Source organism: Acomys russatus, chromosome 31, assembly GCF_903995435.1.
Source record: "Acomys russatus chromosome 31, mAcoRus1.1, whole genome shotgun sequence".
Classification (NCBI taxonomy): Eukaryota; Metazoa; Chordata; class Mammalia; order Rodentia; family Muridae; genus Acomys; species Acomys russatus.
In genome coordinates this window covers 20,226,400-20,298,488 of record NC_067167.1, presented here as the reverse complement: position 1 = coordinate 20,298,488, position 72,089 = coordinate 20,226,400, and the positions used below count along the sequence as shown (strand labels likewise).

At 38.9% G+C, this 72,089-nt stretch overlaps 1 protein-coding gene across 2 annotated transcripts; it reads right to left on the bottom strand.

Annotated features, from left to right (window-relative positions):
* Window positions 1-29,820: 29,820 nt before the first annotated feature.
* Dcn (decorin) lies at window positions 29,821-67,007 on the bottom strand. Of its 2 annotated transcripts, none has more exons than XM_051172632.1 (8): window positions 66,788-67,007; window positions 62,946-63,191; window positions 51,581-51,693; window positions 42,452-42,665; window positions 41,443-41,556; window positions 37,128-37,221; window positions 33,931-34,069; window positions 29,821-30,496 (listed from the first exon to the last, which is right to left on the bottom strand). In XM_051172632.1, the coding sequence occupies exons 2-8, from the start codon at window positions 63,157-63,159 to the stop codon at window positions 30,305-30,307; spliced, it is 1,080 nt and encodes a 359-aa protein (XP_051028589.1). In that variant the 5' UTR covers window positions 63,160-63,191; window positions 66,788-67,007; the 3' UTR covers window positions 29,821-30,304. The 2 variants fall into 2 exon arrangements, with proteins under 2 accessions (XP_051028589.1, XP_051028590.1); XM_051172633.1 differs by lacking the exon at window positions 66,788-67,007 and adding an exon at window positions 63,925-64,131.
* Between the last annotated feature and the right edge of the window lie 5,082 nt (window positions 67,008-72,089).

Here is a 72,089-nt window from a genome sequence, read left to right as displayed (position 1 = left end):
AAAATACATATGTTATTCAACCATGTGCTCAGGAGCCTGAGAGGTAATTAAGTTCCTGTAATGATGTGAATGAAAATGCCCCCCACAGGCACCTAGGAAATGGCATTATTCCAAAGGATTAGGACTTGTGGCCTTTTTAGAGTAGGTGTGGCCTTGTTGGAGAAAGCATGCCTCCATGCTTCCTGCCATAACTATAATAGATTAAACCTCTGAACTGTAAGCTAGCCCCAATGAAATGTTTCCTTCTTAAACCTGTGGTCATGGTGTCTCTTCACAGCACTAGAACCCCTAGCTAAGACAGTCCCAGAGTAGGTATCTTGCTTACGTTGTCTAAAAATGAATGCTTATGGGGAAGCTCTAAAAAAGCTTTTATTTTCATTTATTTAAATGTTCTTTCTTCCTTGACCTGTAGGTGGTAGGAGTTTTAAACCAATTGGTATAATTTTTCACTTGTATTTAAACTCGTTTTCAAAATGTAAAGTTACTTTAGATCTTCTGATTTCAATAATCTCACCATTGCCTTTTACAAAATGAAATTTGTAAACCAGTAAGGTAAGTTGATATTTCTGGTGGACAGAAACTGGATAAGGCTTAGCTGTGGGGGCCTGTATTGTGTTTCTGTTTATCCTCTGAGTTTCTTTATTGACTGGTTTTTGAAGCTGTCAGCAGTAGCCCATGAGTCTACAGCCCTGTGTCTTGTGTCAACCATGTGTCCATCACTGTATTTTGATTTACAATTATAATGATACCTCAGCAATGACTCTGCAGTAAAGAGCAAAGGATAGGATCCCTACAGTACAGTGAGGGAGGGAACAACATATCAGGAAAGCCCCTGTGCTTCCTGTCACTTCTGTAACAAACTGCCACAAATGTATTTGGGTGGACAACAAATGTTTACCATCTTTTAGTTCTTGAGCCCCTACAAAAAAATTCCGAAATGAGTTTTGATGGGTGGGCTCAGGTAAAGATGTCGGTCAAACTGCATGCTGTCAGGTTTGTGGTTCTAAGAAAGAACTCATTTCTTTCAACTTCCTGCTCCCAGCCTTATTCTTCATCTCTAACACCCACCAATTTCAAAGTCAACCATGGCTAGCGAGTTCTTCTTCCACCTCATCGCTTTGACAGTGAGTCTTCTACCGCTTTCTTCCCCGTTTAAAGATCCTTTGTTGCACTGGGTTTACCTAGATAACACAGGATTGACTCCAATTTTGGAGTCAACTGTGACACCCTTAATCCCACCAGCTATCTTCATTCCTGTTTGTTCAGTGTAGAATATAACATCCTCACATCGCCTGAGAGTTTAAATGTGGGCATCTTTAAAATGTGTGTGTGTGTGTGTGTGTGTGTGTGTGTGTGTGTGGTGTGTGTGTGTGTGTGTGATATGCTTTGGAGGAAAAACTGCTTTTCAAACGAATGACTTTGAATGTACTTATACTTTTTAAAAAAATACTAATTACAGAAACGCATGATGTAAAATTTCCATAACCATACTTTCTCTGAGGATTTGCTGGTTTCCTTTTATGTTTTAAGAGCCAGTAAGGAAGGTGAGTTGAGATGTGATGTTTAGTACACAGTCCTTCAAGTTGTTAAAGGCTTATCCCTTTGGAAGCCAAGGAAAGTAAAATTATGATGTATTTAATCTGGACCTGGTTAATGTCCTTTCTGGGAATAGACTTTGGAATAATTTTAAAAGTACCTTGGGAATGTGCTTGTGGGTACAAGGATTGCTTTTCCCAGAATAAGTGTTGCCGTGTAGATGGGCCAATAAGAGTGAGGGCATGAGGGCTCGCAAGCCTTCTTGTACTTATGACTGCCATGACCATGACTCAAGTGGAACTTTAAAATGAATCATGATTTCATTTTGCCCCTTTGGAAATTGCAATGAAGAAAAGAATCTAAAAAAGAAAAACACATGACACTTGTGCTGGGTCACCAATAACAGCCAACGGACACTCACCCCCATTGTCTCTAAGGTCATCTTGGCCCTGAACTTTTTCATGTTCACGGTTGATCTCACCACTCTCTGGCCACTCTCCCTGCATTTTTTCTCAGGAATATTCTTCCATTTCCACCCTCCCACTTTCTACCATCTTGTCAATGTGTACCGGCTGCACAAACATCATCTCTTCCCAAAATGCAACGGAACAGGACAAGAAAGCACAGAGGTGAGGGCATGCCTCATGACTTTTAGATACACTTGCTGCTTTGCTATTCAACACTAATATAGTACCGTTATTTATATCTGCTCTGACCAGAGAAATACCTCTGTTGTGCACATTTCTTAGAGAATTCCTAAAAGGATGTATGTCTCATGGAGACAATGTAAATACTCCTCAGTGTGATTAGTGTGTCATTTGAACTTTGTATGTCCCTTCCTCAGGCCCAACTACCATTTTCTTGCTGTGAATGAATACTACAGTGTGGAAAAATAAGAGTGGCACTAACCAGTGAACTCTAAAGTCCCACAAGTTCACCAATGCAGAGTCTTTGTCAAGCAGGTGGTTTGGGGTAGGGTATGTGTGTACTGTGGTGCCAATGCTCCAGATTCAATGTGGTCCTTCTAAACAGGCTTCTGTTTCTAAGCAGTGCTTCCCACAGCTCATATATTAATCTTCAATTCCTTAAAATGACTCTGGTGGCAGTGAGGAATTTACTTCTCTGCCACTCTTGGCAAGGAGGACAACAGTAATTTACATTTACTTGATAATTTTTAATACAGAGCATTCTTTTCTTGACTGGCCAAGTGGCTCATCCTGGAGACCTGAGTTCAGTGTTTGGAAGGTTGTTGGAAGGGTGGACGGAAAGAACCAACTCCACAAAGTTGTTCCTCTAACCGCCATACAATCACGCACACTAGCACCCATACCCACACATTCACATCATGTGCTTTTGCTTGCATTGCAAATTCACACATACGAATGCACCAATAACAATCTTTTAAAGGAAAAGCACTCCCTATGTATCATTTCACTTGATACTCGCTAAATTCCAGTAAAATGAAAACTAAACCGGCATGAGATAAAGCCTCAGAAGTTCAGCTTTGGCCTACAAATTCCACCACCCTGATTTTGTCTCCTGTAGCCTGCTTTTGTGTGTGTGTTTATTTAGCAGTCTGGTTCATCCCACCCACAACTCAAATCACATTCTTCTCCCATACAGAGGACAGCTGAGCTTCACTCTCAGCAAGCTAGCCACTCCGCGCAGCTCCTGCTTTGTTTTCAACAGACCATCTATTGCAGTTCATTGTTAACGTTTCTGTCTGCTTCTCCTAGATATATGCATGTGTGAATATATCTTGTTTGCTTTCTTTAGTTGGTTTTTAGGCGAGACCTGTGCCTTTTCCTCTGGTTATTGTTTGCCTAGTTGTTGATAGGAATTTTGTACATCTATACAATATATTGTGATTATAATTAAACTTCCATTACTCTTTTTTTACCCCCTCCCACTCCTCTCACCTCTTTTCTCCTCATCAAATCTTGTTCATGTGCAGGTTGCCACATCTGTTATGTTTCTGACTGCAGCATCCTGTCATATTCAAAATAAAATATCCAGAGAGCTCCTATCTGTACCCTGACTCTGACAGCCTTTCTGCCTCCTCTTCTGTGTTGTTTCCTGGCCCTTAGATGTCTGGTTTAGGGCTTAGCATTCAGCAGTCACTTAGTCTCAACACTTGGGCCAGTTATGAGTCTCCATAATTAACCTCTGTCTACTGCAAAAAGTAGCTTCTCAAGGTTCCACTCATGCTGTATGCAATTGTTTTCAGGGGTGGCCTTCAGCACTTAATCTTGTGCCCAGCCCAGGACAGAAATTCACATATATATGGATATATAATATTAAACTAATATAGTCCTAGATGAAAGCACTATATCAACAAATTATGGCAATTTTATTAGTTGTTTAAACATATATATATTATATACTAGTTCTTTTAACATATATGTTTAAAGAACTTATATATACATATATATATTTCTTTTCTTTTTTTTTTTTTAAGAGTTATACCATTGCTTACCACTGCAGTGGCGGTGGGACCTGGGAGAATGGAGCCTCTAAATGAGGTGGACTGAAGTTTCATACAAAAGCCAACTTTATTGATAGCATCAGTCAATTTATGCCAAGAGTTGTAATCACAAAGACAAACTACACTCAGGAAAAAAAAAAAAAAAAAAAAAAAGCTTTTTCCCATAGAGGCGCATAAACAAATTCTCCTAGCCAGTTGTAATAAGTAAGCTGAAGTAAACTAACTCCTATCTGCTTCACCTGGAAGGGCCAGGAAAGCACATTCTTAGAATAGTTCCATGATTTGGAAGAGGCTGAAGTCACAAGACTCTTGTCTAGGCTGGAAGGTCTGGCTGTTATGAGGCTGAAGGCCAGTGCTCAGGGGCCTGGTTGTTGCTGGTTTTCACTGACTTGTTTGGCTTTTCAGGGAGATCAGCCACTTGATGACTTTGATCATCTTTACCATCTTAGTGAAGTTAATAGGACGTGAGTAAGCAGCATGTCTGGGGTCTGACGTTGAGAATCAGGCATGCTGGCATGTGTCTGTAATCCAGCCTGCAGAAGCAGAGATTGCTGGCCAGGATCTATCAGTCCAACCTGTGAGGTCCAGTTTCAGTGAGTGCCTCTGTCTCAAAGATGAAGAATGAGGTGGCGAATAAATGAGACACACAGCAGAAGTCATTGTCACACACACACACACACACACACACACACACACACACACACACACACATGCACGCACACACGCACGCACGCACATCCTTATATGGGCTTCCGGCAGAAGGTGTGGCCCAGATTAAAGGTGTGTCTTCCTACATCAAAGGTCTGAACTAGAAGTGGATTTCCCCACTTCAAACCAAGTAACATCTCTTAGAGGTACCACCTTCTACTTCTGGATTGTAGTTCATTCCAGTTGTAGTCAAGGTGACAACCAAGAACAGCCATCACATACTCTATAATCAGAACACTGAATTTTATTGTAATAGAGGAATAAAAATGAAGACATGGAAAACTAACATTCTGAAACATGCTTATAATCATTCTGAACCATGATTATAATTGTGTCTTTATTATGCAATCAGTATAGATCAGCATATGTGTCATTCAAAAATAATAATTCGTAATGACTTAGCATAAGTACTTGGACAGTTCAACACATTAATGACATCCTGAGTTCTTCATTCCCGGCTTATTTCAGTTTGGGTTTTCGGCAGTGATTCTGTGTCTTTATTAAATTCTACTTTCATGCTTTCTGTTGTTTACATTGTTTGATTCAACTGTTTGTATTTTTACAGTCTTCATTAAGGCACTTAATCATATCTTCTTTAAGATCCTCGAACATATTCTTAGTTGCTATTTTGAAGTCCCTGTCCTGTGCCTCGGCTAAATTACTTTCCTTAGAGTCCATTGCAGTAGGGTTTGTAGATCCTGGAGGAGGCCTGTTGTCTTAGCATCTTCATGCTTGCATTTTTGCCTTGGGCTGTACATACCTGGAGTCTGGTATTTGAGGTCTTTCTTAGTGTAGATCCTAATCTTGTCCCAGTAGAGCTGTGTCCTGTCCTTTAGCTGCTGTTGCCCACTCTGTGTCCTAGCCTGGTGTAGTGGCCTTGGGGTTCCTGGAAGAGTGGTACTTCTAGTCAGTCTGAGTCACATAGGGATAGAGATGGGCTATAAGGAAAGGCTGTAGGGATGATGGGAAAGAAATGAGGAGAGCCTGGGTCCATACAAAGAGTCGGAGTCCCTGGAGAAATGGTTCTCAGCCTTGTGTTCTCACCAACCTTCATGTTCTGGGGACCCCCAACCACAAAAACTTTTTGTTGCTACTTCATAAGTGCAATTTTGCTTCTGTTGTAAATTGTAATGCAAATACCCGATATTTCGGATGGTCTTAGGTGATCCCTGTGAAAGAGGCATTCAACCCTCAAAGGGGTTGTGACCCACAGGTTGAGAACCACTGCTCTAGTGGATGGGATTGAGTTGGGAGGAAGGGATCTTGGTGACAGAGTGCAATAGAACTAGAGTCCAGAGATACTGGAATGGAGGTCATGAGGAACAATAATGACTGCCTACCTGAATCCCAGCCTAGTGTGCTTCTGTGGGTCTCTGGGTGAGAGTGGGTCTGCAAATCAGCCAGAGACTAAGAGAATGGGGATGGGCTGAAAAGAAAGGTTAGAAGTCATGTCAAGAAAGAACTGGGGAGCCATAGGTCAGCACCAAGAGGTTGAGTCCCTGGGGCATACACACCTAACAGTGAAACAAAATAAAATAAAACCAGAAACATATCATTGCCTCAAAATGAAGATTATTTCAGCATCATGATTTTACATAGCTCAAAATCAAATGAAGCATCTAAGGATGGTCCAAAATTTGTAGATCAAAAAATTTGTAAATGCAGGTTTACGATCCATCTTACAGGCTTTTTTTTTTTTTTTTTTTTTTTTTGTAATTGTGATTTTACTAATTCATTCTGTTCATATATTCCTAGTCAAACTAGAAATGGAGTGAAAGTTTCAGCTGTCCAATTTATGTGTGGATTTTGTCTAAATCTTTGAAAACTTCTTCTAAACATCTATGGTTACTATAGTAGTTTGGTGAGTGGCAATTATGCTTTCTCATTAAAAAGTAAAAACTGCTCAGTGGAAAGTCTTAAGCATGGGCTCTCAAGTTTCCATGCTGTTGTCATATAGTGAGTTAAGTACTGTGGTATTACCCTGGACAGCATCTCCCAAGAGTGAGTGCCTGTGTTTACTTTAAAGAATATATCTGGCTAGCTCATGATTCCTTATCTCACCTTCAGAATTTACTGTTTTAAGTAGATGTGCAGTCCTATGACCAAAGAAAAATTCCCAAATATTTCCCCCATGGAGAACATAAACAAGATCTGCAGAAAGAGATCTTTGCTGTAGCTTCTCTTCAATTTATGTACTCTCCACATCACCAGAAATTCCACTAAGCTTTGTTCCAAAGACCAAATAGCCTACCAGCACACACATTCCACTTACTGCTGACAGGATGGGCTTCTTATGTCTGCTGCTGCTGAGGAGAATGTGGTACCCCACCACAACTGGAAGGGCTGGGTCCAGAATCAAACCAGAGAATCACATTTGGCCTCTGACTTTCTAATTTAAATTTGGTTTAACCACCCTCCCTCCTTCCCTCTTTCCTTTCCTCCCTCCCTCCCTCCCTCCCACCCTTTCTCTTTTCGCCTCCTTCTTTGCCTCTCTCCATACTTCTCTTTTCTGTCATCGTTTAGACAAAATGGAGCGCGCTCAGCAAAAGGGAAGTCATGATGTCGGAAGCACAAGTTTCCATGAGGAGATGATGGGGAACCTGTTGCATTCACTGATGCTGTATCACTGGGAGCTCTCCCCATCCCATAGTATTCCAATACCTCCTCCAGCTTCCCCTGGCCGTGCTCGCAAAGCTACCATTACTAGTGGACCCACATGAAGTCTGAGCTGCCCACTGCCTACATCTATGTAGAGGACCTAGGCCCAGTCCATGCATGGTCTTTGGTTGGTGTTTCAGACTACACAGGCCCCTCTGGGCCTTGGTTAGTTGACTCTGTTGGTCTTCTTGTATAGCTAGAATTTCCTCTAGGTCCTTTTTCCTTCCCCTCACTTTTCCGTCAGACTCCCTGTGCTTTGCCCTATGTTTGGCCGTGAGTCTCAGAATCTGTTTCAAACAGCTGCTAGGTGGAGCCTCTCAAAGGACAACTCTGCTAGGCTCCTGTCTGCAAGCATATCAGAGGATCATTAGTAGTATCAGGTGTTGGCTCTGTCCCATGGAGTAGGGCCTGGCTTCAGCTAGGACTGAATTGATTACCTTTAAGCCAACTTTCATTATTCCAAAATGATGTGATGGAAGTAAAGATGAACAGTTCACACACCGTTATGTAATGATTCCAAACATGTAGTACATATATTGGCAAAAAAAAAAAAAAAAAGTCCTTTTATTGTTCAGCCATTCCTTTATTTAACATCCATTCATTCATTTATTCAGCAACATTGAATGTCCATCTAGGGTTATTCTACTTTGGCCAATGCAACTACCAAAACAAAAAAAAAAACAAAAAAAAAGATCTCTTCTCTCAAAAGACTATGTATTGTAACGAAGAAAGCTAATTAGCCATTAAACAATATATCTTTAGACAGTAATAAGTGATGCCATAAAAAGTGAAATATAACAGGATGGTAGAGTGATGCTATCCAATTTATCATTTGTAATGGAACTAAAATTACTTGGTAGAAAAGTGAAGTAGGGAAATTAAAAAACAGAATGAGGAAAATCATGCTGAATTTTTCATGTCCCAGTTGAGAGATCACAGTGTTAGACAAAATAGTGGCAGAAATGATAAAGAAAACACAAACCCAACTAAGGATAGGATTTTGAATGCTATATAAATACTACTTACTGATGGATTTTCCTAAATCATCTTTCAAGTTACAAATAAATAAATAAATGATGCTGTATTGCATAAATGGGCAAGAATTAATGTTTGTTTCTATAATTCTAAGACAACACAAAGTACTATTATGTATATTTTAGCAAGTGGTTAGCTTTGGAAACATAGATACTAGTAGCATTATACATACTGAACAGGTTATACGTAGGACACATGTATATATATACATATGCCAGTAACAACAATTTATGAAAAAAGAGGTCATGGATCTGAAAGAACTAAAAAAGGTATATGGAAGGACTTGGAAGGAAGAAAGCGAAAATGGAAAAACGGTGTAATTATATCATGATCTCAGAAATCAACTGGGATTTTATAAAATACTATTATGTTTCTTTGAAAATCAATAAAAAAATAAAATAAAAATACTGACTAGCTCCAGTAGAGTTAACTGTCAGGTACATTCCAGCATTTAAAGATCAATAAGAACAGAAGCACCCATTCTGTCTCAGGAAAGTTGTTATCAATCCAGAACTTCTCAAATGATTAAAAAAAGATGTCTCTCCTCACAATTTGACTTGTTCCTTCTTTCATCTTGGAGGCCTTGGAGGCCAGCTGTCCATACACAGGTGCTAGGAAATAACACACACACACACACACACACACACACACACACACACACACACACACACACACAAATAAAATAAGATAAAATAAAAAAGACAAAGAGATGTGGTGAGTTTTATTTTCTGCTAAAATTATTATAAATTTTTCCATTTTATTCCAAAATTTAGTTCTAGATACAAATCTTAAATAGGTACAATGACTTATACTTTACAGAAATTGTATTTCATTCATTGTGTGTCCTCTATGTCATAATGTAAATTTTTATATTGGTGTTAATTTTTTTTAATTCAAGGACATTTGCTACATTTTATTCAGTTTTTTATTTCTGTTCCTACACTTTCAGGTTTTGGTTGAAAATAAAAGAGTGTTTCACTTGGATTTTGTTCTTTATAAGGGATGCTTTTATTCTTTCTGGGGTATCTGGAATACTTGCTCTGTTTTACTAATTTATTTCATTTTTAAATTTTTAATTAATATATCATCACATCATTCCTACACTTCTCTTTCTTCTCCTCAGCCCTTTCCATTTCTCCCCTTATTCTCAATGGGTAGCCTCTCTTTCTTTGTTATGTGTGTGTTTGTATGTGCGTGTGCATGCATGTATGCATGTGTGTATGTGATGTGATGTGTGCCTGTGCATGTATACTTGTATGTACGCCTTACATGTGCATGTGTATAAGTGGTGTGTGTGTGTGTGTGTGTGTGTATACATGCACAAGCACATAAATGCAACCTGAAGATTGTGAGAGCTCAAATGCTTTGCTTCCTTTTTAAGAACAGCAATCGGCCATAAGCTCATATCCTAGTTTGCTTCTCCTTAGCTATGATAAAACACTGAACAAAAGCAACTTGGCAGAAAGGCATTGTCTGGCTTACACATTCCTATAACAGCTCATCAAGGAGGGACGTTAGGACAAAGACTCGAGCAGGAGCCTGGAGAAACTGGTGTAGACACCATAGTGGAACCATGCTTACTAGTTTGTTCTTCATCTCGGTCTTAGCTTTCTTACATACACAGCCCAGACCCACCTGCCCAGAGATGGCATGGTCCTTGGTGAGCTGTGCTCTCCCATATTAATGATTAATAGAGAAAATGCCTCGCAGATGTGTTCACCAGCAAGTCTGAGGGAGGTTACTTCTCCACTGAGATTCCTTTTCCCCCAAACACATCTATGTGTCAGGTTCACAAAAACTAGCCAGCATAGCTTGTTCCCATGCCTATATGTCATGGCAATCAATCATTCATCTCTGGTTTCTTTGCCTCTTATTGCACAAGCAACATTGGAAGTCATACTGATATGAGCTTTGTACTATTTAGTTACTTCTAGGGTGACTCAGAACGTACTGTTTTCACTAGTTAAACTCAGCCTGTTACCCAGTCCGCTGTGCTCCTACATGTTGCAGTTTCTACACTACTACACTACACCGTACTTAGTTAGATAGAGTTTAAGGTTGAGCTTTCAAAGTCTGCGTCTCATAGAATAATCGTCTTTGAAGCACCGCTTTCTTTTCACAGGCTTGGTGTTTATTCTGTGTGGCAAGATCTTTGTAGAGAATTTGTGGCTATTTTAAAAATGTTTCTTAGGCCTTGAGTGATTTCTATCCTGAGTGACACTTGACTCATAAGTAGAATATACAGTTTTTTTTTCTTTTAGCTTGTTGAACAATGACCTGTCCATAAAGAAAAACAAACAAACAAACAAACAAAAAAACAATGTGGGGCCTAACAGTTTGCAATTTTAGAATCTTTTCTGGAAGTTATATCTGATAAAATGAAATTTCTGATTCCATTACCTAGTTATTTTTCTTACCAACACACCCAAGTGAAATTTTAGTAACTTAAAGACTCAGAATGACTCAAAGTTGTGTGACTTCAGGCAACATAAAATTAAGCCCTATATAAATGTGCTATGATGACATGCATCTCTGTATCTAATTTGCATCGTTAGGCAAGAAATGTCATCCTTTCAATTGCCATGCAACCTGAAGAAGAGATAAACATGTTTTTTTGTTTAGATCACAAGTGGAGGATGAAAAAAAGACTTATAAGAGAGCAGGTGATGTTTATCCCCTGAGAAGTAGAACCACCATGTGGGAGAGATTGGTTGTTAACCAGCTGAAAAACATTCTTGAACAAATTCTAAAAAGAGGTATAAATGTGAACCAAAAACAGAAGGCGGGGACTTTGGAGACTTGGGGTAGTTTTGGCTTCATTGCCCCACTTCGAGATGCTCCTAGAGAGAACCACTGGAGGGAAGGCTTCGGGGCTCCAGGCTCCGGCTGAGGCTCCGGATTCCGGTTGCTTCAGGTTCCAGCAGAAGAAATCCTGCTGATTACACTAGGAGAATCGTTCCTTGGAACTGGTATCCTTACAGGCTTATTATTGTATTCTTTAATCTCCTTTTCCTATTGTTTAGGTTAGTTGGATTATAAGTAAGGTAATCTCGGTTAATAAGTTCGTAATAAAATATAATTGTTCAAAAAATTGAACGTACAGCAACCTTTAAATCTTTTTATTTTACGTTTTGAGTTTATAATGTAATTACATTACCCCTCCTTTGCCCCCAAACCCTCCCATATACCCTTTCTAGCTTTTTCAAATTTGAGGCTTCTTTTATCATAATCATTGTTGCATGCATATACATATGAGTTTATAAATGTATTTCTAAATGTGATCTGTTTATATAATGTCACTTGTATGTGTGTTCACAGGAATGAACGTATGGCGTTGCATATCGAACGGCTTTGTTCTTCTCTGTGGAAGGTTGTTTCTCCCACTCCCACGATTCCTTAGTGACCCTTAGTTATTTCAGTAGCATTTCAGCCTCCTTGGCACACTTCATTCACTTTGGCAGAACTATTGTTGTGATGCTTGTTCAGTTCATGTTTAGACAGTCATATTGGTGAGACTTTATGAGCTTATCTTCTGACATAACTATGAGACTCAACTCCACAACTGACTCCTGGATCTTACGATCTTAACGCCTCCTCCGATATCAAATTATCACTAAAGAAAATTTTTTTGTTTTTGTTTTTTTTAATTAGTGTAGATAAGCAGGACAGTAATGGTAGAAAACAACGCAGTTGCAGTTGTTGTTATGGATCCTTAAATTATGTTCTCTATCTCCCTTTGGTTCTACAAAATGCTGCTCAATAGCCTCTCTCTCAATCATCTTTAGAAGCAACAGACTGGTTTGGGGCAAACTTCCTGGCACCTGACAGGCAGTTCATCAACTGCATGCTTCTGGTAAAAGCCCACCAATGTTTACATTTCTTTCTGGAATTCACTTTCTATTTTTTTCCTTTAGCAAAGATGATGCTGCAACTGATAGGCACCCTGAAGACATGAATGCCAGGAATGGCTAGCAAGCTAAGGTTCGGCCATATAGGAACTAGCTGGGTGTATACCATGCAAGTCCTTGAGGGAAAGTGAAGGAACAGCTGGATAGAATCTGGAGATCTACTTTCCATAGGGAGAAAATGTGGTGTCTATTAACCTAGAATATTACTATGCCACTATTGCATTTATGTGAGAGAAACGTGCACTTATTGCATTAAATAAAGGGTTAGAAGATCTTTTTTTTTTTCTTTTCTTTTTCCTAAAGAAGCTGTTAATTTCTTTGGTATTGCACTGAGAAGCAGTAGTGACAGACCAAGTGTTATATACTCCACAGTGACTCTCAAAAATACCTCAGAATCCAGTACATCAAGCCCCCAAAGCCCCTTCCATTTGCTCAGTATTCTACATGTGGATTGAAATGTACAATCCTGGAGGATGCTTTAACTACAGGACATTTTTTCCATAAACATGTCTAGGAACCTGCAGTTTGTCTTACGCTCCTCTTTATAAATATACTCCCAAGTCCTCTCCCTTTTGAGTAAGTAATTAATACAGCTGAGGAATTCAATCTATGCCACACTTGACAGGGACATTTCTCTTAAGGCTGCAAAGCACACATTGTAGGAATAGTATTTGGATACTAAGGAAATTATGGCAAGAATAGTAAATGTTCATTTTGACCTGCACTTTTGGAAGTTTGGGCTCACGGGTATGGAGGCGCATTGTTTTAGACTTTCAGAAACATTTTCACTTGTCTGGAGCTTACGATGGTGGACAAAGATTGTTCACCTGCCCAGAGAGATAAGAGGAAGTAAAACCTCCCTCAGGGACATACCCCCAGTGACCTGAAGACCTCCACCATTCCCAATCTACTGAAGGCTCTACCACCTGCCAAAACAACCATGGGTGGAGGACAGGTACATCAACTTCTAATGGAAAGCACAGAACTAAGCTATTACAACATAGAAAAGACAAATCAAAAGAAGTGTCTCTTGTCACTGTTTGCACTGCACCTCCTACACTTGTGACATGGGTACACACAGTTCAGAAAACTTTCATATCCTTCATCACTATCTCCCATGTCTTATTTTCTTATCCAAAAAGCACAAGCACCTACAGAACACATTTAATGCACACTATTTTATTCTTCATGGTAGACGGGCCTACCTCTGAAACTCTTTCCTTAACCATCACGTGGAACAGAAATATTATCATCACCCAACAATTCCTCTTCCCCTTGGCAGTCTATCCTTTGTGTGGCCTCTTTATATGATTATTATTCCATTTCATTAATAAACTACTCCTTAGAGAAAAGAGTCTTGCATCTATCAATGGGTATTCCAATGGTTTCTACCTCTGGATTATCCCAGAACTGTTTTTAATACTCACATACAAGTATTCCTATGAACATGTTTTCTCTGGTAAATATTTTGACATGACATAGCTGGTGTATACAATAGAGTCACAAATAAACCTATATGATTTGTGCTGTTAGCTTTAACTATTTACTCAACCCAATCTAGAATCATCAATGAGGAGCCTTATTTGAGTGGTACCCTAGATCAAATCTGCCTGTGGACTTGCCTGTAGGAGATTGTCAGGAAGAATGTACACAACGTAGCTTTATGATCCAGGCTCTGAACTGTGTAAGGGTGAAGAAAGACAGCAAAGCAGGTAGCAGGCAGCCTGGGTCCATGAATTTTTCTCTGTACCTGACTGTTAGTACACTATGGCCACCTCTACAAGTTCCTCACATGGAGATTTTTCTGCAATGAGGGACCGTCACTGGGAATTATAAATCAAATAAACCGTCTCTTCCATAAGTTGTCTTTTTTTTTTTTCAGAGTGTTTGTCATAGTAACAGATGTGAGACAGACTAAAGGAGAAATAAGAGAAGTGAGGTGTTGCTCTGGCAGACCTAATCGTTTGCTTTTGTTCCGTGGACTGATATCTTTGAAGAAGACTGAATGGATTTGGAGATTTGGGCTAGGGAAGATTTTGAGTTCTAGGGGCACTTAACAGGACTATCGAGTGCAAGCTTAGAAGAATAGAGTAATCCTGAGAAACATGAGGACTGTGGATGCTTGGTTCATGAGGCTTTGACGGGGGATCAAAATCTTTATCAGGAATTGAGACAGCCTGGAGTCATTCACATGATTTGGGCTGAGAATATATGTGTGTGGATCATGTTGGAGCACCAGGTTGGGCTCCAGTCAGTTTTAATTGATTTAAGATTAGTGTCACCAAGGTGAGGCTTTCTGTGCTGCATTTCCATATTGTACCCAGATGCCTTAGAAACATATATGGAAACGTTGCTTTTGGATGAGTACACAGAAGTCAATGCAGCTGTGGTCCAGGGGGCACCAATCTACATCTCAGCAGAACTAAGCAATAGAAGAGTTGTCACCATGGCGTTGAAGGCAAAAACAGGTCACGCAGAGCATTCAAGGCTTGGCATCTTGTATCAGGATTATTGATATTTCTAAAAAGAGGCCTTGAGATGCCATTAGCAAGGATGAAATCTTGGTGGCAACAGGGACCTCAGGATATGTAAGATGCCAGGACTGTATTTCATGTGCACAGAAAGATTCAGGTATGGAATAGAGCTGACCATAAGCCCGAGAGAGAATCTGTGCATGCTGCAGGTGGCACAGCTGGAAGATGGAAGCTACACAAATCTGTGGAGCCCTGAAGGTAAGCCCCAGATGTTGAATACTGAACTACTGGATTTGGGTTTACACGGTTGGACTTCAGTTTTGTTTAAGAGTCATTGTTCCTTTTTGTGCCTCACCATAGATGTTTCCTTTCAGAATAATAATATTTGTGTAAATGACTTTTTAAAAAATTAGTGGTGTGTGTGTGTGTGTGTGTACATGTGTGCATGTGTGCATGCCGGGGTTTGTGTGGGGGTTTGTGCACATTAATCCAGGTACAAATAGAGGACTCCTGGACCCTGAGTTAGAAGAAATTGTAAACTTCCTGAGATGAGTACTAGAAAGTGAACTTGGGTCCTCTGAAAGAACAATATGTATTCTTTCTGTTGAATCATCTCCTTAGTCCTTATAATATTATTAAAGGCATGCCTTTAATGGATAAGATATTTTGGACTTCTGAGATATTTTGGCTTTTGACTTCTAAGAGGCCTCCGGTATTTTTTAAAGTGTTTGGATATGGAAAAACTATAGTTTTAAAAATTGTACTATAATTTACATTATGGGATTAACCAGAGATTTTGGGAATATGAGAGCAAAGATATGTCTTGAAGTAATGTGATTGTGTGCCCGGCCAACAATGGGTAGATTTTGCTGGTTATTTTTAGTGTCAACTTGATAACATTTGGAATAGCCTAAGAAGGGGGTGCTGATGGTCTAGATCAAATTGGCCTGTGGATATGACTGTGGGTGATATCTTGATTATTCATCAGAGCCACTCTGAATGCAGGCAGCACCACTGCATTGGCTGGGTTCCAAAATACCTAAGAGTGGAGAAAGCTAACTGAGTTAGCTGAGCACCAGCACCGGGCAAGCAAGCACATGGAACTATCCTTTGCCCTTGACCCTCCTTTCTTCCTGATTGTAATATGATGCTTTAAGTTCCCCAAATAATGGGCTCTAATTTGGAGCTATGAACCGAATAAAACCTTTCTTCCCTAACTTGCTTATTTTTTCAGCATTTTTGTCACAGCAACATAATAAAAGAAAGACACTTTCCTTGTTGTCAGCCGCTATATGTCCTATTTGTTTCATATGGTTTTCAAAACCTAAAAATAGAGATCTTTGAAATTTTAGCCAATCCTACGTGTACGTAATATCTGATGAGTGTGGGTGTTGATTTATTGCTTTTCTTTAGTATTTATGAACATGTAAAATACACACATATGACATGTGGTTATTTTACAATGTTCTCAATTTTAAAGGTTATTTGTTTGGTCTTATAGTATTTGTATGTCACATACAAAAGTTTTAATAACTTCTTTATACTCACACAGAGGTTCTATACCATTTTGTTAAATACATGATTTATTAGTATTTTGTTTAATCTGTCACTTTCTTTTTTTATATAACATACCTTTGAAATAGCAAAGGGTTTAATTTTCCAAAAATATAATTATCAACTTTTCCCTGTTATGGTTCATGCTATTTTCATTTTACCCAATAAAGTTCACGTACTTCAAGTTCACAAATATGTTTCCCATTTTTTTCTCCTAGAATCTTTATAGCTTTATCTTTTATTCATACTTGTGGAAGAAAATCATGTGAAAGTGGGACTACCATACTAATCCTGGGTAGACAGGCTCTCCTTGTTGAAGGCATTTTCTCTTCCATTTATATTTCCTCCTCATTTCTCCTGAAAATTATTTCACTATGTTTATTCTTTGTTCTCTTTTATGTTTTGAAGATTTAGTTTTACTTTGTGAGTATGAGTGTTTCCCCCACAGGCATGTATGTGTGCCGCTTACATGCATGGGCACCAATAGAAACCCAAAGAGGATGGCAAATCCTTTGGAAGTGAAATTATGCAAGGTTGTCATCTGCCATGCACGTGCTGTGACTCAAGGGTCCTCAGGTAGAACAATCAGTGCTCATAACAACCCAGACATCTCTCTGGCTGCCTACTGAATTTTAAATCCCTTCTTCTGTTGAATTGACTTTTACATCTGTCTTTGGCAATATCATAGCATTGGAGAAAATTTTAAGGTTAGGTATTCAATTTTTTGTCTCATAAAACATTTTCTCTTTATTAGGTCTCTTCCTTCTCCTTTATTTATTTACTTGTTTGTTTTTGTATTTCCATATAATTTTTAGGATTTGCTAATTTCTAAATAAAGATTTGTTGAAATTTTATTTTAAATTATTATGAGCTCACTACTCAATTATCTTAACACTGTTAAATCGTGAAATATTTAACATCATTTTTATACCTCTGTTATTCAATGTCCCTAATTTACATTATAAATAACCAACTATGGAAGGTCTCTGAAAATACCACAGCCAGCAGGGTTTTTACAAGTGTAAGTCAAGAAGGAAGTCTGGTGCAGTGGCCTGTCTTGGGTCAAACTCAAGAGTGTGACACTGGGAAGTTTATTTTATGAATATTTTAGTACAGTATGATTAGTAAAAATGTTTCCTGGCATAGCCCAATCTCTTGTTCAAAATAAGAGATAACTAAGTGGAAATTCTTTTCAAAGTACCCGTCCTCTTTTCCATAAAGATGGGTGCTATACGTAGACTACATCCTAGCGGAGGATCTGGTGTCGTCTCAGTCAGTGCAGAGGTCACCAGAGCCTATTACACTTCCAGTCCTGTTTGTAATAGTCTGGAGAAATCAGGTGTGGCCTGGCCCTTCAGACACCACAGAGGTCACCAGGCTATTATCCACATCCTTTCCCAGGTTTCTTGGTGGGGTGGTGGGTGCGGGGTGAGGGGTGGGGGGTGGGGTGTCAAATCACTTTGAAGAAACAATCCCGTGTGCTTAATATTTTTGTTTTTTACCAGTGCTTATCTATATTTCAAGGACTTGGTGCTCTCTACACCTAATAGTAAACACACACACACACACATACACACACACACACACACACAGTTTATATAATACATATTAGCAAAAGACAGATAAGTCGCATGTATATATCTTTTGCTAATTTTAATGTTTTAATGTAGTAGATGATTCTAAGGTAAATTTCCTTTAAAATTAATTTCTTCCTTCCCCCATCCTTCTTCTTTTGAAAATGGCGAGTGAAATAAAACTACTATATTTTCCGTGTACATTCATGAGTTTTGACAGTAGATTTTGCCAGTGTGTCTTCTGTGTCATCACCTAAGGAAGATAGATTTATATTTTTGCTAGATACATATACTTTTATATATTTTTCTTGATCCTGCACTATTGAGTATCTTTAGGTCAATGCTTAATAGAAATTGTAAAATTTTAACAACTTTGTAACCTTCTGATACTAAAAGACTTTCTGTCTTTCCTTAGTTATAAAGCATGTGTTAATTTGTCCCTAATTTTTCCATGATAGGCACTTTTATCGCAATTTTAGGTTGAAGACCCTGCAGTGGGTGGCACATAAATTACATATGCAGATGCAAAGGCTGTTCTGGGTCATTCTGACCACAGACGTTTTGTCTTAGTGACGCCTCTGCGTTGTTCTCGCAGAAGCTGACTCATACCTGGCAGCCACAGCTCAGGCTCTGCACGGGTTTCTTGATCATGTCCTGCCTGCCCGCCATTCCTGTACTCTGAGACCTGACCCGAGTCTACACTGGCCACACAGCCAGGCCCCATCCTCTTTCCCATCCCTGTAGCAAGAGTGTGCACATGTTATGAGTGTGGGATGGAATCCATAAATGGAAGGAGTGAAGGTAAAAGAAATAGAAAGATCAAGAGGACCCAGGAAAGATGGACCCTGGGTAGGATGTTTTCTCCGACAACATTTTTAGCTCCTCAGCTCCTTTTCCTCTTGCTAACAGAAACCGATATCTAGTCACGGAGCCACATTCACAAATATATCAATACCTCTGTGAATCTCTTAGTCTTTGTCTCCTTTTCTTACCACAGGATGACTGGATTACAATCTACAAAAAACAATAACTAAATATTCCATTGTATATATGTAAAAAAAAAAAAAGGTTGAAAGATTGTTGTTCTAAGCAAGGTAAGCCAGGAACAGGGAAACAAGAGGTTCAGGTTTCAATCAGAAGCTTCATCTAAAAAAGCTGATCCTGATCCTACAGAGGATGAGGGCAGAGAGAAGGCTGCCAGAGCAGGAGAAAGGATGAGGAGGATGAGGGGAGGTTGAGCGGTGTTCACTAGCAGATAAGAATCAAATTTTCAGGTGTATTATCACACAAGCAATGGCCACAAGCACTGATAATAAACCGTGTGTTAAAAAAATAAATAAAGGGAAGAATGTCGTGAATGTCTTTTCCCACAAAAGACTAATACTTGAGGAGTTAGCTGTGCTTAAACTGGTTTTGCTGTTGTTGGTGGTGTTGGTGGTGTTTTGTTTTGTTTTGTCTTGAGTCAGGGTCTGCCTATGTAATTAGATGGACCAGACCTCACCATGCAAACCAGGCTGGCTTCAAACTTACAGCTTTCCTCTACCACATTCCCCCAGCCCCCAATGGCTAGAGTAGTAACCCTGCATCATCGCATCCAGTGAAACTAATTTGCTAATTGCGCATGGTGCATGTGAAACAAAGTACCACATGGTGTCTCTTTGATACGTCCTTGCTGTGTTTGGGTACATCCATCAGAAATATAAGATGTACATGATGGGATGAAAGCTAAAGAGCACTAGCAGTCCACAGCACACTGCTATTTGCATTACTACTGCTTTGGTCCAGCTAGGGCCCGAAGCAGTTCCTGTGAAAGAAATTTACAAACAGACCCCGACATCTGGAAAAACGTCTTCCCTGTGAAAATGACAGCAGCTTGAAAGCTTGAGCTGAGTCAGTTACTCACGGAATGGAGAAAGCACCATTAATTTCCTTTTTAGGAAACCACTGCTTTGCATCCATCCGTCTTTGCAGAATAAAACCCTCACTAAGGAGAGATGCCGGATCCAGGAAGGAATAGCTTTCAAAGCCACCTATCAATCCAGATGTTGGGAGAAGTGTTTTAATTAAAAAAATAAAATAATCAAACAAAAACAGAAAGAAACTACATACACACACACACACACACACACACACACACACACACACACACACACACACACACACACACACACACCCCAAAGCAGAATCTGAAACAGCTGGAGCTGTGTCTTTGTTTGTCATTTCCTGAGTCCAGGTGAAAGCTCTCTCTCAACTTGCAGGTGGCCTGGCAGTTGTCACAGTGTTCCAGATGACTCTTCTGAAGTGGGCCCAGCCCAGGAAATTTGTATATCTTTGTGCTTTTTAGTCACCAATGACTTATGCAATATTTTTGACTTTCATTTCCTCTTAGGACAGTATTTGATATTGTCATTGAATTCATTTTTTTTTTTTTTTTTACAGCGTGTTGCAGCCAGATGTGGTGCTACGTGCCTGTCTGCCATTCAAGCCATAGGGAAGCTGCTGTGGGAGGGTCATAAGTTCAAGACCAGCCTTGGCTACATAGTAAAATCCCTGTCTGAAGAAAGAAAGGGAAAAAAAAAAAAAAAAAAAAAAAAGGAAGGAATAAATAAAATAAAAGAGGAAAAGGAAGGAAAGAAGGAAGGAAGGGAAAATGTTGAAGTAATATCTCATATTTCAAATTTACCAATTAAATCAAATAAAACAGACTTTTGTGCTGTTTTCTTCTAATCTCACATAGTTTCTGTAATATTCTAGCTTCTCAATAAACATGTGAATGAATTAACTAAATGACTAAGTTTTCATAGTGAGATATCATTCCATTTTCTGTCATAAAAACATGTTCAAGTTAGAAGAGCACACACCCTTATGTACACACTATGATAAGAGAAAGAAAAGCAAATTATTTCAAGACTTTTTTACTTTTTCTCGTTGCCAGATAAAGCAAAGATAAGTGTTCTTGATAAGCCAGTGATTAACGTAACTTATAAAGGAATTGTCTAAATGGGCCTGTTAGTTTTCCATGTGAAAAGGCATCAGCTATGAAACTCACACATGTTTAGAGTTTTAAAGTTACATGTGCTTGTGTAGTTAGGGCCTGAGCCCCACAGAGAACACCCACAGCCTCAGGAATGCGTGACTTCTATCTTTTCATCCTGTGCATTGGTGACTGTGAAACCATCAGCAAATTATCAAGAAACATGCAAGGCAGCTCCAGCAACGCTGTTGTTAACATGAACTCTTGAGGGACAGACGAGATACTAGAGTACTTTTACACAATTTTGAATTCGCAAGAGAAAACAACTGGATGTTATTACAAACAATAAAATCCTTAATCAGGAAGTTTTCTGTTCTTGGTGTGGTCCAGCAAGGCCAGATTGGGATATGGTGAGATGATGACAGCGGAGGCATCCAGAGGGACAAATGCACTGTTTATTTATCCTAGCAACCACAGGAACATTGCAGACAGCCAGAACTGGCCCTGTAAAATGTGTTTGCTAACGTGTATAGAACAATGGCTTAGTTTGGATGAAGTCAGGTTGTTTCTGTGCTGATAAAAAAGAACCACGCCTTCTATTTTGTCTTCTCCAGATTTATGTCCATGGCAAAAGACCAAGGTCTAATTTCTGCTGATAGATCCACATGTAATGAATCTGTCTCTCTAAAAGTATAGATTCCAAACCAAACATTCCATTTTCAGTCCTTCCAGCTCAACCTCCTCAATCTCTCCCATCTCTGCCCATGGTGACCCCATCCTTCGAGTAACTCAAGTCAAAACATAGACTCATCTCTTTTCTCATGCCCCTTTTCATGGGTCAGCCAACCCTTTGTCCGTCTTCCAAACAGATCTGTGTGCTGTGCTCCTTCAGCATCATTTCTGTGCCTACCCAGGCCAAAGCCCCGCTGTCATCTCTCGCTTGGCACCATTAACAGCCATTTGCATATTCTTCCCCTGCCCATCCCTGTGACCTGGAGTGTGCACAGCTAAAGTGCTCCAGCAGGCACAGTTTAATCAAGTCATCCCTCCTGAGACCACTTGAATGCCTTTTCGTCTTGTCCAAACTCAGTCTGAGTTAACATGAACCTTGGGGCTGGAGAGATGGCTCGGCTGTTAAAGAGGCTTGCTCTTCTTGTGGTAGGGCAAGAGTTTGGTTCCTGGTACCCTAGTTAGGTGTCTCACAACTGCCTGAATAGTCCATCTCCAGGATATCCTATGCGCATATACACACAGCAGCCTGCAACGTTTCTTTGGAGGCAAGGTCCTATGTAGCATGGCTTAGCCTCAAATTAGTTATCCAACAGAGGATGGTCTTGAACTCTTCACCCTCCAACCTCTGTGTAAGCCACTAACGCTTTAATGGCTTATGCAAAACTCAACAAACCAACCCATCTCATTAGTATGCAAATTTTCTTTAGTATTAATAAGTGGTAAAATTATGTATACATATATATATGTATATGCACCAAGGTATTGTTTTGTGTTTTGTCCTGCCTTCTTATTAGTGAATGTGAGCTCTAAATATCTGTGTTGTGTGCCTCTAAACCACGGGTTCCATCAAAATGTTTCCTGTGAAGAGTGCTCATGACTGGGAAGGCTGCCGAAGCCCTGCCCTGTAGATGTGACATTCATGATCTCTCTGACCTCTGACCTCTGACCGCTGGCCTCACGCCTTGTCTTCCTTGCTTACTTGGCTGGGCCTACAGTTTCCTTCCCTGCTACTCTTGGAACTGACATGCATCACCTTCCTCGCCTGAGTCTCCCTGTGTCCATTTGCCCCTTTCATCCTTCACATTCTTGCTTAAATGTTACTTAACAACCACAGCACTAATATGCAAATTGGCTAGCCCGTCTTCTCGCATTTCTCACTTCTCAGTCCTGCCTTGCTGCCCTCTGTTTCATACCAAGCCCTGAAATGTCTCTTCCTATTGCCGTGTTCCTTGCATGAGGACAAGGAATGTATCACCAAAGCACCCCAGCCAGGGGAGTGGTGTCAAGAACACAGCAGGTCTATAAGAGACATCAGTGAATTACTACCGTAACATTTTTATAGGTACTTAAATTTTTCCAGTAGATATGATGGTTTTAACATTCTGTACATGTTGTAAGTTGATTCGTTCCTCTGTGCTTGTTGGAGATGACCTGGGAACATTAACTAAACCCTTATTGTCATTATTGAGTAAGTGTCTGACATCATCTGATGGCATGGGGTGGGTCTCAGTAAAGGTCTTACTCAGTCCTATTCTGGTTATTTATTATCAAAGTCAGGGACATAATAAAGCATTTCCTTTTTCTTTCATTTCATTTTATGCCTGAAGGTTATTTCACTTTACCAAAAAAAAAAAAAAAAAAAAAAAAAAATGATTGGATGTGAATTTACTAACAAAAAGTATGTTTTCTCCACTTTGCTTACACTTTGTTTTCTATTGTTATGCATGGTAGCTTGAAACTAGCTCTCGTGAGCCTATGAAATATTTGTGGCAGATGGGGAGCTTGCATCCGTAAACAGTTCCATTAAAAATGTTTTTGCACATCAGTGTGGGAATCTCAAAATGATTAGAGCAGCTGGTCAGAAGCCCATAATCCCTGTGCTGTGGAGATTGACATCTAAAGGATATGGAGGTCTTACAAGGGTCCAGCGTGGCGGCTGAGGAACAGACATGCCTGGCGTTGGAGATGATGGGAAACATCTGGGTAGAATGCTTTTAGTTTACTTAAGGGATTAGGTGTTCCTCTGTTTACACAAAGATAAGATAGTTATGTCCTGCATCTGCAGCAGCTATAAAACTCTAGGGTGGGAAGAAGTTCCTTGGCACAGAGTTATGGAGAAAAGAAGAAGGAAAATGAAAGACGATAATGATGGCTCAGAGAGATGAACACTCCAGGTGGAATACAGAGACCCGGGTTATACGGGCTTACGTGATGAAAATAATACAGCAGCATCCATTGCCAGGCCAGGGTTATGGCTGAGAAATGCATTAAAAGGCTGTGTGAGCTGTGTTCTGGCAAGTGTGGGTCACTTGAAAAAGACAGGAGGTGGTGTATGATCACGCAGGGCCTGTGTGAGAACCGCAGGTCAGAGGCAAATTCATGGCTTTCAGCCTTTATACAAACCATGTGTTAGTCAAATTAAATTGTTAATAAAATTAAAAAAAAATTCTTACGAAATTAAGAATTTTTCTAGTAGTGGATTTGTGTGTCCTGCTAAAGATATTTAAGATTAAGCAGCAATGCCCATAAATATGACATCGTTAGGAATTAGTGTCTGTAGATATAATCAAGGAACAATGCAGTCACAATGAATCAGAGTGATCTGTGTGAGCGAGAGTCAAAGTCAACTAGTGAAAGCCATATAAAGACAGAGAGAGAGAGAAAGAGAGAGAGAGAGAGACAGACAGACAGACAGACAGGCAGGCAGACAGGCAAGCAGATAGACAGACATCAAATTGCCCCACAATCCCTGGAAATGGAAGAAACAAGGATGGGTTACCAAAAGGCTGTACAAGGAGAACAGCTATGTCATTCAGGGTTCCATTACTATAACTAAATGCTGGACATAATCAGTTTATAAAGAAATAAAAATCTATTCCTGTAGGCACAGTAGAGACCATCCAGAAAATCATGATGATGGCATGTTTTAACCAAACCAGTTATCTCCTCCTTGCAACATGGAATGTGACAAGAAGGTGGGTTTCTGCAGTCCCTTCCAGGGCCTATTGCTATGACTCTATCATTCCACTCGGCCCCACCTCTTACAAGTCCCAGTGCCTTGCAACAGTGCAAAGCTGAGTCTAGATCCCTCATTGGGAAGGGACATTGTAGAATGTCCAAATCATAGCAATGGCTGGACCAACACTTGTTCTTTGAAATCGTGTACTCTAAAGTCACAATAGAATATCTGTCTATTATTTACAGCTACCTAGCTTGTATAACTTTGTCACAAAAGGCTTAGAAACCCCATACAGTGGTGGTTGTACACAAGGGGCCATAGAAAGGAATGGTCCACCTGAACCACGGAAATTTCCCATTGCCTACTTCCTCAAGAGATAGGACCGTAGCTGGTTCTCACCCTTCCTAATACTGCAACCCCTTAACACACTTCCCCACGTGTGGAGGCCCCAACCATAACTTATTATTTTGTTGTTGTTACCTCATAACTAATTATGCTGCTTTATGGATCATAGTGTAAATCCTAATAATTCCGATGGTCTTAGGGCACCGCTGCGAAAGGGTTGTTTGACCCTCAAAGGGGTCACAAGCCACAGGTGAAGAACTGCTGGCCTAGGTATCAGCATTCCTGTTCTTATCTGGAATGCAGAATCTCAGATTCCAACTAAGGCCTGGACAAAGGAATTTCCCTGGAGACGACTGAAGCCCAACAGGGTCTGTCTGGAGGACCAGATAGTTGCAATCTCCACAAACTTATCTCAGTTTTCTTCACCTTTGGGGCTCCGATGCTTGTTTAAACTCTGCACTAACTCAGTTACACCACATACCACAGTATAAACAACTGGGAAATGAAAAAGAAGAAGAAAAAGAAAAACAAAAACAAAAAATCCATCTGCTTCCCTTAGCAGTGCAAACGGTGACTTTGGTGACCTTCATCTGAAAGATAAGAAAAGGGGGTTGTGCTGGCATGCACAGATGAGTTCTGAAGAGTTAGCACCCCACACACACACACACACACTTTAGAGTAATAAAATTATAAGTGACTATACTTATAGGCAAGGTATATTAGAAAATTTGACTGCCAGATGATCCAAAGGCCTCTTACCCCTCTGTCTCAACACATCTCTTACCCATCTGTCAGTCCAGAGAAAGGAAGAAATCGATGCCTGCTCCTACCACCACTAGAGAGAGCTACCGCAAATGCAAGTATGTACTGTTGTTTCTCCTTTACAGGAAAAGTTGTGTGTGGCCTCTGTGTTAGTTGACTGTTCTCGTTGCTGTGAGCCAACGCCTGACAGAGAAAAGGGTCGTCTAGCTCACAGACTGAAGGTTCCAGCCATCCTGTGGGGAGGGCGGGAAAGGTGGTGGGAAACAGCTGCTGGCTGTGGTGGCAGGGGCATGAGTCTACCTGCGTGTGTCAGGGAAGATTAGGAATCAAAGTGCAGAGGAACAGAGCTGGGTTATAAACTTCAAGATTTGTTCTCAAAACCTCCCCAAACAGCTACTAGCTGGCAAGGGTTTACTACATGAGCCAGTAGGGGACATTTTGCATGCAATCATAGCCTCTTCCTTTAGGCTCACCTATGGGTGCAGGGGTGGGTGGCAGGTGTAGTGGGGGGGGGGATTGCTCAGCTACAATGCTTCCCCTTTCTGCTTATTTTCAGTCTGAATAGCTGCTCCCCACTCAATCCCCTTGGTAAGTCATGTACCAATCCTTGTTGCTAACTGCCAGCTGCTCCAGGATGTTTCTCATGTTCCTGGGCACTTGTGTGGAAGGTAGGCAGCTCCTCTTAGCCACAGCTGTAAGTAGGGAGAGCTCCACGACCAAATGCTTTCCGGTCCATTTCAGTGACTTTCTGTCCGTCAGATAGTTCGTAAACTCCAAATATTCATCCTGTGGTATTTCAATCAATGTATCTTCTATTAAACTATTATTCAAGTGTCATATCTTGTTTGTTTCTTGTTTTGTGTGTCTGGATTTGGCCTAGTGAATATTTTTCTTCTAGCCCAAGAGCTACTCTGTGAAAATAATATTTACACTCACTAGGAATGACTTACTCTATTTATCCAAAGCAATATGATCTCAGTTAATTGTGGGTGCTCATTTAAGTTTAAATTTGTGGTTGGAGAGATGGCTCAGTGGTTAAAGTTCTTGCTGAGGAAGTATAAGGGCATGAGTTCAAATTCTCAGCACCAAATAAAAAGCCAGGAGTGGTGGCTTTTTACCTATCAGCTTAAGGCTAATAGGCTGGTACAGGAGCATCCTGGAGGCTCGCCGGTCAGCCTAAACTTCAAACTCCAAGTTAGCTGAGACATTCTATTTCATAAAGAAAGAAAGAAAATGGTAGCTAGTGATTAATAGAAAAATCCTCATTATCTCTTGGGCTCCATCTGTATACATAAGGGTAAGGACACATGGACACAAGAGTGAATACCAAACAAACTGCACACAAAATAAATAAAAGAGTGGATACAATTTAAAATTCTATCATTTAACTGTACTATTATCACATGCCTAATGTTCTATAGCTATATGTAGTTACAGGATGGCAGAGAGGGTAATGAAAATATAGGACACTTTAAAATTGAATAACGTCATTAAAAAAATTGTCAACAAACTCATCTTTTCTGACGTCAGGTAATGCTGCTTCAGGTTGTGGTCCTGTAGTCTACTGCACACTGCTGTAGGGAGATGCAGAAGCTATTGCTGTTTGGGTGGTCCTGAACACACTTTGTCTAAGTGTCAGAAAGAAGCAGGATGGGAAGTTTGCCTTCCGTGGTTACAGCTGTGTCTTATGCGCCCATTACTTGGTATCACTGGAACTTCAGTGTCTCTTAACCCAAGGAATGATACACACTGACACGTGGCTCACACCGCTACTGTAAGTATTGAAGATGACATTGCCAGTAAATATTTACAATGTGATATGCAGTGAATAATTATTATCACTACAGCGCTTGTGCTTTAAGACTCTGATTTAGGGGCTGGAGAGATGGCTCAGAGGTTAAGAGCACTGACTGCTCCTCCTGAGGTCCTGAGTTCAATTCCCAGCAACCATGTGGTGGCTCACAACCATCTGTAATGTGATCTGATGCCCTCTTCTGGCCTGCAAGGGTACACACAGGCAGAACACTGTATACATAATAAATAAATAAATAAATAAATAAATAAATAAATCTTTTTTTAAAAAGACTATCTAGTCATAGCTAGTAAAAAATAACAAAGCATCAGACGCTTGGGCTAGTAACATGGTTCAGCAGGAAAAGATACATGTCACCCATATCTGGTGACCTTTGTTCAATCCCTAGCACCCATGTAAATGTGAAAGGAGGGACAGCTAAACAAAGTCATCTTTTGACCTTTACATGTGCACCATAGCACCTCTGGTATTCCCACCTTCCCCCATACATATGAAACACACACATATGCATGTTACATACATAATACTTCTTTCTATAGAGATGAAATCTATGAGAATTTCCCTTTTTTGTGTCATGGCATTGGTGTTGTCATTGTTCAGGTCTTGTTTAGGTTGAAGCATCATGGGTAAACTTTCCCTTTTATTTCTAGTAGACAATCTCCCAGAAGATTTACTGGGCCTCTGGCCCTAACAATCCTTCTAAACCCTTCTTCTTCAATGTTCTCTGAGTATTAGGAGCAGGAATTGTATTGTAGTTGTATCCACTGGTACTGGGCTCTCCACAGTAAATTGGTCTCTGCAACTGTGACCAGTCCTGGTTTTCTGTATTGGTCTTTTCCTGTTGCAAAGAGAAGCTTTTCCAGTAAGGGTTAAGAACTACACTTGTCTGTGGGTAGAAGAATAAATGTTTGGAGTGAAGTTAGGAATTGTACTGGTTTGCCAAAATGGTGGCAATTGAGTCTCCTCTAAGATCCGTGACCTCACAAGTCCCATGTATTTGACTAGGTTTTCAGGATTTATCAAGATTTTCCTCCTATTGTGTGTTCCTTAACTCCACTCAGATGTTGGTTACCACTAAGTTAGGAATGCCAGCATTGCACTTTTACGGAGATCTTGGAATCCTGGTCATTGTGGTTAATAGATTTCACAGCTGCGTAGGACTTTTTACTGCTTCCTTCCCGCCGTAGCTTTCATGGCATCTTCCAGGACTAAGGCATTTGGTACTCAGGGAGCCTCCAAGTCCTGTGTCTAAATACATATAGTCTTTAACATTAGGGGTTTACTTTCAATGTCTGGATAGTAACTGACGGCAATGTCTTGTGTCTCTCTTTGTGTCTCTCTGTGTCTGTCTCTCTCTGTGTCTCTGTCTCTGTTTCTCTCCTCTCTCTCTCTCTCTCTCTCTCTCTCTCTCTCTCTCTCTCTCTCTCTCTCTCTTTTAATGATAAAGCTTTTAAGTTTCAACTTCTGTTTTCCTTTATGAAAATTGGCATTAATTACATTCACTCTATAGAGATTTGGAAATGACATGTAAGAATCAGAAAGAAATTCACAATGCCTTTTAAGCATTCTGAGATACTATCCCTGTCTGTTTGCAGAAGGTGAAATAACAGGTGGGATTCAAATTTACCGTCAGGAGGGAAGCCAGCCTGGCACTGAAGGGAGGGTGGCGGTGGATCTGAAAGAGCAGGCAGAGAAAGTTGGGAAGAGCTCTGACTATGAGCCTGAAGGCTCATCCCAAACACTGGATATGCTCCTTGTGGTTAAAGCCAGGTTTAATTTTCTGTCGTATGATTTCTGACCTTAATAGATCTTGCAGCAGAAGCAGACTGCTTTCCCATACTTTCACACTAGATATTGATGTCACCAACATTCCTAGTCATCAATTCTCCAAGGCCAGCAGCCCACTCTTGAGACTTGCTTAATTACCTGATTTGGTAGGTGTTGCAAAATCCAACTCAAAAAAAGTTTTGTTTAAAAGTCATTGTCTAACTATCGGAAACATCTATCTCTAATACATCCGTAAATGCAGAAATGTCTAGATAAGTGGCCTGATTGTGGCACATAGTACTTTTAAACCTGGCTTCATAGAGTAGGCCTGGAAATATGAATTCTCTATACTCTTACAGCAAAATGTGCTTTGTGCATTATAAGCCTAATAATGAATGTAGATAATACACAGTGTCATTTTTAAACATAAATAAGTAGAGTAGGAGAAACGACAAGAATTTGAACAATGATACTATGATTCTCAGCTGTCTGTAAGTTTCAGCAATATCCAGAATTAAACATTTATACCACAGTCATTTTGAATGCAGTTTTTAAATTTTATTTTTTTATTATAATAGTAGTGAAAATTTTACACAGCCCATATTGAATGTACGTATTCAAACGAGGCTTTACCAATAATAAAGGAGATTAATACATTGCTAGAGTTTGACATTTGACTTTCTGTCAAAAGAGTTAATTTAGCTCTATGAATTACAAAAGACTTTGTACTCGGTTCCTTTTAAGCTTTGCTAAATGGTTGACCTCCTACGGTTACATCAGACATTGACAGCTTCATTTATCGTCTACAGAAACCCTTTAAGATGATTCTGAATACTGCAGGCAAATTAATCTTATTGTAGGCAACTGTTCAATCCGCATAGTTGGCTTGATGCATGATAGGTCACATGGAAAAGGCATCCAAAATATGCTTGAATCTTAGAACCCAGCTTTTTTTTTTTTTTTAAGTAATGATATTGACAGATTGGGCTTTTTTTTTCCATATTATAAAAATGAGGCTGTTTAGAAGTTTCCAAGTTGAAGGGCACCGCTCACGTAGACACATCTGAAGGCAGTTGGCGGGAGCTCCCAGTACTGGACAGGGTTGCTAAAAAGACTCACACGAGAGTAAGAGGTCTTTTTAGTGTTGTATCCAGGTGGGCAGAAGTCATTCACCCCAACTTCGGAGATGTTGTTGTTGTGGAGGTACACAACCTGCAACAGGAAATCGTGCAGAATGGTTACTCCCCAGATGTGTGCTGAGGTTCTTGGCAAAAATAAATAAATAAATAAATAAAATAAATAAATAAAAAAAAAATAAAAAAAAAAATATATATATATATAAAATTTTGATCTGGGCATTTTGGTATGAATACATTACAGCTTCTCAAGCCAAATTCTGTTTTCTTCCTATTAGAAGTTGCCTTTCGTTCCTCAGTATGCTCTGTCTCTGTGAGACGTTCTAGATGCTCAGCCTGGGAAGATTACAACTCCCCTTGGCCTCAGCTTACTCACATACTCTCTCCTCTTTGCCTTATTATCGCATTCTGCCCTCTGCTCTGCAAAGTGCAGTTATGTCCTTTGTCCTGTCCAGGTCTACACCAACAGCCCAACCTAAGCACCCAGGCTCTCTCCTTCAGTTACTGAAATTGCTGGCTACTCTTCCTGGGTGGCTCAAGCTGCCCTGGAGCTTTCAGTTCTCCTGTCTCAGCATCTCCAATGCTGGCCCTACAAGCAACTACCAACCTGTTGCTCTGCTAATAGTTTACAACCTCTTCCCTAAGGCTATTGAGCTTTCATCCATCAGAATATTTCATAACATACATTTCTGTGGTCATGCTTAATACAATGGTAATCTGTCTATAAATTTTCTTACTGTTACTAGACATCAGATTTATTTAAAAACCAAAGAGACATTAAAAACCAGGCACGACGATGCATACCTCAAATCCTACCACTTAAGTGATAGGCTAAGAGGCTCAGGAGTTCGAGGGAAGCCTAAGCTATATAATGAGATAACAACAAAACAAAACAAAACAAAAAAAAAAAAAAATAGGACTTTAGAAATAAGATTTTCAAGTGTTGATTTGCAATCTGTTACCTATAGGGAAATCCATAACTGTGAAACGTTAAAGATTTCCTTGTTCATGTAATTGCTTAAGGGGACCATATATAGCTATACAGCATTAAAACAAGAACAAAATGTTTTTTTTAATACCAAGGCAATAGTTTTGATGATTCTTTTAGTATTCTTGAATTTTGAAGAATGTTGTATTGCTATTATTATCCTCTGTTCTAGCAGAACTTACAAGAAAAGCGAGTAATATTCAGTAAGATTTGATCAGTCATGTTGAAAGTAACAGAAGAATATATCAAGCAACAACACAAGAAGTGGACTGTAAACAAACAGAAGTGAGTTCTATATTCTACCAGGCTAGTGTTTTCTAATACCAAAGCTAGACTAAAACTATAAGAGAGTATTATAGTCAAATAAGCATAAATTTTAAAATATTGAATAAAATGTTAAGAAGCTGTATTTCACAGCATACAGAAGGACCACATACTATTTTAAAGCATGCTTTATTTCCAGGATTTAAAAATTTACAATGATGAGCCTAGAATGATACTTTTCAAATATGTGTCACTGTGGACATATTTTCTTAAATGTAACAGACTTCAGAACATCACGCTTAATCATCTTTGTCTACAACTCACAAGAGAAAGTGTACAAGATCATGACTCTTAGAGCAGAAATATATAAAGCAAAATTATATGAAGTGGCCTCAAGATGGACAGATGTTTTCCACTGTGTTTCCTTCTGTATTGTTCCTAACAAAGCAATCCCACCACTGCTATGCGTGCTGACTTGATGAAAAAACCAGGAATTAAAAAAAAAAAAAAAAAAGCCAACTAAGGGTAATGAAAACCTTACTAGTAAAAAGTATAGCTTGCCTTTTCAAGTCTTCTAAGTCTCTCGTTGAAAAAACAAACAAACCAACAAATAAAAACAACAAAAACTCTTATCGATCCAGTACCACTGCCAAGCACCCACTGAAAATAATCTACGATTAAAAAAATCCATATCAAGCTTTATGCTCACATTTATGTCAAGCACGTATTAAGCTCAGTTAACATCACATTTGCTGTCAGCTGAACTTGGAGTTTTCCCCACAACTAACAGGGAGATGAGACTTCTGCTTGTTCATGTCTCTGACAACAGAACGGAAGATCCATTTATCTTGAGTCACCAGCAACATGTAGATATTATGTTATTTTACATATAAAACATGGCAAAATATTGTCTCCAAGACACAATGATTGAACTTAACACCTACTTCAATGTGAAATGCTTTTTTAAAAAGTGCAGTGGCACATGCCTTTAATGCTAGCACCTGAGAGGCAAATGCCTGTAGATTTCTGTGAGTTTGAAGCCAGCCTGGTCTACACAGTGAGTTCCAAGGATACATAGTGAGACCCATCTCAAACAAAGAACCAAAAAAACTAACACACACACACACACACACACACACACACACACACACACACACACACATACACACAACTGAAAAGATAAAGATGTTCATATACCCATTAAAAAGAATTGGGGCTTTGTTTGTTTTTGAGACAGTTTTCTCTTGCAACCTTGGCTGTACTGGATTCACTTTATAGATCAAGCTGCCCTTGGATTCACTCAAAGATATCCACCTGCCTCTGCCTTCCCGAGTGCTGGGATTATAGGTTTGCACCATGGAACCTAGCTAAAGATCCTGTCTTTTTTTTTTTTTTTTTTTTTAAGCTAGTAACTTGAGTATGTATTTTTGTTTTTGTTTCTCAAAGTAGCAATGGAAGTCTTTTACTATATGTGATTGTTTTTCCCACTTCTTAGTAAGTGTGACTTTTATTTGTAGAATCATAGACAGAAAGACTATAGCAACCGACTACGGGACCCAGTGCTCCTATCTTTACCAAGCTCTGTAATTTAATAATTTGCATAAACTTATACATTGCCTTTTCTCAGCTGTGAATCTGCTTTAGATAACAGCTACTAGTTTATTCTGTCACTTATCAGGTTATCTTTGCCTTATACACCAGGTGTTTACTTGGTAGAGTGGTGTATGACCTCATACGAGCCTACCTCATAAGAAATATATGTTGTAGCACTGAGTTTTATAAATACATTCAAGGTGTAGTTAGTTTTAAAATTAATAAATTATACATGTTCTCTATATGGTAAGAGTGTAGTGTGATAATGTTTAGAGTTCCTTTCTATGCAATAGCTTGAAATTTGCATCCTCCCAAACTCATGTTTTAAAACTTTCATCCCAATTATGTGGGCTTGCGGTATGGGCCTTTGGGAAGTGCTGAGTCTCAAATGGGATGACTTCTTTACAAAAAGGGGCTTTCTTTCTGCCATGAGAGAATAAAGGGTGAGAGGACATCAGGAGCTGAATATCTGGGTGAAGCCCTCACCACATGCTAACCACGATGGCATTCCGATCTCAGGCCATGAGTGGGTTTCAAGCCCCCACATCATTGTAGAGAACTATGACACTTAAAACTATCACTAAGGAGAGCTCCCTTCCTCCCGGAATCATGCTAGGAGATTTCTTTCCAGATGGTTCTACCAAGGAGAAAGGGCTTTGCATTACCTGGATGTACTTGTGTTCCGCCAGCCCAACAGGCACTCTGGTGAGTTTGTTGTTGTCCAGGTGGATTTCCCTCACATGAGGAATGTTGGCTAGAGAGCCATTGTCCACTGCAGAGATGCTGTTGAAACTCAGCCCCAACCTACATAGGATAACAGAAATTGGTGTGCCCAACAGTCAAAAATCCATTTCTTATAAGGCAGTAAGTAATTGAGCAATTGAGAACACATTCCTTGGTTTTGAATCAACTGTTCCTGTCATGAGTATATTTTTTCTTTTAACCCTACTGAGCCTAGGCAAAGGCTCTCTCTCTCTCTCTCTCTCTCTCTCTCTCTCTCTCTCTCTCTCTCTCTCTCTCTCTCTCTCTCTCTCTGTCTCTCTGTCTCTGTCTCTCTGTCTGTCTGTCTGTCTGTCTCTCTCCCCCCCTCTCCCTTTCTGTGTGTGTGTGCATGTGCCTGTGTGTGTGCACATGCTTGTGCATACATGTTTGTGTGCAAGTCTTGTGTGAAGGTCCATAAACATATATATGTGTGTGCATAGGTTCAGAGGCCAGCTGTCTTAACACTGGACATCCTTCTTTGTAATTTTAGACCTTAGGTTTTGAGACAGCCTTTACTAAACCTGGAGCCCACCAATGTGTCAAAACTAGCCAGTCAGTGAGCTCCATGGGTCCTTCTGGCTCTTTCTGCCAGGGTAAGTGCTGCCATGGCCAGGTTTTTATATAGGGAATCTGAACTCAAGTACTCAGGATTGCACAGCAAATACTTTGCCAACAGTAACATCTCCATGACCCACAAAGTCTCTCCTTAACATGCTGTTCTTCTGATGCACCTTGGAAAATATGTAAGGCAGTGCTATGACTTAATTACTTGTGTGCCTCTCCTTGGAAACAGCAATTGTGCTGTAGTATATCTAGTCCAAGCAGAGAATCAATGTAGAATTTGACATGTTAAACAAATAACCACAAATCAATTTCTACGTATAATAAACACACAAATACATTTGGTAAATAACCAAAAGAAGCAATAGGACCCTTCTAGTCACTTTGGAAATGAAGCAACTGCTCATTTATCATACACCTCTATTCATAGAAGACTAAAGGTCAAACATTCTAAACTATTAATAAACCTGTCTTCTAGGACAATTAATAGAACTAGTGTTCTGTTTTAGATAGAAGTTCCCCCCAGTGACCCTTTAGTGAAACTCTGCTCAGCCCAGTGTGAGGTTTACTTCTTCCCACTCGGACATCTGGTTCATTCCCTATGTTACGTAAGTTTAATTTGCTTGAGGTCTTAGTTCATATTTTTTTTAAGTTAAAAGCACAACGAATGAGAATTCTGTGATATTAATGAGATTCCAAGCCAGAAGTAGTTCGTTTGGAGGCACGATAGACTATTAACCACTGTAGGGATAAAAATCACCCAAGGCAAAAAAACCAAAAAACAAAAAACAAAAACAAAAAACAAACAAACAAACCAAACAAACAAAACAAAACAAAACACAAGACACAACGTTAATCCATAGAACAGATACCAGAAAGAGGCCACAGAATAATGAAAGAGATCAAACATCTGCAAGCAGGGGGAGAGTGTTAATGGAGTATCTTTGCATGCAAAGGAGTGATCTAAGGATTACAAAGTGGTTTTCCCAGCCTTCAGGCAGGTCAGAGGCTTGAGCCCATTAGAACATAAATAAAGGCAACACCCATCCCACCGCCCAGTGTTTGGTCCTGCCATTATTTTGAAATAATGGTTAAAATGTACACATTGGTGGGCATAAAAAACCACTTATTATCTCAACTACTGATAGTTAATTTGCCATCTTGGCTGAGAACGTTTAGATTTCTCACTTTGTCTTAGATGTTCATCTATTATTCATGGCCTTCACTTTCGTATTTCAGAATTGTGTCCCCTATATCTTGTAACATTCCAAGGCCCTGTTATCAATTTGGCACTGGAATATTTATTAGACTATAGAATTCCTAACAAGTATTTCAAGATTAATGTTATTTTGTTCATGCATTTATTTATTATACATATTTTATTATAATTTATTTCTATTACATCTTGATTGTTATCCCATGATATTTCTCATAGTTAAAGAACTTTGTGTATTCATTTATGTACCATGTTGACTTGGCATAATGCTATAGCAGATAAAATCCCTGTAATAATATTCAGCTATAGGCTTATCAAGGACAGAGTATGTTTTGAAGACTACTAAACAAGCTCATCAGCTTTTATTTTCTTATGAATCAAGTTTTAAATGCAGAAGAATAGAAACCAAGTTAGGAAATAGAAACTTGGTGATATACAAAGACAAAGTACACGTAAGCAAGGCTATACATTTTTTTTTCTGAAACTGCAGTGAATGTACAATGATACTTTCTTTTAAGCTCTTCAGAGAAGATGGGTTAGACAATTTTGTCGCAGTTATTCTGAAAGCAATACTTCAATATTTTTGTAGACGCCTTTTGAATACATTCTTAAATTTGGTCAACCTGTTATACTTTTTATCAGCTTTCTCTTTGATAACACTGAATTAGAATGTATTAAATGGACATTTAAAATCTGTTTTAACTGAACACCTTTACAAAAATTAAAAACAACAAATATTCACAAAATATATAAAACATGTGACCAATCTTGTTGTCTACAGTAATTATAATAGTTCATTGACTTGTCAAGAAATCATCAGGTAGGCTAGAGTTCTACTTACACAACAATAATAAAGAGTGATAGTTTAAAAACTTGAAAGAGCATTGGGCTTCTAAAAATTAGTAACACACTCATCGTCTTTTGATAGAAAGTAATGCTGAGTTTGGGAAGTCAAGGATACCACAAGAAGACCCACAGAGTAAATTAACCTTGGTCCTTGGGGGCTCACAGAGACTGACCCACCAAGCAGAGAGCATACATGGACTGGACCTAGGCCCCCTATACATATGTAGCAGATGTGCAGCTTGGTCATCGTGTGGGTCCCATAACAATGGGAGCAAGGGCTGTCTGACTCTGTGGCCTGCCTTTGGAGAACTTTCCCCTAGCTGGGATGCCTTGTCTGGCATCAGTAGGAGAGGATGTGCTTAGTGCTGCTGTGACTTGAGGTGTCAGAGTGGGTTGGTACTCCTTAGGAGGCCTCCCCTTCTCTGAAAAGAAGAGGTGGAAGTGGAGGAGGGGGCATGAGGGTGGGACATTTCTTACTTAGCCAAATTAGTCAGTCCTTTCAGGCTGGAAGCATCAACTTTGGTGATCTTGTTGCCATCCAGATGAAGTTCAGTGAGAGAAAGAGGGAGACCTGGACCGTGCAAAGAAGATGCTGAGTTAGCCATCAAACATTATAATGACAGAATGTATTTCAACGGGGACATATACTGTCAACTTCTAAAACTCACTTCAAGTAATTTTGATCATCATCTTTCCCTTCTTTCTTTTTATAAGAACAATACATACTTTAAAGGCATGTGCTATTTTACTGCTTTCTCTTAGAAAGACGCTGATAAAATAAAGACCTGTTTCGCATCACGTGACAGATATATTGCTTTGGCAACTGTAGAACTGAAGACAGACAACGACTTTCCCCACCTGTGTCAGTGAGCTCACATGGATGTTATCACATTAAAAAAAATTCATGTCATGAAGACATGAAATGAGGAGGTGGACACTGGAACTATAGCACAAAAATTCTGCAGCAGTGTATCACTTAAATCTGTCATAAATGTAAGCAAAAATTTCATTACAAGAATTATTCATAGCAAGAGCTCAGTGTATTATCCTGATGCTGGCCCTTAGATCTGGCTTCTCTGTGACGGCATTTGATACCTCTGCACCACGGCTGTGCGGCAATATCTAGAACTTATGTTGGACCTGTTAAATCCAGACTGTTTCATGGCAAGAGGGCTTTGCAGAGTCCTATAATCCTCCCATTTGTAGAGCCCCTGGGTATATAATTTAAGATCCAACGAACCCACTAAACTCTCAACAATACTTCCTGAATGGCTGTGAATTCCAAAGATTTAGTAAATAATGAACTACTTGAGTTTTTTTTCATTTCTTCGTGCCTTCTAAAGGACCATGTGTTTATATGGCTGTTAATAATGCAATGTTTGACGTTAAAGAGCAGCATCAGCTACAAAGAAAATAGTGAATTGATATCTATAGATCTAGTACCCCAGCTGAAGCACGTCTTATTTATTTATTTATTTATTTATTTATTTATTTATGTCTATAAAGACACAGAACTGAGAAATAACAGATTGCATTACTACAAAAATTGCATTACACCCAACAAATTATGTTAACGATTTTATTTACTGAAATAACTTTCTGTGTTTATTTTTCCATTGTTTTTTTTTTCATGAAAGTACGCTTTGAATATCTGTTACCATGAAAATATAAATAATAAATAACTAAATATACAAATACTTAACTTCTAACTGCCCTGTCTCTATTATGTACTGATCATTGACTACGTCACTTTTCTCAATTACATTAATCTTTTTCAACGTGCAAAATGATAAAAATAAATTCCCCTCTTTTCTGGTAAGGAAACAGAGACTCAAAGCCATGAATTTGTAAATTTTAAACAGAAAGTGTACTATGCTCCCATCCAGTCTCTATGACAGAGGAAATTAAATAATAATTGAATTTTGTTCACGAATAAGTATTAGGAAATCACAGCTACTTTCTTTATAAGATATTTTAGCCACTTGCTTCTTCTAGACACAAATAATAGAAATTTAAAAGCCTTCCTGTAGGGCACATTTAATAAAGCAAATTCAAGATACTTTTGTCCTTCTCAGGTTCACTGAAGTTTTGCTGTTAATGTTTTTTTTTTTTTTTTTAAGCAGTGCTGCTAGAAAGCTAATAAACAACTCCTCTCTTACTGGCTTGTCTCTTCCTGGATCCTAAATGCCTCTCTTTTGCTTCCCAAATGTCAGGGCCTGGAATAAGCTTGACTATGGAGGAAAAGGCTGCACTACTGCAGAAAAGTGAGTTTAAGTGATCTTCATCATCTCTTCCCATAGTGACATTTGGCCAAGAATCTGTTCTCTAGTGACATTTTTTTCTTTACCTTTCCATTTTGGAGACAAAATAAATGAAGAGCAACACTGTACAGGTTTTAGACCTACACAGTGCAAGCCTTACTCCCATATTCAGTGAACTAAACTCATGTATTATAGATGTGAGCATTTGTCTAAGGTCAAAGGATATCTACACGCCTATGTTGCTGTCCCTACTTAACTGCTCTAACTCAAAACTACAATATTATCATGTCTATTCTTTGTTGACTTTGCACTTCTATGAGTTATTGGAGAAAATATTACCAGGCTCCTGGTGATGTTCAGCCACAAGGGTCCCAGCTTACGAAGGACAGACTCACAAATTAGAAAGGTACATATATGCATCGTAAAGAGGACTTCAGTCAAATAGTTGACGCTGTGAATGCTGATGTCTCCCATCGAAAGCTCAGCTCTGTCAGTTATCATCTCTAAGACCTCCTTATTTAACTCAACTCTCTAAACCCAGATTTTTTTACAAAACCAGGACAGTACTGCTGTATAGAGACACTCAAATCCATAAGCTGTGTTTAGCACAGTATCTAGCACTTGCGGGTGCTTAATCAATTGTACTTGTAAGTTTCCCCTGATTAAGAGGAAGTCAATAAAAACAATCCAGAAGTGGAGATCATTTGTTCATAGGATAGAGAGAACAGATAAAAATAAAAGAAAACAAACACTGCGTGATGAAGTTTATCACCAAGAGATATTTTAGGGGATGAACTAGGAGACTGTAAAGCCAAAGTCAAAACTTGTGGCTGATGCAAATCATGTGACAGCAACAAGTGATGGGAAATTTTCAACTGTTTCACTTCCTACAGCTTTAAGATGTTATGGATGCATTAGGTATAGTTCACAGTATACATACATAGTATGTAGGATATATGGACACACACTTCTCAGTGTGTAGGTGTACATACATGCATACGTGCATTTCCCCTCAGTATCTGAAGAATTGGTGCAGAACCTGTGTATATGTCAAAATGTGCTGATATTCAACTCTATTGTATAAATAATGTTTGCATAAAACCTATGAACATGTGCCCTTATTTTCTAAATTACCTTTATATTGATCATAATTTCTGATACAATTTAAATGCCATGTGAATAATTGCTACATACTCCTGTTTCAGGAACAGTGGCAAGAATAGTCTGCACACATTCGATACATATATAAAGTCTTTTAAGTATTTTTGATCTATAGTTAGTTGAATATTTGTGCATATATACAAATATATGTGAACATATATATATATATTGAATTCCCCTTTACCTCATATAAAAAGAGCATTTGTTACATGCAAAAATTAGAAATTTAAAATATACATACCATTTAAGTTATGAATAAATATGTATTTATCTAGCTAACAATGTTATTCATTGATCTATCATTTAGCATATACCTATGGATGGATGAATGTACCTATTTATCCCCATGGACCCAAAAAAGCATCCTTTGGATAAAAAGACTATGGATTAGGCAGGGGTTGTAAGAAAACGTTTTCTGGCCTAATGACATTTAAGAGTTAATTTTGCAGAAGCATAGCAACAACAGCAGTGGCAACACTGTTTCTTGAGGATGAGAATTAGAATCTGGAGTTTAGTTCCAGGGCAAGGCACCTGTGTTAAGGAGCGCAGGGATGAGGGACAGGTGGGAAATATGTGGGGGGGGGGACTTTTGTGAGACTGGACTTTGAGGTGGGAGGAAAGTGAAATTCAAGGCACTTCTTTTAAGTGTTTCGCCATCTTTGCTGGTTGACCAAGACAGGCTTACATGTGGCAGCAGAGGCAGCTTAGGCACTGATGACAATGATCAGCCTTAAATGTCCTGGCTCTACTTGACAGAGGAACAGTGCCTTCTACTCACTGATAGGTAATGATAGAAGGTGATATTAGTTCTCTATCTCCACCCCATATGCTCTGCTACTTAATTTTAAGACCATAAGTCTAAGAATTGGAGGGTCCTTGAGCCAATTAGCAACAACTTGAACCCAAGCTTCTGAAGTCTACATTCTTGATGACCAAAGAGATTAAGTAAGCAGCCGGATTTACTGAGGAATGGAAAGTTTTACAGTGACAAGAATTTCCTATCGAATTGGTAAATCAAAGTAAAAATGTGGCTCAATTTCATAGATACTGCCAGGTATAAGAGGTTTTTTTCTTCCTTTTTTGTTTTTTTATCAAAACACTAATGCACTTTCACAAACTGTAGTTTTTCTTTAGGAAATCATAAATGCAGAATGCAAGTTTACTGTCTTTTACATCTGAGAAAGGAGTTTAGTGGGAGTCTATTTGTGTCTACATGTCAGTTGGGCTCCACAGAATCATTCCTGGGAACCAAGAATCCACTGGAGATAAGGTTTTGACACATGTGTCCCAATTTAAAGCTCTGCGATTTTTTTTTCTAAAGAAGTGCTGACGTTTGATTTCTCAAAACATTTGGGAGAATTCCCTGTCACCTTGAGGAATAGCAGTTATGTTGGTGTCTGCGATGCGGAGGTACGAGAGCCTCTTCATGCTCTGGAAGGCTCCATTTTCAATCCCAGAGCTTTTCAAAGGGTTGGTGCCCAGTTCTACAGAGACAAGAAGGACACGGTTAGAGGACATTGTAGGATGCCTGTCTGCTCCAGTGAGGAGTCTAGGGGAGAAAATGATTAACCTAATAGCTTCTTGACTGGGAAACACATAAAGAAAGAAAGGCTATGCTCTCGGAAAAACCTCAAAATAAAATGAAGCTTTGTCCTACTGAAATGAAGCCCCATGTGATAGGACAGGTGACGGGTCCATAACCACAAGACTCATGAACTTCTGGCAGAAAGTTCACCATTCAAAGGCAGATTGATCTATACAATGAAACCCTCTATTAATTAGTAAATTAATTAAAAACAATAAAAAAATAAATATTTATGAAAGTTAATAGGCCATGCCACTACTTATAAGTCTCCCTGAAATATTAGGCATGTGTTAATAATACTTTATGCTGTATATTTCCTAAGCAATTTTTTAAAGCTGCTAAATGATTTAAATGTATCATTTTTGCAAGCCAATTGTAGATTTACATTTAATAGTCACACACACACACACACACACACACACACACACACACACACAAACACACACACACACACCAGAATCTTATTTTAGAAAGGAATTAACCTACAGATGGTCACAACACAGCAAAACTCTTCTACGGAAAGGTTTCCCAAGTCTCTCTGATTAAGCAGTGTTCATCCTACGTCTTGCTCACGTGATCAGGGTTGGTCAGTCTTCCCTTTACAGTCTTAGATCACCAAGGTCAAAGAAGAAATAGTCAGACACAAGTGCTTTGTCCCCTTTCTTCTGGCCCTGAGACTAGGGTTCACACAGCTAAGGCACACAGAAGCTCATCCCCTTCCTGCAGTTAAGGATTACTTGAAACCCATTGGCGTCCCCTGGGGCTTGGCCCTCGGGCTACAGTTAAATCTGTACCTATGACAATCAAGTGGTTCAGGCCATTGAACACGGTCTTCCGCACTTTGCTGATCTCATTCTCGTGAGCGCGAAGCTCCTGCAGCGTTTTGGGCATTTTGTCAGGCAGTTCCTTCAAATGGTTCTTAGACAGGTAGAGCCTCTCCAATTTCACAAGAGGGGTGAACACCCCGGGGTTGATCTTGCTGATCTTGTTGTTGACAAGGATCAAGGTCTGTAGAAATTGAACAAGACGATACCAGAAATTTGAAAACCTCCACATAGATACATATAACTTGTATGTAGTCAACTTATTCATTCCATAAAAGTAGCAGAGAAATTTGAAAAGATCACAAGACATTGGGGAAAATATAGAAGCGTACTCCTCTCGTGTGGGTATGTGTATCACATATTAGTTTTTTATATAAGTGATGCTAACAAAATCGTTAAAGACAACAGATTCCTAGAAGTGCCACACACCTCATCTGCCCATCAGCCTTTCTCCCTACTGCCCAGCTTGCCATGACATGGCCCAAGACTGAGGAACTTGGTGTAATTGGAATGGGTGACTACAGAGGGACACTGTTGTTGTCCCTACAGTTGGTGGCTTCAGAGAGACAAAGTTATTAACACCTCCTTTGTCTTGGGTTTGTTTTTTCCTGCTGTGCCCTGTGTAGAAGGGGCCTATCAGATCTAGGAGGAAATCTGGCTTGACTTTCTAGATCAGTGGTTCTTCAGTTTCCTAGTCCTGTGACCCTTTGATACAGTTCCTCCTGTTGTGGTGAACCTCCCCCCGCCCCAACTACAAAATCATTTTTGTTGCTACTTTATAGCTGTAATTTCCCCACTGTTATGAATCATAATATAAATATATGGTATACATGATATCTGATATGTGACCCCTGTGGTAGGGACGTTCAACCTCCAAAGAGGTCTTGAGCCACAGGATGAGAACTGCTGTTTAGAGTGACATATATGGTAAGGCATAAGCCCATAATCTGACAAGGGTCCCACTTATAAGACAGGTGTAGCCAATTGAAGCTGGATTGAGGAAGGTTGGGGTGCTGTTGAGCTATTCGGAGCATCTGCCATGTGACAAAAAAAGCATTGGGGCTCTTTTGAGACCCTGGGGGTTCTATGGAACCATTTCAAATACAGACAATGGTGCTGAGGTCTGTAATGATTTATATAATGCTGAAAATATTAAGGCTTTCCTAATTTGGTACCCCTACAGAGAATTGAAGCTGACTAATATTTTATAAACTTGGGGTGATATTTTTGGAGCTCCTGAGGAGAAAACATAGGCCATTTCAGTTTTGCTTTTCTATTTTAAACTCCTTGTGCACCAATAATAATAATTGGCATGGTTTTTTATATAAATATGTGTAGAATTATGTTTAGGGCCATGTTGGACTATATAAGAGCAATCACTTCTCTTTGCCTTTGTTTTTTAACCTAAAATCCAAATTTTTAAATTATTTAAATTTATTGTTAAACTGGCTCAAGTCTGGTGCTTTTGGATGTTAGTTATTGAAACTCTGCCTGAAAAAAAATCTGATTATAAAATTTAGGAATGGTAATGTAAACATAGCTACCTATATATTTTTATTAAGTGCTTATCAAAAAAACTACACTGCTTTTGCTAGACAAACAGAATGTAAAAAAAAAGATTAGTTTCAAAATTGACCTGTATTTAAAAAAATAAAGTCAATTTACAGTAAACTTATAGCAAACACATTCATAAATGGAAAGAAATGTAAAGCATTTTCACTAAAATCAGGAACAAAACAGGAATATCCACTCTTTCCATACCTATTAAACATAGGACTTGAAGTCTTAGCTAGAATAATAACAGAGTAGAAGATCAAGGAGATACAAATAGGAAGGGGGAGTATCTTTATTTGCAGATGAAAATGTTTATGCATAAAAGACAATAATAAAAACTCTACCAAGAAAGTTCTAATGCTGATAAACACTTTTAACAAAGTAGCAGGATACAAAACCAACACAATCAACACACACACACATACACACACACACACACACAAAACCAACATATATATGATAACTCAAACCAAGCAAATGAAACTAAAAAACCTTTAGGACATTCAAAAGAAATGGGAGAAGATATCAGAAATGGGATGATCTCCCACGCTTATAAATTGGTAAAACTAATGCTGTGAAAATGGTCACCCCACCCAAAGCAATCTGCAAAATCAAAGCAATTTTCTTCTCATACAATTAAAACACCATTATCCCCTGAAAGTAAAAAAAAAGAAAGAAAGAAAGAAAAAGAAAAAAAAAACCCTTTAACTTCATATGAAGTTAAGTGGGCAAAAATCTTGTCAATTATACAACAAACAGAGCATTAATAATAAAAGTATACAGAGAACTAAAAAAATGAACATGAAGAAAGAAAATAACCCAATTAAGGATATGGTATGCAGCTGTGCGTGGTGACACATGCCTTTAATTCCAGCAATTAGGAGGCAGAGACAGGCAGATCTCTAAGTTTGAGGTCAGCCAGGTCTACAGAGTGAGTTCCAGGACAAGTAGAGCTATCCAGTCTTGGAAAAACAAACAACAACAACAACAACAACAAAGGGGTATATGACCAAAGAGTTCTCAAAAGCTGAAATACAAATGGCAGAGAAAAACTTAAAGAAATGCTCAACGTTCTGTTAAATCAGGAAAATGCCAATTAAATCTTGAGGTTTCATTTACCCTAGACAGAATGGCCAAGGTCAATAAAACAAATAATAGCGCATGCTGGATAAGATTTGAGGAAAAGGGAAAACTTATTATTTGTTGGTGAGAGTGCAAACTACTAAAGCCACTGTGGAAAGTGGCATTATCGTTCCTCAAAAAACTGACAGTGGATCTACCACAAGATCTTGATATGCCACTTTTAGGCTGGTAGATATCCAAAGGACTTTACATCTTCCCACAGAAATACTTGCTCATAGGTATTTATATCTGCTCTGTAATAGCCAGCCAGAAATTGGAAAAAGCCAAGCAGCCAATCAACTGATGAATGGATAATGAAAATATGGGGCACATTTACACAATGGAATATTATTCAGCTATTAAGAAGAATCAAATTGTTTGCAGGTAAATGAATTGGATGGAGCTAGAAACAATCATCCTGTGTGGGGTAACACAGACCCCAAAAGAAATACATTACATGTTTTCTCTTATATATGTATTAATTTTATACTTTAGATATGTGTCTTTCAATTAAAATAGCCTCATAATAACTTTTGGGTAGCTAGTAAGGGACAACGAGGCAGGAAGGAGTCTTTCAGGAAGGGGAAATGGCAAATAGGATTATTAAGAAATAAAGGGGAAACTAGAATACAAAGATTAAGTAGGGAGCAGAATGGGAGAGAAAGGTAAAAGAGAAAACACAGGGGAGGAAAAATAACACTAAAGACTTTTTAACAGCTGTATAGAAATCTACTACAGTAGAAGCCCCTCCCTCAAATATATACAACTAACAAAGGAATTTAAATCGAGTCACCATATAATAGGGGATATTACACCCCAACTAGACACATTATGTTACTAAGTAAAACTCTCTGTGTCAGAAATAGGTTAGATCTTGTCAAATAATTGGCCAAAAGTGTCCATTAGATGCTCCACCCCCACCAAACATCAAAGGGCATTGCCAAGGTCATTGGTCATCCTCCACAATGGTGTGGCCCTATTCCTGTAAGCACCACTTACTGATGTCATCAAACTTGGAGAAATTGAACTGGATCCAAACTAGAAGCTTCACCTCTACTGACTAGCATGCTATTGGAGGAAAAATATAATCATCATTATTACCAGCTACAAATCCTGAGACCTACAGCAAGGACCTGACTATAAGATATATTGGTGCAAAAGACAAACATAAAATATGAGAGTAGCCAATCACTTTTTAACTGTATTTGAGGCCCACTCCGTGAGATGGAATCCACAACTGACACTACTAACTTGCTCAATAACATGAGACTAAATAAGTCGTGAGCCCAGGCCAAAGCTTACTGCTATTATTTGCTAAAATGCCAATCAAATGACTCCTAACGACATATTGCTACACTCATAGACAAGAGCATTCCTCAACCTTAATTGAGGAAGCTTCTTTTTGCAGTAGATGGTAATTAACAGAGACCAACCAATGGATCATGTGTAGAGAGTGAGAGATTTTTGGAGCATTCAACCCTAATTGAGATATATTTATCAGCCACACCCCTCCCCAAGACTCAACAATCTCTGTGGAAAAGGAAAGAAAAATTGAAAGAGCCAAAGGAGGCAGATCCCAAGGAAAAACAGTGTATTCTATACACAACAGGACTCACACACAAATGAACTTACAGAGACTGAGACAGTGCTCACAAGTCTTGCACAGATTCAAACCAGGCAAAATAGCAGCACTGAAAAAATGGAGTAAAGAAAACATCCCACCCCTACCTAAGAAGCTATTTGCTATTGATACTGCCTTGGAAGGGGGAAATAGGCGTTCTTCAATGGAGGGTCACCGGATATATGAATTATACTACAGACCAGGCCCCAGGCCCCTGAGTAGAAAGCCACCACAGAAAGGATTCCCTGTTTTGTTTTATTTTGGTACTTTTTGTGTACTTTTTTTTGTTTATGTGTTTATGTATTTTTATATGTGATTGTTTTTGTTTTGAGACACAGAGCCACCCAGCATCATGTTGGAGAGAGAGGGGGGAGGAAGAGAGAGAGAGAGAGCAAGAGAGAGAGAAGAGAAGAGAAAGACAGAGAGACAGAGACAGACAGAGAGACAGAGACAGCCAGAGAGGCAGAGAGAGAGAGAGAAAATGAAGTCACATGAGGAAGATCTGGGACCAGTCATTGGAGGGTTAAAAACATAATCAAAATATATAATTTTTAATTGAAATTTATTTTCTAAAGGAAAAAAGAATCAGTGAACGATTGAGCCAGAAGAACACAGAAGAAGGCAAACTGCAGCATTTGCAGAGACTCAGGATTGCAGAACCTTGATTTAGGATGAAACAGAAAACCTTAACTGCCAGCCATAGAGTGCAGTAACGAAGTCATCACATTGCTAAATGTATGAAATCCAGTCCAAGAAAAAATCAGTTTTACTCTGTTGAATATTGAAATATGACTTTTAATATTGCATACATTCTTCTCAAAAGTCTTTTTTGTAGGACTTTCACTGTCCCAAGTGTTGTTCTGAGAGTCTAATTGGAGTCTCTCTCGCTCCTGACCTTCTACGCTCTAGTTCTAGCTCTAATGTGCTGTGGAGCTATGAAAAAGCAGCCAATCTCTTTCTGCCTGGGTTTCCTTATCCATAGAGAAGGAAGACTGAAAAGGCAGTAGTCAGGAGTGCTAAAGTAAGGCCTCCTAGGCTTGAAAGCTACAGCTGGAGTATCATGAGTGCTAAACAGGATTTACTAGTATTCAGTTGCTGGAATTTTTGTTGATTTTTATTTTAAAATCCATTCCTTACTATGTTTATTAGGTTGTAGTTCAAAACAAGTATATCAAATGCAGCTCTATATTATATAAAAGTTATGTATGTATATAGATGTACATATATACATACGTAGGTTTATGTATATATGTACATATATGTATATATGGTCTATAAGACTCCTTAATAAATAACCCACATAATGTAAATGAAGATAACAATTGGGGAATAAAAAACTTCCCCCTCCCTTAAACCTTTTCTATTTTAATCTTTACTAAACTTTTCTTTCTTTCCTTCCATTATACTTTTCCCAACCAAGATTACAATGTCTGTTTGCATAATAACAAGGAAGGAAAATAGAGAATGAAAGACTGAGAGAGAAATAGCTGTTTGCATCCCCTGCCTGATCACAGGTTCTAATAAGGCCTCCTCTGCCTCCGCTGACCACTGTGAAGCAGGCAGGGGCAGAGGCCTGTGGAGGAGATGACTGCTGCCTTCAAAGCCTCCCAGAAAGGAGTGTATGGAAAGAAAAAGACTCCTGTTGTCTACAGTGGATTTGAAACAAGCCTTGCAGAAACTGGATGTCTTCCTATAAAGAACTGTTAAAACTTGTTCATGCTATACTTGTATGTCTAAAAAGTTTTGACTCTTGTAAGGGAACTTTCCTTCCTCCAAAAGGTGGCATTGAAATAAAAATTTATGCAAAAGCAAGTTCATATTTTAAAGTGTATCAGATGACTTAAATGATACTCATTCGTTATTGCCACTTTTTCCTTTTTTATTAATTTATTCATATTACATCTCAATTGTTATTCCATCCCTTATATCCTCCCGTTCCGCACCCTCCCCACCTTGCTCTCACCCTATTCCCCTCCCCTATGTCTGTGACTGAGGAGGACCTCCTCTCCCTCTATATGATCATAGGGTATCAAGTCTCTTCTTGATATCCTGTTATCCTTCCTCTGTGAAACTGTTTTAGCAGTGACTTAGACCATCACTGACAAATCTGGATGGTTTGGTCATAGACTCTTCATGAAACCTTAACATGCAAGCAGTGAGCTGTGGAGTGAGACCCAGATACACCGTATCAGGAGAAGAGCTGCAAAGTGGTACCCCAAAGGCTCCTGGCCTCCAGCTCGGGTCCTTTGCTCAGTCATGAAAACCTGTCGCTTACACTCAGTCTACGGGCCATTTTATTGTCAGCTGATCATTTCCTCCTGCCTTGACCTGTTCCTTACACAGTGAGCCCTCTTTTCTCTTTGCCTTTCTAAACTCCACTAATCCTTTAAGGTGCTTTTGTCACATTTGTCTCAAAACACTGCCAGTTAATTGTGTATGTATCTGGCATCCAATTCTTTTTGTTTGTTAGTTTGTTTTGTTTTGTTTTTCGAGACAGGGTTTCTCTGTGCAGCCTTGGCCATCCTGGACTCACTTTGTAGACCAGGCTGGCCTCGAACTCACAGCGATCCGCCTGCCTCTGCCTCCCGAGTGCTGGGATTAAAGGCATGCGCCACCACGCCCGGCCTCCAATTCTTTTCTTAACAAGCACAATTTATATGCTGTTTATGTTGGAACATATTGACAAACTGACCTCACCATTTCACTCACACACACACACACACACACACACACACACACACACACACACCTTATCTGTTTGATACAGAAGTTTTTTAATTGTTGCATCCTAGAATCTTATCTTTAATTCTTTCAGCTTACACATTAGTTAGCATCATCAATATAGAACGTATAGTTTGAGAAAATATTTGATTTCTTATACAAATTTAGCATACTGCCTCATGAATATTTATTGCTACAGTCATCTTGGCTGTCAAATAATTCACTACTAAATCTTATCTTGACTAATTTAACTCTATAATGTTCTCAGACCAGCTTATTCTATTTTGCATTTCATTATTGCTTTTATATCTACAATTCCTATTCTAATTTGTAGCAGCACTGTATATTTGCATTGTATCATATATTGCCTGTTTAATTATGCATTTCCTCAATTACTTCAACAATGAGTATAATAAATAAATAAATGTGAATTAAATGCTCCAGGCCTCAGAATTATATTACTATGACATTCACCAATAAAAATAAAATGTCTGTGTACTATTATCACCACAGTTGGGGCCATATCACTAGAAGTTCCACTTTCTGGAAATTCTCTTTAAATTAGATTTTAGTATGAAGTGAAAATGTAGTTTCCTGACATGTCTCCCTACTAGAAAATTCTGTTGTCTCTTTTTAACAGAAGCCATTGTAGGCACTCTTCTTCATTGTGACCTCTTAAATAAGATATATCACCTCTCATTCAATGTAGACATAGATATCTCTTTGTGTCAAGGACATAGGACACTCAGATCTTTTCTCCCCATGACTGTCCTGTGGGGAGGGGGTGCGGGAGATTTTTTTTTGAGACAGGGTTTCCCTGTGTAGCCTTGGCTGGCCTTGCTTTGTGGACCAGGCTGGCCTTGGACTCACAGAGATCTGCTTGCCTCTGCCTCTCCTAGTGCTGGGATTACAGGAGTGAGCCACCATGCCTGTATCTTGATATGCTTCCTCAAGTATCATACCTAGTGCTTCCAGAGTGGTCCTGCAGTGGCATAATGACACTGAGATTTTCATAGTGTAATAGACTTTAGACACTGATGCCTGGCCTCCCTATAGTAAATGTTCACTAATGTTTTTAAAGGAATCATACTTCAAAGACTGATAAGTTTCACAGTGCTTCCACTGTTTTCTGTAGACAGACTTTTCAAAGGCTTGTCTCAGAAAGCTTGACACTATTTGGGTTGGTCATGCCACACTTGCCATTACAATGGCATTCTTTGCAGTTTTGGGTACTGCCTTATGGCTGAGGAAAGGCCTCAGCCTAGGCCTTTCCAACCCTCTAAGAAGATTCAGCAATATAGACAATTATGAGGAGTCAGGAGGGAGACCTTGGAGTGCTGTGCCCCAAGGTTCTCTCGCCTCTGTCTTTCGTCACATTTTAATTCTTCACAGTGCCTGTTTTCCAGCTGCTTTATGGACAGAGCCTTTATGAACTTTGCTCATAACACCCCTTTGAAAATACCTTCGATTTTCTGATGCACTGTTGATATTAATATTGAGTATTAAAGTAGAGTAGAGATAACTAAAAGCATACAATAGGTACATGCACATGCATACACACACATACAATCTAAAGTACACAGTAATAAGTAATGTATATATATAGAATTACATTACTAAACAACATTTGGATGATTTTCTTTATTCTGTTGGTACCAAGACAATACCAAAGGTCATTCACACCCCTTTAGCGAATAAATCACAAAAACCACAAAGGAAACAAAAGCATAAACTATCACTAGAATTAAGATGAATGCCTTATTTTTTTCTGCGATTGAAATGCCATTGACTGTGGCAAAACATATATTTACTCATGAAAACACTGATAAACATTAAAGTATAAATATTTTTAATAAATAGTGAAGGCATACAGATTATACATAGAAATATTGGTGATTTTTCTTTTTTAGTGGCTATTCAATATATTGCCTTCATTACTTGTCATCAACAGGAAGAGAATCTGATAAGCACACGTGTGCTATTTTATTACCACAGCTAGTTTTGATCTTATCATAGGTTTCTTTTGAAAAGACCATTCGAGTCTGATCTTATAACAAATAAAAAAAGAAAATAATTCTTACGTGCAGGTTCTTCAGGCCCTTAAAGTCATCATCTTTGATCTCAGTTATTTTGTTGTTTTGCAGGTCTAGCAATGTTGTATCAGGTGGAATGTGTCTGGGGACTTTGTCCAAACCTATAATAAGACAAACAAGAATTCGTAGTATAAAAAAGGACTTCCCAACTACAGAATCACAAAAGATGTTTTTTAAAAAATTTAAGACAATATTTCACTTTATAGGCCACCCTTTCACTTGCAATCCTCCTGCCTAAGTCTACTGAGTGATGGAATCACAACTGTTTCCAACATATAAAGTGTGTGTTTACAAGGAAAATGAGGTTACATTTTGTCTGTAAATGTTTTTTTCTCCAATGCTTACATCAGTTGTAGTTGAAAATGTTTGTTACATCTTTCCCAACCACGTCAAGGGTTTTTTTACTTAGTCATAACTGAAATGTTTCCAGTATAATTATTTTTTTCTGCCTAGAGGTTCAAATCTCTTTCTATATGTTGTGCCCTTACGAATGTTTTGTAAATATCTGATCAGAGTGAATTGTAAACCTATCCTACCCAAAAAAAAAAACCTTATTAATAGAATCCCCTAACGAAGTTTGCATCTCCTTTTACACATCTAACCCTGACATGGATTTACATTAAAACTTAAAGTTATTTGAACTTATAACCAAGTTCTTGTTTATTCATTGAAATTTTATCTAAGCTTTTGGGAAAGAAATTTTTTCATTTGAATTACAGTGCCATGACACTATCAGTTTTAATGGCCAATTTGTAACCATAGCTCTATGGTTAAGTAGAATAAAATGAGCTAAATTTGATGATACAAGTTCTGTGAAATTAATTTCATGAAGCTTTAGCTTTGGAATATTGTTTTTGGTGTGCTAATGTAGATGTGTAACCATAGTTCTTGATCTTTAAAAGTATGTTTCACTAGTCAATTTTGTTACAATTTGTAAAAAAAAATTTTGGAGAAGGCAGGAAGTAAAAGAAGAACTGGATATTTGAGTGTTTAAGAGTTTATATTGCTTCTGCAGTGATATGGGTTTGCTTTCTACCACCTACATCAAGAGCTCACAACTGTAAATCCAGCTGTAGAAAATCCAAGGTCCTCTTTGTTTCCATGAGCATTAATATACACACAATGCAGATTCATTTAAACAAGTGTGCACACATGCACACCCTTGGTTACACACACACACAAACACACACAAACACACACACACACACACACACACAAGACACTATAAATCTTATTTAAAAAAAAAAACTGAAACTTCTATTCTCACATAGTGTGTCAATATCTGTATCTTAAGATACCGTAAAAAAATTTCTATCTTTTCACTTTGGATAGAAACAAGTTCTCTGTCATTATAAAACCTGAAGTACTAAATAACTCTGATTCATTTGACAAGGCTTTGTTTCATTTTCTAGAGGCTGGATATGCAATTGGGGTAAGCAGACTTTACCCATGTAGGACTATAACTCGTGAAAAATATAATTCACTGGAGGTTTCCATTAAAACTAAAATCACAACACAATATAACCACTACAATGTTGTGAAGATAGCTCTCCAGCTCTGAGCCTTTAATGAGCATGTTCAGAAACCACATGGCAATCAAATTTCAAATGTCTTCATTTCTTCCATGAAAACTACACAAATTTAAATCTCTTATTTCTAGGAAGGCCTTTTCTTGTTATTGTTGTTGGTCTGCTCCACAGGCCACCACTGCAAAGACAGTGGAAGGAAGTATTGTTTGTATTAAGGACCAGTGTCTTAATGAAATTCAGCATTACATGCAGGTGGTAATCCACTGACCTGATAATCTCTACAAACGCTGATCTCATTAGAGACAGGGTTCCCATAGAAATGGAAGATTGAAGTGTTTTCAGCACTGGGACGTAAACTACAGAGCAAGCTACCTTGTGGGAGGGTGAGTTACGGTAATCTACAATCATACTCATTGCCATTTTCAAAAATGTCAATTTGATAATTGCATGCAATTAGAGGATGTAGACTTTTGCCAAATCTTTGATAATTAGTGTGATCCAACCACAAAAAGACGTGACTTCCTTTCCACTGGAATATAGTGTTTGGAATATAGTGCCATGTCTCATTAGTACTTGTTTTCTGTCAGAGATTTAACTTCCATTTATGCTTACTTTTGTATAATTGTGAGCTAAAATTCTAGAGGCTGTCTTGACATTTGGACAGTGCCAAGCTGATGAAATCTCACATGTGCAAGGAAAGGACACTGTCTCTGAATGGCTGACCCATTTGTTCAAGTCACCCTTGAGTTTTATGACAGAAACTGCTTGAGCTAAGTTATTTTCTTTCTGTCTGAAGACTTAAGCATAAAAACACCCGTTTGGACTTGTGGTTCTTGCAAATTAGCTCTTGGAAGTCCATTCTAATGATGAAAACTATAATGTTTATGTTTCTGCTCTGAATTGCTAACGGGCTCATAGCTATTTGACTTACCTTATAAATGGATGTTTGTCATTACTACTTTGAATTAGATAGATACCTTTAGAGATTATTTTTGATTAAATCCTATGTTATACTATTTCCTTTATAACAATACTATGATAACTTATCAAAATGTGTTGTAAAAGCTCTTGATTGAAGCTAAAACATAAAGCATGGTGATAATTTCCTTTACTGGGTGCATTTTAGAAAGGATTTAATGGCATGTTCAAAATTCCAGTTCAGAATAATGGGCATGGCTAAAAGGCAACACATGAGGCTTCCAACACGGTACTTAGTGTGTCTAGTTTATCTGTATCCCCAAGGAAAAGCTGTCCTCATGCCAGATCCCACCCCCCCCCAATCTTATACATTTAATATCTAGATGAAATGTCCTACTGTAAATTAGCATATTCAAAGATCTAGGAAAAGCATAGTGGGTAAATCATCCATAATATGAGTTTTAAAAATATCCTGAGGAAAAAAAGCCTTAAATATCAGTTAATCCCTTGTTTCCTGTATACTCTATGATGAAGGTTTCTAGGACAGTACCGTAAAATAAGAAAAACTGATAAGTTCACCTTACTACTTTTGAGGTAAGGTTTCACACACACACACACCAAAAACAATGAACAAATGCACAAAATTCTAAGACCATTTTGTGTATATATAAATATTACTTTTAAATATAACTCCTTTTAAAATTGATTTGGATAGCTGTTGGAAGATTATGTTATTTTGTTAAGCTTTGTTTTAACTCTATTAACTGACAGATTTGTCAACATTCAAAAAGGATTTATTCAGCTGGGCTTGGAGCCTGATACATTTAAATCTCAGAACTCGGAGGCAGAAACAGGGGACTCTGTAAGAGTTCAAGGCCAGCCTGGTCTACATATCAAGATCCAGGACAGCCAGTGCGACATAGTGAGTCCTTGTCTAAAAGGAAAAACAATTATTTGTCCCAAAAGTAAAAAGGGAAGAGGTAGCCTGTAACCTAATTGAGTCCTCTCTTTATTCCTTCTGAATATAGAAACAAGACCAGAGGAGTAAAATTTCCAAGATAAATCATTAGCTAAACTAGAGCAATAGCCAACATGGTTTGAGTCCTCACTCAAAAAGTATCTGGTATGGTATCCCTGCATGTGACCACCAGCGCACCTTGAGCACGGATGCTCATTCCTAGAGAGTCATCTCTGCTCATGCCATGGATGCTTTGTGAGAAGCCATTGCTTTTACTCTAGTACCCTACAAAGCTGACTCATCACTCTTCCTCTATAAATGTCTCTCTAATCACATGATGAAGCAGTAATGCCTTGAGCCCAATCTTCTTACAAACCACAGACTTAAGACACACATTCTTATATTTTAAGGGTCTTTGCTTGCTCACCTGCAAATTTAGGGTAAATGGAGAAGTGGTTTTTGTTGTTGTTGTTGTTGTTGTTGGTTGTTTTGTATTATTTTCCATTATGAGTGTTTTCTGGATACTTCATATACAAGTTTCTTTATGACATATCAATTTTAAAAAATCAAACAGCCTTGTGGTCCTACACTGAAGAGTTCATGAGCACGATTTTGAAAATGTTTCTGCCACGCTGTGTTTATAAAATCTCTCCATAGCCTATATTGTAATTTATTTATTCATTTTATTTTTAATTTGTTCACTTTACATCCCAATCATAGACCACTCCCTTGTTTCCTCCTGGTCCCACCCTCCATCCCTCATCCCCCTCCCCTAGTCCTCAGAAAGGCGGAGCCCTTCTCCCTATCATCTGACCACAGTCTACCAAGTCTCATGTGGGTTGCCTGCATCCTCTTCCTCTGTGGCCTGGCAAGGCCACCCTGCCAACAGGAAGTGATAAACTGATCAATGAGTGGGCACCAGAGCCCATGTCAGAGGTAGCTCCTACTTGCCATATTATGGGAGCCATAGAGAGACTGTGCTGTGTATCAGCTACATCTGAGCAGGAAGCCTATGTCCTCACCATGCATGGTCCTTGGTTGGTCATCAGTCTCTGCAGGAAGCTTACCACAGAGGTCCTCTGAAAGACTCCACCAAACAGAGCATCGAAGCAGCTGATGAGACTCAAAGCCAAATTTTAGGGTGGAGTACAGGGAGTCTGATGGAAGAGTCAGGGGATGGAAGGACCTAGAGGGGCCAGGAGCTCCACAAGGAAACCAATCCGGGCCAGTCATAGGGGAGAGGAGTAAGGGGAAAATGGGAGGGAGGGAAGAATGGGAGGATACAAGGGATGGGATAACCATTGAGATGTAACAAGAATAAATTAATTTAAAAAAAAAGAAAAAAAGAAAATAAATTGATATATTTAAGGCCATGCCAAAAAAAAAAAAAAAAAAATCCGGGCCAGGGGTTGGGGTGGGAGACTGGGGAATGGGAGTGGGCATGTGGGTTATGCCATATCCTATTTTTATTAGGGTTTTTTTTCCAATGTGTTATGATAAAACTTGTAGAAAATGTCATTTTAGTCCTTATTTTTCAGTTATCAAATGAATTCTCCCATAAGTGATGTCAGTCCCACTGTCTTCACCTGTGAATTGCTCCTTCTTCTTTGACTGTGACACTTTTTACGCCATCTTTAGACACATGTGTACCTGAAGATGACTGTTTGTTCTCTCTGTTTTACATGTCCCTGGGTTTAGGTTAATAACTTCCTTTCGTGATATGTATTTCTCTTGGAGAAGGATAAACTATAAACTGCTAGAGAAACAGACACACATTCATCGACAGAGACTGACCAAGACCAACGCACAAAATTAATTTTGAGTTTGATTAATAGCTCTATCCTCTCACTTGAAATGAATCAAGAGAATATAATAAATTTGAAACCAATAAAACAAAACCCCAACTCTTCAAGAAATGGCTTAGAAGAAACACAAAGGGAAATTCATGGAACTTCAGTTTGAGGACTCTAGGATCTTTTTTAAAAAATGTTCAGAGTTCAGTGGTAAAGCACAGAGCCCCAGTTCAGAGCTCAGTGGAAAAGCATGTACTTTAGCACATGCAAGACCCTGATTTTAGTCACTGGTGATAGTAAGTTCTCCCCAGAACTGGGCAATGTGTGACCTACATGAATTGTAACAAATGTTAATTAGGTGTTGGGTCAGCATTTCAGCATTTACAGAATCACTGGAAACACACACCTTGAATGACTGTTCATTTTAGATTTTAAGCAAGTTGTGACTATTTTCTGTAACTTTTATTATTGATTTCATTATATATTGTAAAACTATATTTGATATGTATTATATAAAATACCTAGACTTTACCTCAAAGTTATTTGAGAGAAGAGACATATATGTAATAATTAGTGTAATTCACTGAGACTAGTTGAAGCTCTTCGATTGGTTAAAATTTTTTCTTTTATTAAAAGAACTTTAAGAGTTATTGATTTTATTTGTATGTTTGTGGATTTTTCCCCTGCACATACGTTTTTGTACCATATGCTTGTCCAGTGCTGGTGGAGGTCCAAAGCGAACACTGGATCTCTCTTGGAACAGCTGTTATAGATGATAGTGAGCTACCATGTAAGTGCTGGGGACTGAACATCAGTCATCTGAACCTCCGTGCTGTTATCTTATTTCATAGAATTTGCATACTTAAAGGTATTTACTATTTCAATGCCAGTTTTTCTGTTTTTGTAGTTATGGCTAAAAAGCAAATTTGGATGATTTCTTTCACATGACTTTGGTGAGAATTCAATAAACTGTACTACACATTAATTATCTATCATAGTGTAGAGCTGGTTTCAATTCACTATGATTAGTTTCAATAAGAAATAATTTAGGCTAATTCTTTACTGATGAATAGAATGTGAGTCTCTCTGCTTTTCTCTTGTGTATAGTACAATTATTAATAAATATTATCCTGGGGCCTATAATCTATTTTGCAGATATGTCAAACACAGATTTTTCATGCAAACCTCTTACTTAGCATTGAGTTGGTTACTATTGTCAGTGATGTCTAGTGTTATGTTCATCATTGTTCCATGAAGTTCAGGATCTTCACAGAGTTTATTACAAAGGTCCATGTGTGGTTAAGGAGCTTTTGTTCAGTTAGCAGATGCTTTCCAACAAATTATTACACCCAAACCAGTCCCTAATCAACTCTATCCTATTTAATGATGACAAATACCCCAGTTTATTTGTAAATCAGTAAAATATCAGATACGTTAAAAATAATTGTTAGCGTCAGAGTGACTTGGATTAAAAGTAACCCAGCTATGAATTAGAGATGGCTGAACACCAAGTTCAAACACATGATCCTCTCTGTTCTCATTTGAAAACACTGAGATGTTCTCAGCCATCGATCATGTTGATGGCTAAACACTGCCAATAAGAAATAAAGCTAATCCTCAGTGTTTATAAAACAGGTGATAGGTTATGTCTGTCTCTCTGTCTCGGCCTCTCTCTGCCCTTCTTGCTCTCTGTGTCTGTTGTTTCTTTCTGTCTCTCTCTTCTCTTCTTCTTTTCTTCTTCTTCTTCCTCCTCTTCCTCCTCCTCCTCCTCCTCTTCTTCTTCTTCTTCTTCTTCTTCTTCTTCTTCTTCTTCTTCTTCTTCTTCTTCTTCTTCTTCTTCTTCTTCTCTCTCTCTCTCTTTCTCTCTGTCTCTGTCTCTCTGTCTGTCTGTCTCTCTCTCTCTCTCTGTCTGTTTGTCTGTCTCTCTCTCTCTCTCCATAGCCCAACAGGTTTGAACTTGCAACCCTCCTTCATCAGTCTTCTAAGTAGCTAGGAAAATAGGATTTTGCCACCACACCTGGATTTGTCCAGCTTCATGAGCCATGTACATACGAATGCTCAAATTCAAGTAAGATAAAACACAGGTCATAAACTGCCTTGAGATTTAGATGCTTATCTATGAGATAATATCCTGAATTTAAAAATTGGTTGGTATTGTAAGAACGTTAATGCATATTTTTTTAGTTTTTATCTAGCAACATAAAGCATATCCATTCATTAAATGAGAAAGCAAACTTTTGAAAGTATCAAATTACATATAGGAGAGAGCCAAGTAATCTGAGTTCAAGTTCTTTCTAGGTTTAGGTGACTTTAACAGGATTGAAATACTTTTCAAACATCATTCCTTCTGAGGTTAATTTTAAAAACTACACATAAAGCAATGATTGTGTTTATGTGACTTTTCAAGACTCGTGTATATTTTATCAGTGAGATGAAAGTGCCAAATCATGTTCTTTGGTGACTCCTGACCCCAACATAAATGATCTTCCTCCAAGACACCAAGCACACTAACCAGAGCATCTGATCAAGACCAACAATAGACAACTTCCAAAGGTTGGAGAAGAATGAGCCACATTCACTTCCACATTTCCTATTCACTGACCTTTGTGTTTCCTGGGTGTGGTGGTGCTACAGTGAACACATAAGGGATGAAGGTCCCTCTCTGACATACAGCCAGGAGAAGAACAGATGGAAATATTGTGTTGATTTTAATGTTTTGAGAACCCTCCATACTGTTTTCCATAAACATTATGGACATTAAAAGAACTTTAAGAGTTATTGATTTTATTTGTATGTTTGTGGATTTTTCCCCTGCATGTACGTTTTTGTACCATATGCTTGTCCAGTGCTAGTGGAGGTCCAAAGTGAACACTGGATCTCTCTTGGAACAGCTGTTACAGATGATAGGGCTATACTCCTTCTAACTCTTTCCCATAGAGTTCAAGACCTCCCTTTTTTGACACCCTCCTAAGCATCGGCTGCCTTTCGTATTCTTGATAAAGTCATTCTTACTTCTGTCTGGTGATAGAGCTTACATTCACATTTCCTCGTAACAAGTGATCTTTAGCATTTTTAAAATGTATTAATGGATCACTACTGAGAAAAGTGTATTTAGATCTACTGCTCATTTTTAAAATGTAACTGTAACTATCAATGAATGCCCCTCAAACATGGCAACTTTTAAACATTTTCATTTAGTTTATGGCCTGAAACAAGAAATCTGGCAAGGGATAAGAAAGTCTGCTCTCAATTCAGGTCTCTTATGCATTTGTAACCAAATATTAACAGGACCAAAGGTCATGGAAGTCTAGTCTGGGCTGGATGCCCCAACACTCAGTCTTATGAATAGCTGTCTCTGCGGCTGTGGCCTCTGAGTTGGAGCTGTCTAGAGTGCCCGAGATTTCCTTCCCAGCACAGCCTCAGGCCTGATATGTATATTCTTGGTTTTAGTTTATTTTTTGCTAGTAGATTTTTAGAATTCCTTGTCTGTTCTGAAAAAAAAAAAGCTTCATAGTTGTATAGCTGAAAATATGCTCTCCCATCCTATAGGCTGTCTCTCACACCTATTGTTTCATTTTCTAGATGACAGTTTTGTAATTTGATCCAATACTTTTTCCAGTGTATGCTAACTAGTGAATAGTTAGAGAAATTGTGGTGTACATCCACAAGAGACAACTACTCATGAAAAATTGTGAGATCCTGTTTTCTACAACATGAATGAAATTGGAGAGAGTGGTGTTAGGTGAAGCACATAAGAAATAGAAAGATAGATCTTGTATGGTCTCACTCCTGTGTGGAATAGATGCAAGCTGCTCTCACAGAACTTGGGGCAGACCGGTGATGACTAGAGGACAGGCGGTTAGTGAGGAAACACCGAGGATTCACAGTACCTCACTTCAGGCATAGAATAATGTATTGTGTACGTTGGACAGTTAGGCAACTCCAGATAAGTACAGGGTAGTTTTTATTTCAGACTCCTAGAGGAAAGGATCTGGAAAGATTATTTTTATGGGGAAGTATTTAATGTTTGAGAAGATGGGTAGGTGTGATGGATTTAAGCATAACTGAGTGTGTATGGGTATCAAAATATTACATGGTATGTATATATAATGTATCTAGTTTTTATAAAAAAATCACGTATTTGTGAAGAATAAACAGAAAAGTAAAGAGTTGTACTTTCTGCTTACTGTTTTTTAAAAAAAAAACTGTACTTCTTAATTTGTTAAAGATTACATTTGCTGCTTGATGTTTTAAATTAGAAAGTTCTTTATCTGACCCAGATAGAAGAGAAGCTATGGGTCTCACAAATAAAATTCACAGAAGAATTTGGCCACTATCTGTGCAACTTCATGTTTACTGTCTCAGTTGTCTGTGCTCTAGATAACTGCACCGTGGTGCTACTGTGAAATGTGATAGCTAGGGCCAACACTTCATGCCTACTCCAAACGCTTTTCAGTTTTCTTGTAAACAATAGACAAAGCCCTAGTTTTTCTACTTTCATTTGTTCTCTTTGAAAGGACTATTTAAGAATCAATATTGTAGATTTTTTTTTTAAAAAGGGGGGGAGAATGTTGTTTAACATCAACACATATAGAGCCTTGGCTTAGGTTGTGGCCCCTTTGACAACTTCTAACCCCCAAAATAGTTACATTATGATTCATAACAGTTGCAAGATTACAGTCATGAGGTAGCAAAGAAAATAATTTTATGGTTGGGGGGGTCACCACAACATGGGGAACTGTATTAAAGGGTCGCAGCATTAGGAGGGTTGAGAGCCACTGACTTAGAGGAAAACACAGAGTCAAGCCTTTAAATAGAAAAATGTCTGCATATATTAGATAGTATAAAAGCAATATTGACAAAAGTTTGAGCATTACATGTCTTTTGTCACGTTAAAAACTCTGACAAGGATACTCCTAAGGAAACTTACAATAATTCATATTCTCACATCTAGAATGTCACTGATTCATCACAATAAGTAACATACTTACAAGATAAATGAATGAATCAGGGAAAGTGCCTATAGCCTCCTGGATGCATTCATATACACTCTCACTGGAGTTTTCAAGTGAGGTACAGTTTATATCAGCACTGAAGATGACAGTGTATTTTAGCCTTGATGTTGAACAGTTCTATGCTTGTCTGAGCACCTTTGTGTGGGTGTATTCACCTGGCTAATAATTTCTCTACAAAATATAGGTAGCAAATTGCTCTGACTAAATACAGGCCTTCTCAGAGAAACACATTCTTCTGTTGTGGTATTTTCTTCCATAAGAAAGGCACACAAGCAAAATACTAGTCCTATGACCATGTTTTCCTTTACTCTAAGAAAACATAGAAGCAAAGAGAAAGAAAGAAAAAGCATCTGTCATGTGGGCCAAGTTCATTAACCTTCAACTCAACCGTGGAGCCTTCAAACTTTCTAAAGATTTATCTTCTAAGCATGTGGTCCTGGGAATTCCAGACCAATTTTTACTATTAAAATGGTAAGTCAGCTGTCTTTAGTGTATTAGGCTAGAGTTTCATGCTCTGAGATTATACTGAATATTTACATTGCCTTTTAGTTACAAATATGTCTTTTGAAACTTTCTAAAGACCATAATCAGCTGGCCTAAAAGCTGCCAAAAGTAAGAGGGAAATCATGAGTGGAGGATGGTGTATCTGGAAGATAGTTTTCTGTTGCACAATCCAACTCCCTTTGCTTCTGATAACTGCATATTTTGCAAGTTAGTAATGTTTAATCTCTGTTGCCTGGACCCTGTAAAGAGTAAAGGGACGCTCCAGGTTTTCTTAGTATCTAATGTCTTAGGAAAACAAATGGAGAATTTAAAAAGAAAAAGAAAAAACACCCCTCTGGAAACACAACATATGACGATGCATTGTTAGCCAGTTTGCTTTACAAAAGGAGGTCTATTAGAGTCAGAACGATTTTTATTTTTAAGCAGTTCATTGCAAACTGCAGAGTTAATTGAACTGACTTTAAAAAGGGTTGGGGAAAGGTAGTACGGAGCAAAAGCATCAAGTAAGTGTCCTAGCCTCAAAGTTAATTCCCTTTCTCCTCATTAGGCGGCGCTGTCTCTCACCTCTGGAACTGCAGAGAAACAACCTGAAAGCTCTATGAAGAAGAGACACAAGCTTGGCCCAGACTCACTTACCTAAATCAGAACATTGCACCACTCGAAGGTGACACTGGCAGCGAAAGGGGCACATAGGGACCATGGGCTCCATATGATCAGGAGGAAGAACTTGTTTGTAGGGTTCTATCCCGGACGCCTCATCTTCTAGCATAAAGTCGAATAAGCCTCTCTGTTCAAATGGTCCAGCCCAAGAGACTTGTGCCAGGAGGAGGAGGATGAGAGTTGCCTTCATAGCTATCTCACGTATTTTCACAACCTGGGAACCTGGAAAACAGAGTGAAAGGTTTAGGAGCAAGGCCACCAGTTAATTTATGTGTTATTCGTTACACAAAAAAACATTTGCTATGAAGAAGTCAGGCATTCAAAAAAAAAAGTCTTTGAAAGGTGGTAAAGGTGACTTACAGAAACAAACAAACCATTTGCTTACCACTAGCAATCCAAACTAATCCAATCTAAACAGTTCGTTTCATCTTGTGGTCCGGATTAAGATGATGTGCCATATCACTGGCCAGGTGTATTTGAAGAAGAGATCGTGTTGTTTATTTTCCATGCTCAATGCCATACAACAGGGAAACTCAATTCTGCCTATACACTAAGACGTCTCCAACTATGACCAGAGACACGCCTCTGGGAGCCATGTTTATCTCCAGATCCCCCTCTTTGGTCTAGGCGTCCTCACCCACCACCCCTTAAGTTGTTGCAAGTGACTCCAACCCATTTCTGCTCCGAACGTTTCTATTACCCCGGATCCTCTTCCACGCTGCTGCCCAAGTCACTGTCTAGAGTTTAAGGTTCACCTTGTGTAATTCTGCCGCCACCATTTGTTGGCATCTCACCATCTGTCAATGGTAGCCATGTTCCCTGAGCTGTCTGTGAAACCAGTACATTGTTTGGTACCAATTGACCCTTAAAGCTACATTTCTCTGCATTTCCTCTCCCCGGCAGGGCTATACCTCAACCTTGACACGCAGACACCCTTGCTATTTTGATTACCTACCTTCTGAGAAAGTTTAAAGATTACGTGAGATTCTTGGTTTCCCTCCTGTATTTCCTGACTCATGCGAGCTGGGTGCTGCTCTTCGCCTCCTCTATGATCCCAAGCTTGCTGCTATGACCCCTTTTAACAAACTTATCACATATTTTAATGTGTTGTGTGTGTGTTCACTCTGTCCCAGCATTAGCGGATGTTCTCCCTCAGGGCGTGCCTTATTATTCTCGTTCTGTACCCATGCCTTGCACAATATTTTGAACACGAATGACTCAGCTGACCGTCAGCTTATTAACAATACAATTCATTCCGTTTGCTCCAAGAAAGAAACAACAACAACAACAAAAAAGTTTAACACTTTAAAGCACACATTGTATGTTTACACAAAATTTCTAGTTATTTGGATGTGAATTAAATAACTCCAATACAGAACTGTTTAATTCTAAATAGAGATCAAGCAATCTGTTTTTGAGCTGACATGGCTTAAGATTCCTCTGCAGCTTTGTAAGCAGTCCTCAAACCTATTGCAGGTGGAACCTTTAAACTCATGATCTCAATTTAAAATTATACATTTACAAGAGAGTTGCACCCCTGAAAATACAATAAAAAACTGTTTGGAGTCACATTTTCCAATAGTAGTTACCATTAAAAAAAAAAAAAAAAAAAAAAAAGACAATATCTTTGAACAGATAACAATGTATCTCCTTAAAGTTGTTGCCAGATCCACTGGGAAAGAAACAAACGTCTTGCAATTTGAAAAAGAAATCCTTTTTCATTTTAATTTATAATTAATACTGGAGTATGTGTAAAGCAGCACACACTGTACAGGGTTGTAATATTTCAGTTAAAAAGATCATAAGGATTGTGACTCACGCAACTGCCCCACGCTCAGTAATGAGTGTCCTCTAGCAACCCACTGCCTGTGTCTGTCTTACAGGGGGTTACTGTTGGAGCAAGAACTTTATTTGGATTGTTGTAAAGGAGAAGCCTTCTATCTGTTTCACATTAAAATACAATGTTTATGGTTTACCACAAGTTTGCTGGCTTGGCATAGTTAAAGCCTTGTAATTTTAGGAGGAAAAAAAATGAAACAAAGTCATCTCAGATTTAGTAAAGAGTAAGGAGAGTCACTGCAGATGTCTCCTTATAATCCAGTGTCCCCAGGAGACATGCCTGGCTGCTTCCCTAGCTGCCCTGAAAAGGCAACAGTGAGGACTGGCTCAGAGGAACAGTGTCGTTATTTATACTTGCTTACCCATGTTAAAGCACTGCAAATTCTCCACATAATCTCCCTATAGATTAAAGCTGGATACAGTCTGACTGCATACCATTGCAGTTACTTGCTCCTCCATCCCCCCACCCCCGTCTCTCTGTCTTTGTCTCTGTTTCTGTCTCTCTGTCTCTGTCTCTGTCTCTGTCTCTCTCTGTCTCTTTCTCTCTGTGTGTGTGTGTACTTTATTATCATAGAAAAGTATGCTGATAAATTTTGCTCCAATTACTTCTAAAATGTTGTACAATGCTCAAAGATGCAGCATGTTAGAGCAATTACTATTTGCCAGTGGTCCTCAAATTTTTTCAACTTTTTTTTTCTTTTTGTGATAAATAGCAACTAAAACAGCAAAGAGAGGTTGCCTATTGATGAAGAAGAGAGGCTGTAATGGAGGCAACACCCTTTTCATATCTCATGGAAACTGCTCCTCTCAAATATTTGTAAAGTCAGTCTCCCATTAATAGTGGTTGTTGCAGTTTAGAAATGTCTCCCCATTAGTAATACTTCTGGTTCTCTAAACAACCTTACTTTATTTAATTAGCCACATTATCCAGATTAACATTTGTTTATGCCTTCGGTAGGTGTTTCAAAGTCAAAACTTAACACTTTTGTACATAGAGAATCTGTAAATACAGAACAAAATTTCACTCCCCCCTATTAGGTGACTTCAAAACTTCAGCAACAATAGAAACAATTAAAATACAAGCAATAAAAGTCTCATTCATCCATAAGCAGAAACTATAAAACCCATAGGGTTTTTTGTTGTTGTTGTTTGGTTTGGTTTTTGTGGGAGGGGGTCTGCTAAAATAAACAAGGGGAAGAAAAAGCCATAGGCACAGAGATCACTGGAGCACAGTTAACCAGTGGTTATCTGGTTACTCTCCCTAAAGTTAAAATGAGAATCGACCCCTACCCTCACCTCATAGTGGATGCACCACCTCGTAATGAAGTCTCATTTAGTTTCACTTACATTGAAAATGTTGACACAAACATTTTTTATATCCAAGAAAGTATGCAGATGTACTATCTCAGATCTTTAGCATAATAAATATTTTCAGTGTCCCTTCCACCATCCCCAGTAATAACTCCTATTCATTTCTGCTGTTGCAGAAATGAACATTACATCTCTATAGCTAGAGACTTGACTTGCTGAGGTTTTAAAGAGTTGCAAGAATTTTCCAAGAATCCAGAAGGAGAAGAAACCCTTAAATTCCGAATCTAGGCACAAGCAGTATGCTATTTAGAATGCTTTTCTGTTAACAGTTCATAAAGAGCAAAACATTCCATCATTACAAAGCGCAAAAACATCAATATAGACAGTCAGGGTGTTAGGTTACAGTTTTTAATAAGCATCTTTGTAAGAACAGAAGAGAAAACAGTAAAACAATGCATTCAACCAGTTTTTTTTTAACCGAGTACTTAACCTCTGTTTTCTTTCAAAGGACTCGTTTCTAAATGTTGCATAAAGATTATTTTAAAAGTCTAGCACAATTTCTTTCTCCTTTCTTTCTTTCTCTCACCAGCTATTTCCTTCTGCCCTCCACTTGACGGAAGTTTTTATTAGCCTGTATCAGAGTTCAGGACAATTATTGAAAGCCATACCTTTTAATCCGGGTATTTGCCACAGGAGCCCTCAAAGCTGAGATGTAATTACCCTAAGTATTCAGCCCAAGCAAAAGAGTTTGCAGGTGTGGAAAGGAGGAGGGGGTAGTGCTGCTCTGTGACTGTCACTAGGTTGAGAAGCTCCTGCTTCTACTCCATAGCACAGTTAAAAACTAAGGTTTCCCTCAGTGAGCACATGCCGCTGACACCCACATTAGATCATATGGTAATGATACGTCTCTTGTATTGTAGCCAGAAACTTTATCGGCCTCCTTCCCCCCCCCCCACCCACCTCCGCCCTCCCCCTCCACACACCCCTCCGTTCACTTTATCCCTTTTGCATCCGCCTAACATTCCAAACTGCTTTGGTAGTCTGGCCGGAGCAACTTGATTTGAAATTTGTCTTACTTTTTTTCTCCCTAAAACATTGTAACTGAAGAGTTTGTCTCCCCACACCCCACCCCACCCCCAGCTCCGTTCCACTCCCCACCCTACCCAGACTTGTTTGTAAGTCGTATTTATTAACCTTCTGAAGTGACAACTTGTCTTGCTTTGGAGATGTGTGGGGCTGGAAAATGGAGTGAAATGAATCTTATAGCTGTTTTAAATGCAGTCCGCGGAGATGACTGAGTAGCCTTGTGTGGACCCTCGAGGGCTCTGAAGTTCAAGTGCTGTGCAGCTCTCTGCGCATTTGGAGTGCATTTCTAGGCTGTTTTGGGATAAAGCCAGAATTTAATCTGGAAAATATGCCGTTTATTACATTCATTACTCACAGTTCGAAAAATCTTTCTTGTTCTCTCCCCTTTGCTGTTGTTAAATAAAACGCGTAGAAACTAGAGCCTGATTAGAATACAATTTAATTTGTAGGTAAACAAACAAACAAACAAAAACAAAAACAAAAAAACAAGAACCCTGATTTTTATGGATGGAATTCTTATGTAATCAAGATTTTCTGTGGCTGTTTCCAAATTTCAACAAATAGAAAAAAGGAAGAGAAGAGAAAGTGCAAATAGAGGAAGAGATGTTTTATTTAGGCACTGGAAAAGTCCTAGAGGTTTTACAATTCCATCTCTGCACACTGCAGCCTGTTCTGCCTACTTTCCCGGGTTCTGACTTGCGTTTTTTTATTCTGTGGCGGGGCGGGAAGGGGGTGTTGCAGGGGGGGGGGGGGCAAGCTCTTCCCAGGTGGGAACTTGAAATCAACATCTGTGAAAACTGAGAAGATCCCTCTCTGCACCTCCCCTCCCTCCAGCCATCTAAGTATGTGCCTTTACAGTAAATACTCTTTAGCTTCATGAAGCTTGAAGGAATTAAATTCGTGAGAGGAAACCTGAAGGCTGGGAGGATGTAGCTACACTTATTTTGACTTCTTTCCCAAGTCTAACCGCCTGTCTTTAAACTCCTCATCCCTCTGCACTGAGGAAAACCGTACTGGGTTATTCTGCTGGATAAGAAAGAGGCAAGAACAGTTGTTAAAACATTGGTGTAAAGATCATGACCTTTGACCTGGAACTAATTTATTTTCTCCTCTGAATGTTCCTTGTATTAACATTGTTCTGGCATGTAATGACTCCTTGTTCACATTACAGTTATTTATGTACCTGTCTTATTCCAAAGAACATATAGAGTCCCTCTAACTTAGTTACAATGTATAGGAAATAATCTCAGAAATACCCTGTGAATTACCAGAGACACTCAAATATTGACGATGGACTACACTATACCTCTGATTTATTCCTTAGCAATAATGAACTCCACGACAATGAATCAGGACAGTTACCTACTATAGAGCAAGGCAGAAGAGGAAAGAAAAGAAAAGAAAAGCAATAGGAAAGAGCACTAGAATGAAGATGACAAGAAGAAAGAGGTGTATGAATCATTTGATTTTTACTAGTGGAGCCATTAAGTTTAAGGTTCACATCCGGGTTCTTCCCTGTGATGACAGGTTTACGAATTAAAGCAACTCCCCTACTTCCCTGAACCTCAGCATCTGCACCTGTGGAATGCATAGAAAACATTACTCAAGTCTCAGCCTTGGATAGAACATGAAAGAAGACAATATGTAGAAAAATTTTGTTTAAATTTACTTTCTATGTAAGCTCTCTGTAAACATTTCCTTCCTTTATTTTCTGGTTTGTTACGTATTTTACTCATGAGCCAGGCAAGGGCAATAGTATTTATGGTATCCATTTTATGTATGTGACCATTTGGGGCCAATAACCTGCCCGCATCATGCACCTAGTGAAAGGCAAAACAAAAAGTAACTCCCAGCGTGTCTCATTCTGGATCCAGGTTACAGAGCTGTGCTACATCCTAAGGGGCATAAGTATCAACACAGAGAGAGTTACTACCGAATCTCCAAGATAGCATGCCTTCTCACTTAGTTCACTGCTGGGGTCAGAGAGAGAGCCCTTGTCTAGCCATTTCAATTCACCCTCTGGAACCCAGGTAAAGGTGGAAGTAAAGAAGCAATGCATCAAGCACACACACAAACACAAACACACACAGAGACACACACCCAAACACCCAAACACACACACCCAAACACCCAAACACACACATCCAAACACCCAAACACACACACACACAAACACACACAGATACACATACAAACACACACACACAAACACACACACATACAAACACACACACAAACACACACACAAACACACACACAAACACACATAGACACACATACAAACACACACACACAAACACACACACACACACACACACAAACACACACAAACAAACACACACACACAAACACACACAGACACACATACAAACACACACACAAACATACACACACATACAAACACACACATATACAAACATACACACAAACACACATAGACACACATACAAACACACACACACAAACACACACAGACAACATACAAACACACACAGACACACATACAAACACACACACAGACACACACACAGACACACACACAAACACACACAGACACACAGACAAACACACACACACACTTTAATCATTATCCTCATCATCACCCAATTTTTAAAATGTTATAAAAAGTTATAATACTGCATAAACTATATATATATATATATATATATACAAAGTATATATACATATAAAGAATATATACAAACACTTCAATTTGTTGTCATGATTTTTTAATGACATGATTTTTAGTGACAATTTTAAATGTCTACATATTTATCAAACTTCATCTTATTCGCAAACAGCCTTTATGTTAGTGCTGTATCAAATATATTGCTTTCCCTTTTCTAGGTACAAGAGTCTTGATCACTGTAAAGTCATATGCAGTGGAGTAATAGCCAAATCGGGCCGCCTTCAGGGGGTTTCACGACTCTGCGTTCTAACATAAGGAGTGAGGCAGAGGCTGGAGACAAATCCTTGTGTATATTGCTTAAGCACCGGCTGGTCTGCAGGCCTAAAGGGTTGGATCCCCTGAAACCCTGGCTGCCATATAGATATGTGAAATATTCCAGTGCTGAGTGAATACCACAGCAGTCACAAAAAACCGTTCACACTGTGCTTCCCATGGACAGCCCACCAGCTAGTACCACAGCAATCTGCATGCTGCCGTCAAAGTCCATTTCAAGGCTAGTAGCTTGTTCTCACCCAAATCACATACAAGTGAGTTACGTTACACTCTGAATGTACCAGAGCTGAGGAATGCCAGAGCCCAGCAAGGCCTCCAGAGACCCTTTTGTTTTCTTTTCTTTGTCTCTCTCTCTCTTTCTTTTCTTTCTTTCTTTTTTTTTTTTTTTTGGATGGTTATTTTTAATATATTTTATTAATTTATTCATATTACGTCTAAATTGTTATCCCATCCCTTGTATCCTCCCATTCCTCCCCCTCCCATTTTTCCCTTACCCCCTTCCCCTATGACTGTGACTGAAGGGGTCCTCCTCCCCCTGTATATGCTCACAGGGATCAAGTCTCTTCTTAGTAGCCTGCTATCCTTCCTCTGAGTGCCACCAGGCCTCCCCATCTAGGGGACATGGTCAAATATGCGGCACCAGAGTTCATGTGAAAGTCAGTCCCCACTCTCCACTCAACTGTGAAGAATGTCCTGCCCATTGGCTAGATCTGGGTAGGGGATCAATGTTTATTGCATGCATTGTCCTTGGCTGGTGCCATAGTTTGAGCAGGACCCCTGGGCCCAGATCTGCCCATCATAATGTTCTTCTGGTAGGTTTCTAGGGCCCTCTGGATCCTTCCATTTCCCCATTCTCCCTTGCTTCTCTCACCTAGAGTCCCAATAGGATGTCCTCCCCTCTGTCCCACTTTCCTGATAAGTGAAGACATTCATGGGACATGCCCCTTGGACTAGTGTCCAGATATAAGTGAGTATATACCATTTGACTCTTTCTGCTCAAGATCCAGCTATTCCACTCCTTGGAACATACCCAGAAGATGCTCCAGCACACAACAAGAAGATTTGCTCAACCATGTTCATAGCAGCCTTATTCATAATAGCCAGAACCTGGAAACAGCCTAAATGTCCCTCGGTAGAAAAATGGATAAAGAAACTGTGGTACATTTACACTATGGAATACTACTTAGCTATTAAAAAAAAAAAGAAATTCCCGAAACTTGTGGACAAATGGATTGAACTAGAAATGATCATAATGAGTGAGTTAACCCTTTGGTTTTCTAAGAGGTCTAGAAGCAGTTGATCATCTTCAGAAGTCAGATGAGCCTGTGCTACTATTAGACTGATTCTCCAAAATGAAGCTGGGACTGAGGTTACATCGTTGTTGTTCCCCTTAGAAATGTTGGTGGATTTCTTTCTCAGCAAAGAAAAATGGTTAGAGTGGGATTTAGGGGAACTTGAGATAGGTTACAGGAAAAGATGTATGTGTGTGTGTTGGGGGGGGGGACTTTTCACTCTGGTTCTCTTCCACCTCTACATCCCAACTTACAACCACCATGTTTATTACACTTTCATCTTGCACAAGTTAGCTTCACTTTTCTGTTCCACAGGGATCCAACATCATGTGCCCCTCCCATGTGAAGGCTAGTAGAGAAGACATTAAGAGCTCTGTATGACTCTTCCCGAACAACACACATACACACACGCATGCGCACACGCACACAAGCACACGCACACACACTTGGTTTTTCTTCTGTTGCTGCAGCCCCTATGGGCATTGCTTTATAAGCTTTACTTGATTTTCAGGTTCAGAAATGCAAACTACATACCCTCTGTTTGTTGCCCAGCAACTCCCATCCTCAGAGCACTAACATCATGTCACAATTTGAAGAATTTGTTCCTCAGGATGTGAGTTAGATAAGCCT

Bases quoted from the DNA above. Each gene is read 5' to 3' on its own strand.
- Dcn (XM_051172632.1), bottom strand. From the start codon at position 63,159: ATGAAGGCAACTCTCATCCTCCTCCTCCTGGCACAAGTCTCTTGGGCT. The intron at 42,666-51,580 runs GTAAGAATTATT...CAATTTCTACAG, and splicing joins AGGGCCTGAAGAACCTGCAC to ACCTTGATCCTTGTCAACAA. The intron at 30,497-33,930 runs GTAATGCAAAGC...TTCCTGTTGCAG, and splicing joins CGGAACACAAGTACATCCAG to GTTGTGTACCTCCACAACAA.